General features: G+C 42.6%; 3 protein-coding genes and 1 pseudogene across 4 annotated transcripts in view; 2 read left to right on the top strand and 2 right to left on the bottom strand.

Annotated features, from left to right (window-relative positions):
• Positions 1–7623, bottom strand: part of CHST10 (carbohydrate sulfotransferase 10) — a gene marked incomplete at both ends in the record, with an annotated part of 9368 nt that extends 1745 nt beyond the window's left edge. The window contains 3 exons of the mRNA XM_079543512.1: positions 2519–2753; positions 4770–4867; positions 7512–7623. Coding sequence (XP_079399638.1) covers positions 2519–2753; positions 4770–4867; positions 7512–7623 — 445 coding nt within the window. The remainder of the gene's footprint in view (positions 1–2518; positions 2754–4769; positions 4868–7511) is intronic.
• Positions 7624–23174: 15551 nt separating this feature from the next.
• On the top strand, positions 23175–28629 carry NMS (neuromedin S; the record flags this gene model as incomplete). The annotated part of the gene is given in 10 exon segments (XM_079535080.1): positions 23175–23247; positions 23327–23382; positions 23483–23533; positions 24417–24476; positions 26756–26791; positions 27218–27259; positions 28165–28195; positions 28467–28583; positions 28586–28608; positions 28612–28629. Coding segments are annotated over 10 exon segments (507 nt in total).
• A 13673-nt stretch (positions 28630–42302) lies between these two features.
• On the bottom strand, positions 42303–42716 carry LOC306952663 (histone H2A pseudogene; annotated as a pseudogene). Its single transcript has one exon. The product of its transcript is annotated as a histone H2A pseudogene (transcript).
• A 4276-nt stretch (positions 42717–46992) lies between these two features.
• On the top strand, positions 46993–55687 carry PDCL3 (phosducin like 3; the record flags this gene model as incomplete). The annotated part of the gene is made up of 7 exons (XM_079543280.1): positions 46993–47040; positions 50587–50877; positions 51775–51904; positions 52518–52608; positions 52953–53096; positions 53535–53743; positions 55545–55687. The coding sequence occupies 7 exons, from the start codon at positions 46993–46995 to the stop codon at positions 55685–55687; spliced, it is 1056 nt and encodes a 351-aa protein (XP_079399406.1).
• Positions 55688–72089: the final 16402 nt, after the last annotated feature.

Here is a 72089-nt window from a genome sequence, read left to right as displayed (position 1 = left end):
AAGCTAAACAAGCTCAGTTCTCATGGCTAACTAACACCAAAATCCAAGGCCATGGGGCTTAGAAGAATTTCATCAGCAATTATGCTTAAGCCCATAACTTCCCGTTTCAGTGTCCCCACTGTCTTTTCCTCTGCCCACACATACAAATGGGGGAAGACTTTGAGAATTAATTCCAGAGAAGGAATCAGCATTTTTTCTGAGTTTCCACCACCAGCAAAAAATAAATGCTGTGGGCTGCTTTTGGAACTGTGCCAACGCAAAAGCATTTTGCTATCAGGATCCATAAAATTCCTTTAATGACTACACTATGCTCAAACAAAAATTCCAATCATACAATATCACACAGATTGAAAAGCACTAAAATTAACAACAAAAAAGCTTCAGATATTCTTCAGCACCCCCCCCCCCCCCCCCCCCCCCCTCCAAGGATGTAAACTGACAAGAAAAATTGTCACTAAGTTCTCATGCATTCTTTTTAAGAATCCAATCTTGGAAGTTTTTATGACCTTGAAAAAGATCTCATGTGACCCCTTGGGCCTCAGGAGTAAGCCTTCACACAAAGTATCATTTCAGAAAGCCAACACACACTGAGAACAGGCTGATGCAAAGCAAGCTGTTTAGTTGAAAGTCTCTGTGGCATTCTCTGTTCCAATATTTCTGCCACAAAAGTAATGTAGATAATTAACGTTTCAATAAAAACCTTAGGAGCAGTCAGAATTGTGATGAATAATGCACGCAACTCAGATTCTCAGTTTTATCATTTTGTATGTGTGGGGAAATACTTTATTAATTTTAGTTTTCTAATTACACTTTTTGGCACTCTAGGGGAACTCCACGTGCACAGTAGATGTCAGATTAGATAACCTCAGAAACTGAAAGCTTTTACTGCACCTTAGCTCTGGATGAATACAAGCAGTATCAGAATTTGTTTCCCAGCAGTGCCACAGCTGTTTCTCCATCCTGAACCTACATATACCACTTTTAGAAGCAGAGTGTTCCCCTCTAAGTATCAGTTCCATTTGTGGAAACTACCCAAAGAGACAAAAGTTACAACAGTGAAAGAGATGGTCTTCATCAGCACATACTCACATACTGGCAGCACAAGGCAGAAGAGACCAATATTTATTCAGACACAATTCTCTATCATTATCCAGCATGCCAGAACTTGGAATCTTAAAGAAAAAGGTTCTCTGCTAGTAAGACATCAGTTATCCTCCACCAAACGACAAAAAACCCTGCCAGTCCTGAGCGATTCTTTGAATGTTCTCTGTTAAAATCAGGCAAAGGAAGGTAGTTCTAATGCACTCATGTAGTTTTTTCCAGTATTTTTTACTCAGTATTTTTTTCCAATGCAGTTTACATAGGAATTTAAGAAACAAGTGTGTACCTCTGTGTGCGCGTATCTTCTCTGGATTTTAAGCTCTGATCCATAGATCAAGACTGAAACTAATATACAAGTCTTTGGAGACATACTCCTTAGAACAAAAGTTTTGCTGAGGGACACAGCTCCTTTGTCAACTTGTGACTGTTTCCTTATTGGTATGCAAACTATTTCGTGCAAGGTCGAGAGAACATAAACAGAAGTGTAGAGCTGGCTGTTCTGAGGGTTCTCATAACAAGAAATATAGGTTTATAGCATTCAGGTATCACCTATACCTTGATGAACCATGTTGCCTGTAAAGCCACCAAAGGGCTCCAATTGACCTGGCTATTATATATAAATATATATAATATAAAGACACAGTCCTGGTACAAGATGATGTCTTAAGTTAAACAAAGGTGTGTTATATTAAATACAATCAAGCTAAGCATGTGTGCACCCAGTGGTGCAGTGGGAAACTCTGAAGAAACCACTTATTTGTATTGGCATACCATGCTACCGAAGGAGTGTTCTAGGTCCAAGTAGACAGAGCATGCCTCATAGTTTGTTACTCAAACACCAGTCCTTTTACTCCTTCTTTTAGTCTTTTATAACACACTTTTGTTGATGAAATTCCACTCTGAAGTGCCTCAGAATCTCCTTAACTCATATGAGGCTTGGTGGTTACACATACACATGATTTCACCACCACAGATCTACAGCAGATGCTGAATTTTAATAAGCTTTCCTCGTGCCTTAAAGAGTGAAGTTATAAGTTGGTGGGTTCAAGATTTTGTACAGTCATTTCTTAGGGAATTGTGGTACCTTGTAATTTACTTGTTTCAAACCCTTTAAATCAGTGCCACCCCTTCAAAGATAACAAACCTACCTACCACATGCATATGTGCACTATTATGCCTCAAAGAATTCTTGAGTCAAACATTAACAGTACTTATTTTCACAGAAAGAACAGGTTTATTTTCTTTAAAAATAGATCTTCTGAAAGGATTAGAAGCAACTGTGACGAATGAGTAGCTGAAATTAAGTATCAGTGTACTGAAAGGCAGAAAGAATCCATTTTAGTCCTGTCCCAGTTGGACCAATTCTGCTCTTTCCTCCCCCTCAAAAAAACCCACACACCCACAACTGAGTAGATACCATTTAAAACGATCAAGACTTTTTTCCACTGAGTGTTGCCCACTTTTGGCGTCTGACAAAACAGGATCTTGTGCTTGTCACACACAAATATTCGGTCCAAGACGAATTTGGAAACTGCAGTGTGAGAGAGATTACTCAATGCAGTGTCTCTGCAGACATTCCGGAGAAGCTCAAGTCTTTCCATATGAACCAAGGGATGGTGTAGCAGATTTCCAGTGAAAGCTTTTCCAGTAGGCTTTATAAAATAAAGGGGAGAAAGAAAAAACAAAGTGCAAATGTTTAGTTTCAGATCAAATTCTAAACTTAAAAGTCCTCAAACTGTGCATGATAATGATCCCTATGCTCATGATAACACTACTAAACATAAACTGAAGAAGTAACAGTTTCCTTCCTGCACTGCTGCTGTACGTGTTGGTACGTGGCATTCCTCTTATCCAAAAATTGATGACCTATTTAACTTTTGTGAGGCTAAGAATCATAGAATCATAGAATCACCAAGGTTTGAAAAGACCTAAAGATCATCCAGTCCAACCGTTCACCTATTCCCAATAGCTCCCACTAAACCATGTCCCTCAACACAACATCCAGCCTTTCCTTGAACACCCCCAGGCTCGGTGACTCCACCACCTCTCTGGGCAGCCCATTCCAGAGGAGAGAGCCCTGACTACAACCACATCCCTCTGCCTCATGGTGAGCTGGGAGAGAGAAAGAACAAGATTGCCTGATACACAGATGACGAGAAATTTTAATTTTCTGTTGAAGAGTCCTCCTCCTTCCACTAAGTGTGATTTACACACCTGGATCTGGGAAGGAAAGAGATAACACTGTTCACAGAAAAACAGATTTTACACTGCCAATTCTTTGTTAATAGCAAAGAAAAATTCACTTATAGTTTTGGCACAGCACATTATGGTGTCAAACTTTTCTTTAGCTTCACAACTTCCTTATTTTAACACTGTTACCTTTTGCAGCAAGCACAAGGTTAGAAAGCCACACTGCAAAGTGAACTACATCATTCTTATTTCCACTGCTAACTCTCAGGCTTTCACTCTGGAGAGACTTCATTATTACTCAAGTAAATATAAGAAGCTGAATTTGACCAGGTCCAACGCCACCAAGCATTGTCATCTGTTTCTTTATTCAGATGCTACTTTACATAGTGCCCAAGCAACATATGAGAAAGGGATGGTTTTACATTTTGTCCCAATTATTCATTCCCTGCTCAAGATGCAATTTGGATGGCCTGACAGATTGCTTATCAAAACAATTCCTTTTGCATGCAACCAGGATTAATATTATTGTTCTGTGGTTCACGTTGTCACAAAGTCAAGAGGGAATAGTTTTAGATCAAGAACTTTATTATCCTCTTCCATACAAGTAAAGAAAGATATTAAGACTTGCTACTGCCAGACTTCCACTGAACGAAGCCCTTCTCCCAAGTACAGTGAAGATAACTTAAATTTTATTTTTTTTTTAAACATAAGGAAAACAAAGTGCCATGCTTATACAGATATCCATATTCCATACTGCTTTAAAGAAATACTCTAAATATTAGGTGACTGATTTATCCAATGGCAAAAAATTGGCCCTAGCTCTCCATGCAAACAGTCTTAAGTTCACATTTGCATTTGGAATTCTCAGTTTCCTTGAGAATTAGCAAGGAATTTGCTAAGAACTGCATCTGTTCTGCTTTATTTCTGAAAGTACAGAACTGTGCACTTGGATCAACTTGTATTGAATACTACTGTGTTTGTGTTTCACTTTGGACAAATTCTGCAATGTAAAGCACAAAGAGCACAGAAGATGAAGAAAAAAAATGGAATCTGCTAAAGAAGAATCAGAAAGACCAGGCAAAGAACCAAGAGGAATGAAAACAGACAAGACTCAGGCTTGACCTCGAGAACCATGAACCTGATGATTATAACAAGACATCTAAGACACTGTAACAAGTAACCCAAAATGGGGCCATTACATAAGAAAGGCAAGCAAAAACTGATTGACCTGACTTGATAAAAGTGGTAGTGCAACTATATTCTCCTAGAAGTGGAAATGCATTAATTTGGACAGATAGAAGGTTACTGTAACAAAGTAGCTTTGGGAAGCTGAAAGAAATTCTGTTGGCTCTATGAAAAATTAAAGTCTGAATAATGATTCCTGTCTAGCAGTTCCTTTAACCACAGGAAACCCTTACATAATCTCTCTTTTCTCCCACTCTTTAATACATATAAACTCTTATCTCAATGCTACGCACCTGGAATTCTTTAGTCCAATGTTTTTCCTCTGGCACACGTGCCTCCTCCACTTTTGTCACAGCTGTCAGTATTAATGGCTCTTGTTTGGCACCATAGCCTGGAGAAGGAAAAAAGATAAGAGCATTATGGAGGATGGGGGGAAAGCAACAATTTCTGCTTTACAGCCAACACAATGGAAAAACATTTTCTGCAATAAGCAGGCAAAACATTACGATTTGTTTCCAGATGGGAAAGTACTAGAGAAGACATGAGAGGCTTTAAAGAACATACTCTATGGGAATTTTGGATGTAATTTTAATTTAGTTTTCTCAAAGAAACACGACCATTATCTTTCTTGAGGGGGCTTTCAAAAACAAACTGCATACAAAGAAACACAGAAATTGAAAATCCAAATGTCAGGAAAAATAATAATGTTTGCACAGGTTTTAAGATCTAATAATATATGATATTGGAATTTTCTTTAGTTGAAGAACAACTGGATGCATATGACAGTACAATACTTTTATTTTTTCAATAAACTTCCTGGAAACTGTAATTTTGCAGGCTTCTGCCCTTCCCACATCCATATTAATAGGTAAGTTTCACCTACTGTAAACTCTAAGACATTAGCAAAAAAATAAAAAGAAAGCATTGTTAAGGAGCACCTTTATTTTCTTAGCAGCAGATCTGATCAGCAGTAAAGAATACAAGATCCCTTTATTATTTATTACTGGAACGATGGCTTTTCCTTAGAGACTTCCACAAAGAGAAAAACAAATTCAGTGAATACATTCATTCTTTTTAATTATTTTAGAGCAGCTAATAATCCCAAACGAAATTAAAGTATGTAAGGGAAAAACCTCCTGCATCTTTTTGCAATTTGCATGCTACAGGGAAACTGAAAAATAACACAGTTCTGTAGTTTTCCATGATGCAGGAAAAAAAAAAAAATTGAAGTTTTCCTTAACCTCAAAGGGAAAAGAACAGGATTTCTCCCTCAAAATTTCTTTCTATCCATACTGAATTATTTTCCCCTTCATATAGTTCATTCTTTTATGAATAGTCTTTCTTCATCCGCAACCACAATTGTATATGGTTTTATGCTCAAGAAGACATCAACTGTTTATGCCCCCCCCCTTTCAAGGTAGCACTCCACTGTGCCCATGCTGGATTTAAACAAAAGGAACAGATGGAAAAGCAACTTGAAACTGAAAGGAATGCAACATCCCTAAGTGCCACATCTACGCGTCTCCTGAACGGCTCCAGGGACAGGGCTGCACCACCTCCCTGGGCAGCCCATTCCAACACATTACCACTCTTTCTGAGAAGAAAGTTTTCCTAATATCTAACCTGAACCTCCCCTGACACATCTGGGGGTTTTTTTGCTTGTTTTTTTTTTAATTATTATTTTTTTAATTTAATAAGAGTTCCTCCAGAATTAGCCATCATGCTTACTTTACAGGGCTTTCTCCTGGTATGTTCACACTGCTTCCCTTCATCAGTCCCAGTATAAACACTGCAAACTCCAACACCTACATACTCATGGCTTTGTAAGACTGAAGCTTAAAAAATTATGGAGCTCCTGCTCAGACATCCTCCTATCCAAATAAGAAAGAGGATTCAGCACAGAGGAAAAAAAGACAAAAAATGGTAAGGCAAGATAATGAAAAGCAAATAAATGCAGAGGGTGTGCTCTGCTTATTTATTATTTTAAGTACATTTTAGTTCCTCTGACAACTTCTGGTGGAAATAACCACTCACATAATACTTAAGCTCAGAAACAAGAGTTGGCATAGCGTAAAATACTGGAACATTTAACTACCTTACATAAGGCTGGCACATCTGCAGATATACCAAGGCTCAAAAACAGCTAAAACTGAGGAAATCTACAAAGTTAGTCTATAGCTTTCACCTGTAAGACTTAAAAGGTACACCTAGCATATTTATCTGCTATCAAGTCAACGATACAAACAGCACTAGTGATCCCAGTGCTTCAGAAGTTACATTTTTTTTTGCATATTTTAGGCAGATGCACAAGTACAGATGTCTTAGAACTGTAGGTTGTGTCATAAGCTCTCTGTAGGACGATTTTTTTTTTTCCTAACACCAGCTCTTCGTTAGACTTTCTTTAGAAAACTCTAACATGCTGTGTGGTGTCATCAAATGGCTTAAATTCCCCGTCAGTCTAACACCATCTGGGCTACTTATGCTAAGCAAAAGCCTATCAGCTCTTTGTCAGTCAAACGGCAGAGGATAAAGGTGAATGCAAGAAGCAGGGCAGAGGTGGCTAGGCTAAGTGTGCTGTGAAAGAAAACAAGCTTTGCATGAAATCAAGCTATACACAATGCTGCCACAGTTACAAGAGGACAGAAACTAGTATTGCGGGAGCTTTATTTTGGTCATTTTTAAACAGGTAGCTTTGTACACAATATTCTGTACACAAATTCTCCTCTTCGGAGATGAAGATACTCAAGCTGAGTACATCTGAAAAAGCAGACCTCACAAGACAAAACTGCAAAACATGTTTTCCTCTGTTCCTGAGCACTAAGGAAAAAGAAAAAAGGATCCGATACAAAGTTTGCAGACTTCTACCAAGACAAGCAGGAATTGAATATCAGCACTGACATTTCTACAGATTTATTTGTCCTGTTCTCAGACCAACTGAAAAAGAGTGGTAATGTGCTGAGAAGCGTTTTGCACAGGAAGTGCATTTATGTGAATGACTATACCATCTCCTCTTTCCCAGCAAACATTGAACTTACCATCTGGATCTTTAAAAGTCAATGTGATAAACTTGCTGGCAACCATGAACATGAATATCACCCAAAAGCATGCAGCTAGAAGCAGCCACTGGTGGTGCATGTTGTCAGACATGAGCCATATAAAGTTGTTGCTTCCTGTTTGAAAGGGGAAAGATAGGCACATGAATACTTTTTGTTCCAGTTTAGAAAAATGCTCTCCATAACCAAACTCTAGTTAAGTATATCACAGAATCACCAAGCTTGGAAATGACCTCCAAGTCTAGTCCAACTGTCCACCTACCACCAGTATTTCCCACTGAACCACATCCCTCAGTACAACACCTAAATCTTTCCTTAACACTTCCAGGGACAGTGACCCCACCACCTTCCAGGGCAGCCCATCCCAGCACCTCATCACTTTTTCAGAGAAGAAATTTCTTCTAACGTCCAGCCTGAACCTCCCCTGGTGCAACTTGAGGCCATTCCCTCTCATCCTATCACTAGTTACACAGGAGAAGAGGCCAACCCCCACCACACCACAACCTCCCTTTAGGAAATTGTAGAGAGAGATGAGGCCTCCCCTTCTCTTCTCCAGATTGAACAATCCCAGTTCCCCCAGCTGCTCCCCATAAGACTTGTGCTCCAGACCCCTCACAGCTCTGTTGCCCTTCTCTGAACACACCCCAGGTAAGCGTGTCCAGAAAGTACATCCTATATACAACAAAAGAAAAGCAGCAGACTCCTCTCCTTCTATTTGCTGGTAGTTTTTTGGTTTTTTTTTTCTTTTTTCTGTTCTTTCAACTGAAACAACTGCTTAGCCAATATGAGCACCTGCTGCTATCAGCGAGATATTTCTTTCCTCATTCACCCCACCTTGATCTGACTGCTCACAGATTGCTCTGGGTTAGAAGGGGCTTCAAAAGCCCATCCAGTTCCAAACCCCTGCTGTGAGTTGGGCTGCCACCCCTCCCCTCCCCCCCGATTAGGCTGCCCAGGGTCAAAGCAGCAAACCTCCAATTTTTTTTTGAGGGTAGTTCTTTTCCCCCATTTAAATTTCTGAGGCGGCTGATCACAGCACAAGAAGGTAAAATGAGGAAAGCTCCACTCCTCAGGGTGGCCAGCCAGCAGATCAACGTTAACAGTATTCATAACTGTCTTGTGTCAACTCAGGACACAAGACATTCCTCTCCTGCCCAGCCTACAAAAACCACGGGCAAGATGCTACTGAGCCAACACACTAAGCTTAACCAAAAGCTGTATTTCAAAGCAGTAATGTTCCTTTTCATTTTGTTACTTTTGTTGCCAGTAAAGTATCAACTGGAAAGTTTTGATTTCCATGATTTTAATTATTACCCACACAGCCAGCAGGAGGAGCTTCCTTGCAGCAGTAAGTGAACTCTTCCTTTTGAGAACATTGATAATGCAACTTCAGAACTCCTCACCAAATAGGATTTAAATCAAATACTTTATGCAGTGAGATTCTCACAACAGTCTTGGGAGATTTGTACAGATGCAAAAAAAAACAAAAACAAAAAAGCACCTGCATGAAGTGCGATCACATTTCTGCACAGCCACTTGAATGAACTGTCAGAGAGGAGAGGCCCTCATTCCCAGCTAAGATTATAAAATCATGGTAGTTATTGCTTCTGAGCAAATTTTGCATTATTTTTTTGGCTGCATACCAGTGTTTTGCCTTTTCATACACACTGAAGTTTCTGACATTCTTCCAACACATCCATCTGCCACACCCTTACTCCTGCTACAGGTGCTGACTGCTTTTCCAACTAGCTTCTATCTTCCAGCAATGCAAATGCTTCTAAGAGTTCTCACTGGAGCTGATAGAAGTGAAATGTCTCCAGGGTACACCAAACACATGTGCAGGCAAGGCAAGCAGCTGAAAACAGATGGAGGAATCTCACCATACCATTACAATAATGCCAAATTTCTCCAAACCATCAGCTCCCAAAAGTGCTTGTTTTGAAGTATGCTACAGCATCAACTATCTTCTGTTGAAGACACCAGAACTCACCACATTTGCTTTCAGATAAGCTGACACTTCAAAGACATGAAAAATGGTCTGGGACAGATCGTCCCATCTAACCCATGACACCTGCTCTACATAAAGCCAGGAGAAACAGACCTCTGACAGTCAGAGTATCCCTGCTGGGCCAACCGTTTTCATAACAGTGATGGATACACATCATTCAGTAAGGAATGTGGATCCCTGTTGCTTTCAGTAATTTATGTACTGCAGTTCCATGAAGTTGTGTTGAATGTCACGGGGAGAGCAGCTCCGATGCGCTCCAACTTGGAAAACAGCAGTCAGCACCCACAGGGCCTGCAGCCAAATCCTCTGCTCTATGGGTAGGCCAGCAATGGGACGGGATCACAGTCACATCCATAACAATCACCATTATTACCCCTCAATACATTGAAGCTGAAAAGAAAACACTAAGCCGTTTGTGCACAAAGCAAATCTAAAACCAGATCCCCTGATGGAATGGTGTTGTCAGAGGATTTATCAAAATGTACTTACAATGGCTGGCACGATTACTCACTTCCAGCACCTAAACAAAACTGCATCTACCCTAAGAAGCAGAACTACTCAAAATGATACACAGAAGTAAATCATTATTCTCACTTAAATGAGGTGACCATCAACATTTTTAAAAAAAGGTGTTTATGTTGCTCCCTTTTCTCTAGCTTTTTCTTTCCTAACAGAGATATTTTTCATCATTTTCACATACAGTAATCACACTTCCTGTCTATCTCTGATCTTACTGCAATTTGTCTTTCCTGCTACTTATTTTCTAGTGAACACACATACATACATATTAACTCCTTAACTCAACTTTTAAATGTTTCCTTTAACTTCTAAATGCACATTTTACTTCTTGCATAAAGTATTCTTTCCTTACAAGTAGAAAAACCAAGAACATCACTGAAGGCTCAGTTCATCCTGTCATAACATAACACAAAGGGATTTTTCAAATTGCTCCTTTTCCCTCTTATTACAATTCTGTGTTCTTTAGGGGCACAGGAGCCAAAAAAAAGGAAAAAAAAAGATAAAATGAAAAAGGAAAAAAAAAAAAAACACCAACCTTGTCTCCATGCATTCCTCTGTTCTTTCATCTCTGGCTATCTGCCCTGAATCCAAATTGGCACACAGCCCCCAGAGCAGTCAGGTGCCAGTTTTCCCAAAGCATGTACAGAAGCACAACGGGGAACATATACACAATCATGAACCAAAGAACAAGACTCAGTAAGTGAGTTATCTGTCTGTGAGGAACATCCTATCTGGAAAAAACACTAGGACTTTGGGGAAAATTCCTGTGAATGACAGAACAGAGTGCAGAATGACAGCTCAAGGCATCAAGGTCGGGAAAGACCTCATCTAGTCCAACCATCAACCTATCACCACCATACCCACTAAGCCATGTCCCTCAGTATCACATCTACTTAAAAATTTATCCTGAACAGGAAGTTTTGTCCTATTCTCTTGTTATGCTACTTTAGCCATTCCCTCCTGCTCTCCAGAAGGTGGTCTTCCATCTACTTCTAAAGAGCTTTTTAGGTATGAGTATGAATGACAATCATCGAAGCAAGCCAGGCCCTGGTAGCCATAGAGCTGGCAGACACGATCCACCAATGCTGAGAGCTGGCAGCCATCCCCAGAAACCAAAGACATGCCCTGGGAATGAATAGGGCTATGCAGAACATGATGGAAGGAGACTTGAAGATTTAAGCAGTATTAAAACTTAAAGCATAGGCCCCTGCTTGGCAGCTTATGGTGCCTGGGCAGGGGCCACTGTCCCTGGTGGGACAGTGCACAGTAAATGACAGCAGCACACTAGGAGCCTCCAACCATCAACCTACTTGCCTATCATCAGCATGTGACTAATGACATAACTCGAAGTGCACAACAAAGAACTAAAAGCAGTAAGATGAGATATCCAATTCATTTCCATCAAAGCCTCCCTTCTCTTCAGATAAAGTTAACAGATCTGGACAATTTCTTATACTTAAAAAAAAAAAAAAAAAAAAAAAAAAAGAAAGCCAAAATCTTTCACAGGCTCACTTCTTAAAATTGAATGATGATGCTAAATGCCATAAAGCACGTTACAACAGGTATTTCTGAAAGCTGATTCTCTCTGAAGGCTTTTCAGCACCTTGACAGCATTCACAGGCTTGTCACCTGCTCTCACAAACGGTCAGCTTTCACCAAGCACATGTAGCGCACCTGTCAGCAGGAAGGAAGGCAGAGAACTAATTCAGCATCCCAGCAACAGCCACATCACCATCCTGGGCCATAGGCAGGCTTGGTGTGAAGGGGCTTGGCAGACAGCAGCCACGCTGGGAAGCACTGCAAGGCATTCAGCTCAGCATTGAGAGGCAGCCTCCCAGACAGACACTGGGGCCACACAGGGCCCTGAACGCTCTTTGCAGCGTGGCAGCAACTGTTATCCCAGCATCAGGGCTTCCCCAGCCGGCTAGATGCTGAGATGCTCGTTGCCTCAGGGGAGGGATAAGAGCAGGGTGAGCCTGCATCAGGAACACGGGACACTACTGCGGTGTGACAGATATGGGCTGCGTCAAGCAAAGCCTATCCACAGCCCAAAAGCCAGATCCGGGTGCAGGCAGGCGATGGAGCTTGGCTAACCAGAAGCAAACTTTTCCCGGTTAAGGAGGAGAAAATCTTCCCTGCCAGAGCCATAAGCAAAGCTTCTCTCTCCGTGCAGGGCACCCGCCAGCTCTGCCCCGCCGCTGACAGCCCGGCCTGCCATCACCGCACCCGGAGCCGGGCCTCGGCCGCCCGCTCCGCGACCACTCGCGAAAAGTAACCTCCTGCGGGGGACACAGCCTCGTCCCCGCGGCGGCTCTAGGCACGGCGACCCGCCTCCCACCGCGGCTCCCGGCCTGCTCCGGCTGCGGGCTGCCGGGCCTCCAGCTGAACACCCCTTCCTCCCCCTTCCCCAGGCTCGGAAAGCGCGAGGCGGAAGCGCCGCCGACTTACCGGTCCTACGGCGCCGATTCCCGCAGCCCTGGCCCCCGCGGCGGGGCGCCGCTCCGGCCCGGGCCCGCCTTACGCGGCGGGGCGCCGCTCCGGCCGCGGCTGCCGCATCCCCCCGCCCGGTTGCGGGCGGCGGCGACGCCTCCTCGCTCAGCCCCGATTGCCGCTGCCGCTGCTGCTGCCGCCGCCGCCGCCGCCCAGCCCCGCCGCCGCCTCCATTTCCTCCCGCCGCGGGTAGGCCCCGGCCTCGGCGGCGCCCCCAGCCCCGCCGCTGGGAGGAAGAAGGTGGAGGCAGCCGTGGGGACAGAACGCTCCACTCCGAGCAGACTCAGCGTCCCTGTCGGCCGCCAGCCCTGGGGCGGAGGCAGGAGGGAGGGAAAAGATGCTCGCCTCGCCTCGCCTCGCCCCGCCCTGCCCCGCCTCACCTCGCTCCGGCAGGAGAGGGATGCCCTACCCCGCGGGTCCCGGCCCCAGAGAGTCCACTTCCCGCAGGTACGGGGCCCGCCGCAGCCCTCGGCCCCTTCTCTGTGGGAAGATAAGCCAATGCTCGGATCGGCTGTCGGATAGGTGTATATTGACTGATCAATTCCTCTGAAAATGTCGTGGATAGTTTCCTAATGCTGCTCTAATAGTATTTCCCAAGCCCTGCAGAAGTGAAGCTCCTGGTGTGGAAGCCCCTGTAGGAGAGACTGACAGTGGGGCAAAGCCTTGCCATTTGAAGTCCTGCTGAATGCTGAAGACATATCTTGAAACATGAAATTGCGTGATAGAACACGTAGGAGAGGCTTTATTGCCTGGCTCCAAAAGCTGTGCCCCTATTGCTTGACCCAGCTGTGTCCTCTGTGTCTGGTTATGAGAATCACAGAATCATTAAGGTTGGAAAAAAAATCCTCAAAGATCATCTAGTAGAACCATCACCCCCATGCCCACTGACCACATCCCTCAGTGCCACGTCCCACGTTTCCTGAACACCTCCAGGGATAGTGACTGCACCACCTCCCTGGGCAGCCACTGCCTCACTGCTCTTTCTTAGAAGGAATTTTTCCTAATATCCAGCCTGAACCTCCCCTGGTGCAACTTGTGGACACTGCATCTTGTCCTGTCACTGTTGCACTGAGAAGAGGCACAAATGTGAATGTCCATACTGCTCAGGACTGGCTTACTCTGCAGTAGACATTTGTAGTTTGTGCTACGTACCATTTCACCCTGCATTTCTTATGAAATCTTGTGGGTAAATATATGAAAATATGAAAATTGCTTTTTTTTTTTTTTTTTTTTTTAATTGTGTGAATAAGTAAATACGTAAATAACACCTGTTCCCTCGAAACTGATTTATAGTGGAAGATTTTTTTCTTACCTTAAATCCTACAAAGTCTATGAAGAGCTTGCCAACAGCACAAGATCAGGGCCAACAGCTTGAGAATGGACAAGTTCGGTAGAGCCAGAACTGTAGTAGATGTTTCTATCTGTGTTCAGCTATCAATTAGTGAAAGAAAGAAAAAAAATCCAATGACAGAAGAGTTTGAAATGTTTTCACAAATCAATAAAAATTAAAACAACAAAAACAATACTATACTGGAGCCTGGCCAAGAAAGCCCAGGGAAGCCTAGGGATGGTCTTCATATGAATGCTGTGGCAGCCTCCAGAGCAGGCCAGGCCAACACAAACGCATTGCTAGCAATGCCTTAGGATGAAGTCTTAGTCAATGGGTTGGGTTGGGTTGAATCTCAAAGATGATCTAGTTCCAGCCCCAAAGCCACAGGCAGGGTTGCCAGCCACTCAATCAGGCTGCCCAGAGCCCCATCCAACCTGGCCTTGAAGAACTCATGGGATAGAGCATCTACAACTTCTCTGTGGTGATGGTGTGGTGACATCCTCGTCCCTCCCTTCTGCCTGTGAAATAGAAATTGCAATAGTTACCTTGCTCATAAGGCACATCAGAAGTCTGAATTCATTCACCAGTTTGAGATTTGCATAGGCTGACCACTTTGGAAGTTGCTTCTTTCTTCAGTCTTGAGGGTGACGACTAAGGTGCAGCCATGCATAGATTATTAATAAGCAGTCTTCAACTGTGGAACCAATTTCTGACAGATTATCAGACTCAACCCAAGCATTTTAACCTTTCAAGTATGTTGTTACTGACATGTATAATAATTAGACCTGTATAAATTGAGTATGTTTTTTTCCAAACTTAAACACAGTTAATAAGCTTTGTTTTCAGTAATTGGACCCAAAAATGTCTGATGGAGTTAAATAATGTGCTACATAGGAAACTGTAAAGTTGGATTATGAAATTGCTAGCTAGGGCTGACAGGGTTCTTGCTATTAGGAATGTTAAACTGTAGCGGGGTTCAGAGCTTTAAATTGGCAGCAAAATCAATGGTTGTGTTTGTTGGTTTATAGAATCAGAGAATCAGAATTGTTTGAGTTGGAAGGGACCTTTAAAGGTTATCTAGTCCAATTCCCTTGCAGTAAACAGGGACGCCAACAGTTGGATCAGATTGCTCAGAGCTCTGTCCAGCCTGAGTTTGGATGTCACCAGGGATGGGGCATCCACCACCTCTCTGAGCAACCTGTGCCAGTGCCTCACCACCCTCACTGCAAGAAACTTCCTCCTTACAGCCAATCTAAATCTCACTTTTTTTAGTTTGAAACTATTTCCCCCTTGTCCCATCACATCAGACCCTGCTGAAGAGTCTGACTCTCCTTTCTTATAGCCCTCTTTTAGGTACTGCAGATACTGCTGAACCTGAATTCATCCACATTTTCTTTGACTTTCCAAGCTCAAGGTATTCAGCAAAAGCATAGCTTCTGCGTACTGTTAAACTCATGAGATGTTTGTTTGTTGTTTGTTGTTGTTGCTGTTTGGTGTTATTTCAGGTTTCAACCCAATGCCAATTATTTGGATTAGTCTCAGTAGCTCTTTCAGTTAAGCTTTGCCTCCATAAAAGCTCACCCTAAGACAGGACACTTGTCCCAGATAAAATACTGAGGAAGCACAAATCTGATTGAAATCAGCAGGAACAGATGCTTTTCCTAGTGCAGTGTCATTACTGGCAAGGTCACTGTTCTGCCTTGTGGCTGTGTTTCCAAGGCATGGCTGATCACACTTTGTAACCACTCTGACATGGTGTGCTGGTGTGTAATATATTTATTAGGGTTTGATCTCCATCACTACTTTCTCTCTCTTTCTGGAACTTTAGCAAGCTGCTTGAAATGTGGATCTGACTGACGAAAGGTAGAAAAGATAGAACACATTGTGGCCTCTGCAGCCACAAAAAAATCAGACTGAAGAATAAGCAGCCCTAAGAGGAGTCTCATACAGTTGCAGGATTCACTGGTGCGATCTAAACAGTAATTCCTATGGAGTGCCACAGGTAAAATAAGTCAGCAAAATGTCATATATTTTTTTTTTTTTTCTGTAGTAATAACTTAAGCAAGGAGTCAGCTATCAGGTGTGTATCAAAAACAGCTGATGCGTAGGAAAGACTGTAGTAGCTATAGGAGTGGGTGGGGGGGGGAGCTTAGGGCGGATATCTGTACCACAATGAGACTTGCCGTGCTAGGGGCAAGTTCAGATCCACAAGCAGCAAATAAGACTTTTTTCATTTGAAAACTACTTCCACTTTTTTATTGCAAGGTAGGAAAGTCTATCTCTTGATAAGTGCCTTGAGAACTGTTAAATCTTTTTATACCTTTATACCTTATACCATTAGATTTCCTTTGGAGTACAAGACAAAAAATGTAGATTGATGTAAATAAGCCATTAGCTGAACCACATAGCTTACCTTGAAGTGTTAAAACGTTTAATCTGAGCTGTCTTTTGAAAGGGAAAACAACTCTGTGGGGTTTATTTGCATCAGTGAACTGAGCATGCTGCCAAGACTGGGCTACAGTAGCTAAGAACTACATTTAATTATCAAACCGATGTCAATTAAAATTGAATCCAAACATTCAAAATTAATTATATAGGCCATCAAATGAGTGCAGCCAACACACAAGCCATAATGCCAATGTAGCAAGATAAGTTAATTCTTAAAAAATAAATTAAAAAGAGAAGAACTGCCAGTTTGGGAGCACACAGAGATGCCTAAAGGAGGACTGAAGGACAACTTCAGTAACAGAAGTGTGAGCAGAGAGAGGGATGGGGAGGCATGGGAGTGAGATGGGGTCCTGTTTGCTCCCAAATGCATGTTAGACAGGTGTTTTATATAAGTTGAACAGCCTTCACAGGGACACCAAGTGCTTCAAATAACTTACAACTTGCTGTTTGGGGTGACTCTGGAGAGCTGGCAGATGTGATACCTGGCACGCAGAGTTTTAACATTTGTTTCCCTTACCCTTACCCCTTACCCTAGTGTCCCAGTGGCCCAGTAATTAGCACCACTCGTAGCGAGACAAGAAACAATGTTCAAGAGTTCTAGGGGATGTAAGCCTAGAATGGTGATCCTAAAATGACAACCACTGCTCTGCAACCCAAACTTAAGAGAGAAAGAACTGGAACTTTACATCACAAATCTTCCCAGCACACTCTCCTTGTCAAGGCCACAGCCAGGTGCCAGCAGTGGAGTGGCATGGCCATTAGGGTAGCACATAGTGTCTAAATCTTGTGTTACCACAAGTGGTTTTCTTAGTGTTTGAGGACACCATCTTTGAGCACAGATCCTATTAACACGACTCTGCTCTCAGTGCCTGTACCTTTCCTTTATAAATACTGTGCATAGCCCAGATCAGCTGTGTTGAACATTGCTTCTCTTGCAATGTGACAGAATACAGTTATTGAATACAATCCTTTTTTCTTTCTTTTTCTTTCTTTTTTTTTTTCCTTTTTTTTTTTTTTTTTTTTTTTGTGTGTGTGTGTGTGTGTCAATTCAGAGCCTAACTTTTACCCTTGTTCAGCTTATTGTAGGGCACCAAATCCCATGTACATCCTAAAGCCTCTCACAATAATCTTACAGAACCACAAACTATTTCTTTTTTTAGCCTAAGAAACACCCCAGCCTTTCACCCCGGCATTTCAAGGCATCAAACCATTTAGGCATGTTTCCCCAGCAACATTATATTTATTTTAAGTTGCACCCCCAGAAAAGGAGGCTGCCATCCATCCTCCCACTTGCAATTCCCACTAGACATTCTGTCCTTTTATTTTTGACATCACCGAACTAGTTTTTCCCACTTTCCAAAAAGTGCCAGAGCTGTTAGCATGTGCTTTGTTGCAACATCCTTTTATTTTTATTTTTATTTTTATTTTTTCTTAATTTACATGCAGCTTCCTTAAGCACTAACTTTATTAAGGAAACAATGTCACTGAAAAGAGATTCCTTGATCCGGGCAATGCAAAGAGGAAGATCAGTCTGTTCTCCAGCACCACCACCATCAGCAGCGCACGAGCTTCATTTTATTGGATAATTCATGGCACTAAACTGTGCCTGGAGTTGTTGTCTAAGTATGTTCCTATTACAGAAGGGAGTGGGTTGCATCATTTTCTGCTGTTCACTCAATGATGTGGTTGAGTTTACAGTAGGGAAAAATTATATGAGCAGAAGGTAGGGAAGCATTGCTTGATGGCATCTGTCTGTTTTACTATTAGGAAAGTCAGTGTGAGGTTAATATTAAGGCAGCAAACACAGACTTCAGTTTGTTCAATTCCTTCTTCCCCTCAGGAGAAAATTCTTTTCTTCGCTAGCATTTTGCATCTGGATAAGTGACGTACATTATTTATTCCATGGTGAAAACAAAAGTGATTTAAATAACTTTTATATAACATTTGTTAACAGCAGTGTGTTACTGAAGTTACTTCAGCACTGCCTTTCAGATCTGCAGCAAAGATTCATAGGCTGCAGCATCATCACTGTTATGTGCCAAAAACTCAGCAAAGGACTAGAACGTGTCAGGCACATAGAGCAGGCAGGAAATATTTAAAAACATTTTTCAATTAATGGCTTGGGTAATGGCAGTGTATCCAATACACCTTCCAGAATTTGGTTTTGAAATTTCATTATGCATCATGGAACTTTAATATAGTTTTTTATTGGCTTCTTCAATGTCATTCTTGTATATATATGACTATTTTATCACAGAGGACCTGGATTTTAATTTTGCAGCCCTCCTCGCTTTTCCATTCAGTAGTAGTTTCTGTATTGTTGGCCAGGAATATATATGATAATTCTGTCAACGGAAAGAACATTTTAATTGAGTGTGGTTAATTTTCCTGCCTCAGGGCTATTCACCCAACTACATCAACACAATATAATCTCTGGCTCCATAGGAGCTCATGAGAGTCACACACCTTCAGCCATCTGAAATCTTTGAGGGCAGCAGTGGTAGACCAACTTGGATTTACCAGATACTGTACAGTATCTTTTTCTATTAATGAGCTGTGAGACCCAGACCCAGTGCTAAAACCTCCTTATTTTCTCTCATTTTTTTCCCCTTTTCTATTTGGCTTTAGAACAATTCCTTCTATATTTCAGGGCCATCAGAGCCAGCAGAAAGTGCAGTGATTGCCATTTATTGACATGAATCCTCAAGAGGTGTTACTCCAGAAAGGAATGGAGAGCTCACCTCACTGCATTTTCTACACACTACTGCTAGCTTTAAAGTACATCCAGACATAACTACCACGGGGAATACCTGTGTGACACCACAGCCACTGAGGGTCCAGGTAAAAAACACTTCTGTCAAAGAGCAGAAAAAAAGTTAAGTCATACAGCCGCCAGGATTTAACATGTCAGGAATCCTATCTGTTCATTATCAATGCCAATAAAATTCTGTATGAATCTCTCCTACCTGGAACAGAGCAAGAAAATTAATTGCCTTCATATTAAATGAGTCAACTTGCTTAACAAGAAAAATACAGATATCTTCAATAATAATTGTAAGTGACAAAATTGGAGTACTTACTCATTTTGAAAGGCATTTGACTCAGATCCCTTGTAGGAGTAAGTGCTGCTCAATGAAGCAAAGGGAAGCAAAGTGTGGGTTTGAACTCCTTGCTGCTTTCACCATGATGCATGCACACCCCGTAGTGCCCAGAGGCATGATCTCTCAATTGTCTATATGATCAGCTTCTCAAATGGATATTATCTATGTGTGACCTTAAGTTGAGAAGATACTGAGAAATATTACCTACTGAGGGTTGGTGGGTCATAAGGCACTGACGTAGATTAATGTCATCTGGTGCTTTTGTCTCTTTGGCTGGTAGGCTTAGAGTGAGTGTTGCTTGAAGAGTCTTCGTAGGTTTTGGCTTCATTGGTTCTGCCTGTAGCTAGCTGTTGGTGAGACAAACATCCATTTTAAGGCAACATATATTTGTATGTATTCTGTTCACGTATACTACAGTTAATAGAAACTTAGAATCTGTGTATTTGTCAGAAATCTGGGATGCATGGTATACAGTGGATACCTTACACCCTAATAATTAGTGTAAGTTATCCATCATCACAGACTATGGCAATCTCTCTCTAAAGACAGAATTATAAATTACACATAACCACACTCAGAGAAAATTGAAGATACAAATTAAATCATTCACATTTGGGAGGAATGGATGAATGAGTGTCAGCTCTATGATTCACCTGTTATAATCAGATTTATTTAACTGGTGATGCTAAGGACATATCAGCCTCTCCAGTACCTAGTTGGGACACCATGAGAAATTTCTGGTAAGGCACAAGATAAGGAGTCAGGAGCGTATAGCTGTGGATAACTGAAAGCTCAGGCACTGAAAGTGGAGTTATCCCTCTGTTCTGCCTAAGCAGGACAGGACAGTGTTAAAATTAAGCCAAGTGTGAGTTCCAGACTTAAGATCTTTCCAAATGCCTTGGAACATGCCAATCTAAGCGAAACTTCAGCCCAGATAGCACAGTATAGCCCACTAATGTATTTTCATTTCCATACAGTACAGCATGGTAAGTATAAATTTCTTAATTTCTGAGGAATAGTCATTTCTCTGGCTGCATGTAGCAGACATAAAATCAAATTTAGCCAAGAAGTGATCCAAAAGAAGGTAACAGTTCAGATTCCTAGCCTAGATCCTAGCTTCTCCTTGTACTACTTGTACTTGGAGAGTGTACTTGGAGCGTACTTGTACTACTTTTCCATGGTTTAGCTCTTGGTTATCTTTTTGTCCTTAATCTCTGACTGTATGAGGTACATTTTTACTGACCTTCTTTAAACATTTCCTTGTTGACCTACTGCACTTTAAGACCATGGCATTATATCTGCAAAGTACAGCAATCCAACCACAAACAGAAGAAAAATACTTATTCTGCACTTGTTTAACATTCTGACAACCAAATCCACACCTGTACAAGACCTCTGTTTTACAGAACTTGAGCCTTGCCCAACTAGGCACAAAAATGAGAGAAGCTCCCGCTGTTCGGACTGCTTGTCTGTACTGGAAATGAAGTGTATGTTGATTAAATTCACAGTCAACACAGCCTCATACTCAGATAAACGAGCAGTGTCATATTTAATACAGGGTGAGTACTGGGAGATGCCTGCAGCCTTTGTGGCAAGTTTGCCTAGTAAGTACCCTGCAACTTCTGCAGCATTTTATCATCTTTCCAACAGGTCCATGGTTTGGCTTTCCACCGAGCAGTGTCAAGCTGCAAAGGGTGCAAGGCACAAGGAAGCAGCAGCAGGCAGTTTTAATACACTTAGGAGCTGCACACTGGTGACATTTTATGGATCATGCCTTTACTGCGTGCAGAACTGCTGGTATCACCACAGAGATCATTTGCAAAAAAGAAAGACAGTCTTCATCCTTATGCCTGTTGAAGCCAAATTATCTTTTTATTCTTCATTTATCTACCACAGCATGCTTTAATGGAAAATTAATGTTACTGCTACTAAATATACACCAACCCTCCTGACTCACCACAAAGATTCTCTTGTTTCCCATTGACACTCCCCCAAAGCTTCATTTTAACTTGCTCACGTATAACTGTGGGCGCTGAAACTCTTAACCTATCTCTTAGCGTGCAGGAAGTCCAGGACCCTGTACATTGAAAGGGTGGCTCATTAATCTGCCTTGGTGCTGATGAACCCATTGGCAGAACTGCACCTGATCTAGCGCCTGTGAAATGAAATGTACAGCAGTATGTGACACATTTAACTATTTGAATTGTTGCATTTAAATACTTTTCCCAGTTCTTCCCTCACACTGCAGTGTGGCTGATAAAATCCTATTTTCAGTTTGGTAATAAGTACTGATTTATTTTTTTTTAAATTGAACACACATGACTTAATTTTAATCTGATCTTTATGTATAAACCTCACCTGAAGCAAATTAGTAACTCCACAGGCTTCACAGGACCAACATTTCTGCATTTAGGATATTCACTTGGAAAGGGTGAAACAAAGCAGTGGGTGCTGCATTGTGCTCAAAAAGGAAGAAGGAAAGATGCAGGCAGCACCCCGTATTTTTCCTCAAAGAGAGGTAAGCCTTACCTGCTCAACATGGTCACACAGACCTTTCTCTATGATGTAGCAATCACTTCACTCTCCTGAAAATTGACGTGGTTAAATAGATGGAAGAGGCCATTACTGAACTGGCTGTGTAGGATGGAAGCAGAATTTAGGCAGATAATGAGTAGCCTGAAGGAAAAAGGAGCAAACTGAGTTTTCCTTATCAGACAGGGAAAGCCAGAGAACCACAGAATCAGAAAATCATAGGAATAAAAAATGGCTTAGGTTGGAAGGGACCTCAAAGCCCACCCAGCTCCAACCCCTGCCATGGGCAGGGCTGTCCCCCTCCAATTCAGGCTGCCCAGGGCCCCATCCAACCTGGCCTTGAGCGCCTCCAGGGATGGGGCACCACAGCTTCTCTGGGCAGCTGTGCCAGCGCCTCACCACCCTCTGAGTTAAATATTTCTTCCTAACATCTAGTCTAAATCTCCCCTCTTTTAGTTTAAAGCCATTCCCCTCGTCCTATCACTGTCACACCATGTAAAAAGTCCATTTGCCTCATGCTTATAAGCTGCCTTCAAGTACTGGAAGGCTGCATTAAGCCACCTCTTCTCCAGGCTGAACAACCCCTGCTGCCTCAACCTTTCTTCTCTGGAGAAGTTTGATGAGGAAAGGCTGAAGGAATTGGGTCTGGCCCATTATACTTAATCATTAGTAGCAAATTAGTAGCCGTGTAATTGTATTCTACTCTAAAATGTAGTAAGTAATTAGTGTTTGAAGGAATTACCATTCAGTACACAGACAGCAACTAACACTGAACAGATCTGTTAGATGCCTGTTCCTGTACTGTAGGAGTGATCTGGGTGCAAACTCTGCACTAAGTGTGGTAATGCAAACATTGTACTGTCTGAAAGGGACGAGAAGGTCCCTCCAGTCCCAAACTGTCAAGACCTGGGCAAAGCACAGTTACTGCCAAAAAGTGACGTGGATTTCTTGCATCTCCTCCCTAATCAAATCCCTACTCCTATGCTACAGTGGGACACGAGGAATTTATGTACTCGTTGTAGCAAACTCGAAGTCTATATAAAAAAAGACTTTAGGAAGGCTCGGCCTGTCTTGCTCTCAGCCACTTCGCGCAATTCCCCGTCACTTTGGCGGGGGCGGGGGCCCGGCGGAACGGGGCCGTGGCCGCGGCCGGTGCCGCCCCTGTGTCGGTGCGGCCCCATAAAGCCGCCGCCCGCCGCCGCCCTTGGTCGCCCGCTATGCTCCTGCCGCCGCCCGCGCTGCCCTGGCTGCTGGCCGCCTGCTGCCTCTGCGCCCTGCCGCGGGGCTCCGGTAGGTGCGGGGCCCGAAGGGTAAAGAGACTGCCTTCGGGGCCCCGCTGAACCGCCCCCCCTCGTGTCCCTCTCCGCAGGGTTCCCGCAGCCCCTCTCTCGCTACAGGGACGGCGCGGAGCTGCCCAAGAGCCAGGTAGGGCGCTCGTGCCGGGGGTTGGGTGAGGGGTCAGGGAATTGGGCTGCTGGCTGCTGGGGACAGCCGCGCCGCTAACGTCCGCTCTGTACTTCGTAAGCAACTGGCGCTGTGCTTCAGTCAGTGGATGGAGCTGTCCAACCAGCCCCAGGTAAGCTGCCGTTGGGCTCAGCGTTTTCGTACCATCAGAAGTTGTATGGAAACTTTCAACTGTTTTGTCGTGCGTGGTGGTTTGTTTGTTTGATTGATTTTGTTTGCTTGTTTTTTGTTGTTGTTGTTGTCGTCTTTTTCCCCTCGTCTCTTTCAGTTTTGTTGAACAAGATTGGTGGGAAATAGTTCCCAAAGATGGTTATTTGTCTTGCGTTTTATTTCCTTATTTCTTGTCTGAGATGTGATCACGTACATCAGCGAACCCTTGTCCTGTGAGTATGGGACCCCCATGTGAATCCCATCTTTGCTCTCTCCTTCTCCTCGGGAGTCCTGAGATAAAACCCACTGGAGCAGCTCTTGTCACTGATATAGCAGAGTTACTCTCTGGCCCTTCATCATCTGTCCTGCAGGTGTACAACTGGACCAGACTGATTTTTAGCATCTTATAAGATAAAGCTATCTCTGTTGAACATACTGGGCTCTGTGGTCAAACCTACATCGAACAGCTTCTCCTGAAATGCCTATAGATGAATGAGTGTAGATAAAACATGCAAACAAAGACAAATCCCAACCCAGCTAATTCTGGAACACTTGGCATAGGAAGGAGCATCTTAAATGTAAGTGATTCATTTAAGTCTCTTCATAGCAAGAGGCTCTACTGACAACACAAGTCTTTCTGTATGCTCCTTATAACAAAATACTTGTTTTTCATCATGTACTAACATCAGTAAGCCTTACCTTGCTCTGAGTGGTTTTATTGGAACCACATACATAATACTTAAATTGTGCTGGGATTTGGGTGAAGCCTGTAAAACTGTTCTCGGTAAGACCCTGTACATGGTGTCCTATCAGTAAGTGTATTACAGAACTGTTTGGTTTTGCAGATCTCCAGCACTGTTTTGGATCTTTGTTATTCCATATTCAACAGCATGCAAACAAATGAGGTAAGGTGCAATTGCTGCTTTTACCTAAAAGCATCCCCTCCTTAGACCTTTTTCCAAGTGATAACGTATAATCTAACATTGTCATAGTTTGGGAGATACAAGAAAGTACCAATGAAAGAATATTTTTTCTCAATAGTGCTTTTATGTCATTCTTAATGCTATTATATTAGAAATCAAGTTGTTTTTATTGAATCAGAGCTAAACATCCACTTACAAATGAGGTTAGTATTTTAAACTGCCCCCCACTTTTGCATAATAGAGGGTTAAACATACTAAAAAAATACACAGCATTGGTTCAACAGCATGCCTGAGACCATCCTGAACATGGAAGCATATGAACTGCTTTGTTAATTTTTAAATTTTATTGGAGCTTGTTTGTTTTTTTTTCTTTCTGATTCAGATCCAAAAACTTAAGCTGAGAAGTTGCTGAGTGTATATATATTGTGTACACTGAGCTATACTGGGTATAGCTCTTCCTCAGTGGTGCGGTAGTATTAGGACCTAGCTCAATATCAGTTCTGCTTTAAAATGCTTTCTATTATCAACAGTTTGCCTTTCCCATAAAATTCATACTGCCCTTAGGTATATTAAAGCTATTTCACTTGTGGAGTTTGACTCCTCTGTTTTATTAAATCACAAATAGAGCCTTCAAGACAACAATAGAAAGTATTTTGACAGATATTTCGAACAACTCTTCTTGCCAGTGTCTTTGCCTTATTATAATTCCAAGCATGTTTTCCTAAAGCAGCTATAACACTCTACAATACTGAAGTTTATTATATAAAAATTCTAGCGTTTCTCTATTGACTTTGTGCTTCTACAGTTTAGCTAGTGAGGAAACACCCAGAACCAGCCAGTAGCCATTCCTGGTTACTACTTTAGTAACTAACCTTACCAAAAATTCACTCTGTAAGTACTCAAGGCTGGAAGCTGGATCTTACAGTGTCTTTTCAAGAGTTACAGCAAACACTTGCAGTGTATCTACAATAGGATTTCTAGGTGTTGTCTGACAAAGTGGAGGCTCAAAAGCAAAGGGTGAGATGCGGAAGAACCGTACCTAAAAAAACTTGTTGGGAGAACTAGTGGACTATTTAGTTTCAATGTCTAATTATCAAACAAATCTTGTAGATGGCAGTCTCAAAGGAATCAATAGGAAATAATATCTAAAGAGTATTTGAAAATCCCTTTCTAAATCAAGCCAATACACAGTTTTTAGTAGCTCACCTGTTGCCGTGCTTCTTCCATACAATTAAATCCTATTAGCTAGGACATCTGAAAGTGAGTCTAAGTTGTGTGCTGGTGTTTTTCTCTGCTTGATGTCCAATAATCATCTCTCAACAACTAGCGTCCACCATATCTTCGTAGTGTCCCCATTTGTGTCCTTTAAAGTATCTTGATGGAACATGCACTTTTTTTCTTCTGCACTGTTTTGTACTGAGCTGACATTAATGGGACCTGCTCTGTTCATCATTTCCTTGTGCCTTGAACCAAGAACAATTAAACAAAGGTGAAATCCTCATTGTGTTGCCTGAGTCCCAATTCCTTCATAATTCCTTCATTCCTTCTTGCATATTTTCTTTTTAAATTCCTTCTCCCTAGTTTCCCACCCACATGCTTTACCTGTGCTCTCCTCCCATCTTCATACTTTGCTCCTCTTGGACAACTCAATCCATTCACTGGCATAGCGGCGGCTCTGGCTTGGAGCTGTTCTGTTCCCAGCCAGCCAGATGCGTGGTTGTGGGCAGCAGTGCTGCAGGCAGAAGAGCTCTCAAACCTTGCAAGTGTACTGGGCAGCAGGTTCAGGGCTTTGTGAAACACCTGGCTGCTTCTGTTCCCGTGAAATTGCGGGGAAAGTTTCTATTCCTGATGTAGAAAAATGAGCAATTTTATGAAGAGTAAGAGGGGTGTGCTGGAAGGCATCAGCAATAATGCCTGGGTTGAAATATAAGGGCAATTTTCAAGCGGGAGAGCAGCCCCATTTAAAGAGGGGAACAGCTATCAAGGACCATTTAAGCCAGAGGCATGGACTGCTATGCTTCGCGCCCATTTGAGCTCTGCTTCTCTCCCCAGAAATAAAAGCATGTTAAACAGTGCAGTTGGTTAAAGTGGGATTTACAATAAGTCTTCAGAAAGATCCATTTGCTGCTGTTGTTCTTGTAGCTGTCTTCTGTATGTACTTTTCTCAGAGTGGAAAACCTAATCAGTGATAGAGGATTACTACAACAAACAAACAAACAAAAATGATCGCATCTTGATTAACTTACATTGTTGACTTGCAGGAATCACAGGTTGCTGCTGCAGAGTTTACAAAGAAGGTATGTAAATGTAATGGCAAGTAAGTAGGAGTATGTAAGTGATATATAAGTTATATAAGTGATGTTTTTAATCACTTACATAAGTGATTGGGAAGAGCTGAGCAGACCCTGCTTCTGCGAAGCAATGTACCATGTGTAAAGCTTCTTTTGTACATCTTCTCAAGCCTGTGAATCTTTAATTATGGTAACTTAGTATATTTACACTAGACAGAATGGATCGTTGTAGACAGTGCCCTTTGGGTATTAATTTTTAATCAGCAGTTCAGATGAATGGGCATTGGAGACTTTCAGCATCTTGTTATTTGCATGCTGCTGAAAGAGGCCCTGAATTATTGATAGGCTGATGGAATGACACCGAAACTTGTCAACAGATCTATGGGACAGAGTTTAAAATATTTTGTTAATGGCTTGTGTTTTATTTTACAGGATAGTCATGGGACTCTGGGACGGCCTTTTTTCCTTTTCAGGGTATTTGAATTTCTTACAGATTCTGTGTGACAGACAGTGTTATATCCATATACCATCACCTGCTTAACTTCACAAATTCTCACCACACTTGTTTTGGTTAGACATCAAATCCCCCTCTGTTTGAAAGCTGAAAAAGCCATTTGCTTAAAAAACTCTGGTTCAGCTAAAAGACCACAAGATAATGAGATCTGGAGTGGTAATGGATTAAACTTTTTTTACTGTAAGATGTGACTGTGGATGTCTCCATTCACCTCCTCTAAAGACAGAAGTAGTATGTGGCTTGTATGTCACAGATGGCCAAGGTGCCTTCATACTAAATTCCCCATATGAAGCAGATGCATGAGCTGATTTTCCACATAGCCTGGAAGGTCTGGCTAGGAGGCAGTGGCATGCTGCATAACAGAGTGAAAAGCCAAAGCAATGTTATAAACATCCTCATTTCCTTCACTTTTTTTCACCCATTGGCTTGAACTGTGGCATGGTCTAGTTCAGAATACTCAGGTCTATGATTATATGATTAACCTTATAAGGTTAACACCAAGCTAGTTTTTAGGAATGTTTTCAACGTATCAGAAAAGAAATCTAAAAAGGTTTTGGCATGTAACCATTGTGTCAATTCAGAGTCTAGTCAGGTAGTTTCAGGGCTGGTGTTTGTATGTTCTTTGTTAGGCATCTACTTCGTTCCTTGATGAGCTGGGACCAACATCCTTAGAATAATAGAAGTCAGATTGAACAAAATTTCCTGGGTTCACAGTCAAAACCCACCCTACATGGCTCCCTGTGATACTTAACATGTCTCTTTAAAAGAAATCTTAGCGCAGCCTTAATGGGGGATGTATTTGGCTGTGTTTATATATCTGACATCTAATAGCTCTGTATAGCCCTTCCATTATTTTATTTTTCAGCCTCGAAATGGAAGAACTATTGAAGGCAGTGGTGAGTAGACCATCCAAAAGCAACCAGAACTTGTTCCATATTTCAGTAATGAAGGAGTTACTGAGGAATTGTATGAACCTAGTACAAACCTAGATACCCATGTGGGTGTTTCATATGGTCACCGAAAGCCATTGGGACAGAAATTCTTTCTTGCTCAAAGTGTTATGGTATATGCTCTTGACAAAAGGATTTTCTTTGAGGTTCATTCAGGAAGTATTTTCACCCTCTGTAAAATGATAGAAATGATACAGAAATGACTTTTTTTTTCTAGTGGGTGTATATTGTACTTGGAACACAAAAGCTAGCAAGTCCTTCCCTATGATAAAGGTGGACTCACCTCTGCTCCCAGCAACCTTCAGTCACCTAGTTCCATGTGAGAACCCACTAATAAGATCTCTGCATGCAGATCGGAATAATCTTTACATCATATTTAGGTCTTCTTGGAGTAAACCTGAGTAGAAAGAGCAAGAATGGGGATGTAAGGAAGGAAGACAGTAAGATCTAGTAGTATCATGTAGTTCTTCCTTATCCATCTTTGAAAGGGTATATTAAATGTCTCAGTGTGCTTTAATGGAAAATGCAGAAAATAATCAGTGTATTTGCATTTCCTCCTTCAAACTCTCTTCTTCCAATCTTTTGTCCCACAATAAAAAAAATCTGTTTGCATTTAAGAATCACATCCAAGTGTTGACAGGAAAGGTTATTTATCTGGGGTGACAGGTCAGACGAGTAGCAAAGAAATACTGCAAAGAAAACAAGCAAAGAATGCTTTCACTGTATTTTTAAGATGAAGTCAGAAAGAAGGGAGACAATGATTGGAAGAGTATTATGGAGCAGCATAACTGTGTGCTTGCTCTGCTCTTACCCACAGCTCAGTGCCCTGAGTTAGCTGGGCTGCAAGATCAGCGCTGTGCCTCCACCCTTCTGAAAGGAAGTCAGCGTAGTTGGGATATGATGGAGAGAGCAGAACTGCATGAGGAGGGAGGATTTATGTTTGAATGCACCTAACAGATCGGGGTACTTAATACCGTATTTCAGACTTTCGCCTATCTTTATCTCAAAGTACAGGAATTTCAGGTGATTTCATTTCTAATTTTAGGAAGGACTAAACATACATAACTGAATACTAAATCACATACAGATCAACATTTCAGCATAAAATATGACATTGCATTAATTTATTTCAGAATACCATGGAATATGAAGTCTGTGGGTTGACTTACCAGCTCAACAACTTGGTTTATACAAAAGCAAGAGACTTCTTGTTGCACTGTCTATTATGTGACTGAGTTGTCTGGAATCTACTGTTCTATGTAATAAATTTGCAATCATGAATTCTTCTTGTTGTCCTTTTCTGTTGTAGTAGGCACTAAACCTTGTTGGGCTGTAACATAACACTGTCTGGTTCTGACTTTATTCGAAATTATTTGAATAGAGATAATTTTCAAATACTTCCAATGGTGCATTTTATATTTATTGTATCTTCTTTACTAGGGTCGTGCAGGTAACTTTACTCTTTTGACAAATTAACATACTTTCCAATCACTTAAGAAGATACGTCCCATGATTAGAAATAAAAGTTATCATAGATGTTTTAATGGAATAATTCTTAGTTTGAATAATTAAAGGATTGAGTGTGATAAAAAATGAATCCAAAGCACTTTCAAAGAAGAGGAACATGTATTGCTGTTCACAGAAGAGCTGTGGAGTCAGATGAGAGAGTTTTTTTTGAACTTGCCTTGCTGGCTATCATAAAGCACAAATAAGTCACTCATGAGAGATATCCTAAATATCTGCCCTTTTTACTGAAATAATGAATATCAATCAATCAGTAATGCAGCCAGTCGTGTTTGCACTGTAAGGAGTGGGTGATTTGTATTGGAAAGTGGAAATAGTTATGGGCAGAAATCTTTAAGTACTGAAGTGGTTGCTTCCTTTGGAAAGGGGTATAATACAGCCAGGGTGAGAAGTATGAGGCCTATTTGATGAAAATACATCAGATTTGGATTCCCCAGTAAAAAGCGATCCACAGCAGTGGTCTCTTCAAGCCCTTCCTTACCTTAGATTCATAGAATCATCTGAGTTGGAAGAGACCTTAAAAGGCCATCTAGTCCAACACACCTGCAATGAACAGGGACACCTACAGGTAGATCAAGGTGCTCAGAGCCGCATCCAGCCTGACCGTGGATGTCTTCAAGGATGGGACATCCTGGATTTCTGGGCAACTTGTTCGCGTAGTTTACTAACCTTATCATAAAAAAACTCTTTCCTTGTATCCAATCTAAATCTCTCGTTTTCATTTGAAATCATTTCCCTTTGTCCTGTCACGAGAGGCCCCACTAAAGCGTCCGTCTTTCTTAGCCTGCCTTCCCCTCCTGGAGTACCCAGCCTTGGTAAGGCAGCATGGTACCATCTCAGTTATGCAGGGACAGGTGTCTGTGAATGGGATTTGGGAACTCCTCTGTCTTTGAAAACAAACTCTGAGAGATTTGTGGTAGTATTTTAGCTAATAGATAAAGTGATGATTTATTTGGCTACTGTTAAGATGTCATCTAGGTGAACACATCCAGTCGTGGCCCTCCACTCCACAAAACTCATGGACAAGTGGGAGGGAGCTCACAGAGATCTCCCCTAACCTGTTGGGGCTGGAGCACTTGATCTGTGAGGAGATGCAAGGGCAGCTGGGCTGAGCTAGCCTGGAAAAGGGATCGCTTCAGGATTGCCTAACAGTGAGGATGTCTGAAGGGAGGCTGCTAGGGGCAGAAATGGCCTCTTCGGGCCTTGATGGCACACTGTTGCATTGGCAAACCCTGCTGGAAGCTGTTAGCTCATGGAAAGGTTACTAAAGGGATGCTGGCTTCTCTGGTTCCTAAAGCATTAGGAGCCAGCTTGGGTGCACCCCAGGAGAAAGCTAAATCTGCTGCAAGTGGTGAGGATGCACTGTAGTGATACACATGAATATAAGGTAATGAGACTAAGACACAGTGGCCTGTTTCACACCAGAGGCCAAAGAGTGCTAACTCTTGCTCAGTTCTGCATGAGTACTGTACCACAACTCATGCTGTGCACTCACCATCAGCAGTGACTTCCTCCATACACAGCAGGTTTCCAGAATAACATCTGTATAGGTCTTAAGACCGGCTAACTAGAAGTGGTAAATGCACAGCAATTTGCAAGTAATTAGCTCAGATTCCTCAGCTATATTTCTATAGCAACTGTGGCTCCTCTGTAAAATGCACTGGAGAGCTCTTGTTTGCCTCTTGGTGGAAACCTCTCCTCCCCAGAGCAACTGGAACTGGAATAAGAGTCATCCATGTGGACCAAAACCTGAGTTAGACTGTACATCACAAAAATCTTGGCTGTGAGCACCACAATGGTTGGATTAGATGATCTCAGTGGCTTTTTCCAATCTTAATGATTCTTTGATTTTTAATGATTCTATGATACCTGGCCTGAAACTCTTTTTGAACATCCCACAGTAAAATCCATAGTAGAAATTTGAGTCCAGATGTGTAACAGCAACAATTAGGAGTGAAAAATTTCTATGAAAAAAGGAATGAAAGCTGAGTTCTTGAGTTCAGCAAAAAAAGGGACAAATGAAAATGGATGTGACGGTATATAAAGAGCATGTTTAGAAGAGTAAATCCAGCACTTATCCATCTTCTTGTAATGAAAAGGAACAACGGGGGAAATTCAATTACACTGAGAAGCAGTACATTTAAGCTGCAAAGGGGAATTGTTTTCTAACACTTAATCAACTCCTGAAACTTGTTGCCGTAGCTCAGAATGAGTGATTTGAGACAGCTCTGCCTGCTTCTGGGGAGGACACACTGAGGACAGTGCAACTTCACACTATATAATTTGCCTTGAGAATCCAGGCTGGCCCAGACCTCCCATGTTAAAAACCTGGGCTGCTGGGGCTTGGAAGCAGCTGTCTGTCCCCCATGCTCCATTTCTTCACTCTATGTGGGAGGTCAAATGCACTGTGGGGGTGTCTGGCATTTCCCATAGCTGTGGGTCAGACAGGGCTCACATGCATCAGCTTCTTCTACTAGCAAAGCCACTAGCCCATTAGCATCGCTAAAACACATTGCTGAACCCAGGCTGCAAACAAGCTGTGGCAGAATTGCTGCAACAAATAGTATTTTTTTTCTTCCTGAAGCTTCTTTGCTAAAACATAACAACTGGTGTTTTGCAGGTCTGACAGCACTCGGTTGCAAGCTGGCTCCCATCAGGAACAGCACATTTACTAAATCTCCAGGCTGGGAGGGACTGCAAGCACTGGCAGACAGAGCCAGCATTCAGGATGGTCTTAGCAAAGCTACATCAGTGGAAAAAGTGTACAGCTCATTGAGGCTGAGAGTGCGTAAGAATAATTGGTTGCAGCTTTGCAGAGACAGGGATAGAATCATAGAACCTTAGAATTGTTCGAGTTGGAAGAGATCCTTAAAGGCCGTCTAGTCCAACTCCCTGCGATGAACAGGGACACCTACAGCTGGATCAGGGCGCTCAGAGCCCCATCCAGCCTCACCTTGGATGTCTCCAGGGATCTCATCCACCACCTCTCTGGACAACACGTGCCAGTGCCTCACCACCCTTACTGTAATAAACTCTTTTCTTATATCCAATCTAAATCTCCCCTCTTTTAGTGTGCAACCGTTTCCCCTTGTCAGTTGCTCCTTGGGTGGATAACTGCAATCAATCAGATATAGTACTGGGGAGAGAACAAAAATATGATGTCACACCACTAGTATGGAGGCTTACAGAGTACCATTGGAGGAGGAAGATGGAGAGGTGATAGAAGAGGGACCAGCTGGGAGGAAAGACAAACATTAAGGGAAGTTAGGGCCGTGAATGACGTGGGGTTGGTTGCATGAGGGGAATAATATAATGCTTCATTTTAAGCTTATTACTCCTGGCAGTATCTGCATGTGCATGGATACTGCAGGAACAGTAAGCTTAAAATGAAATAGGATGTGAAGAAGGATTGACATTATGTTTGACAGTCAGAAGAATGAAGCACTGGTTGACAGGCAGAGTGATCTTTTCTTGGTCACGTAAGTTCTCCAGGTGGACTGACACCTGACTTGGACAGTATATCACAGAAGTCCATTTTCTCTCCTCAGAGTTTTGTCATGGTGCAATGTTTGTTGCTGATTATGTTTCGCTTAATAAAAGATTAGTGTTTTATCCTGTGCCACTAGCAGCTGTGACAAGTGGCACTTCGCTCCCTGAGCTGCATGTACCCAACCTGGGAAGGGCACTGCCTTTGCTTGTGGGATGCTTGTGAAGAGCAAGAGAAGACATCTCAGTGTGGAAAAGGAAGCATATCGATTACAGGAAAAAAATGAAAAGACCATTTATTATCTGCAAAGTCAGATTGCACACTGGAGTCCTTTGAAAACACAGTGACAGGATTCAAATAGATGACAGTGAGGATAAACAAAAGGCCAGTGAGATAACTTTCATATATGTGTGACATAAAATATTATATAGGAACCCATCAGCTTGTCTCCTCTTCACGTCCTCAACAGATAATGAGACAGAAGCAGCTGCAGAAATTACAGATCTACCCGCTGCAGATATAAAACCATTTGCTTGATTTAGCCAGTTCTGCAGAAGCCATGCAGCTTCTTGATAGGCTGGCCAAAAACTGCCTGAACCCTGCTCAGCCTTACTGGAGTATATGAGGCCACCAACTGAACACCTGCTACAAGATGGATGTGTTTGTTATTCTAAACACAGCAACAAAATGTTTATTTATTTGCTGGGATATTGGAATCAAGCAGTGGTGGCAGGGTCACTGATGGCAGCTGAGATGGATGCTTGTGTGGGAAGGCTCGTCTTGCTTGTCTGCTCCAGACAACTCACACATTGCAATTGCCAGTCTCTACCTTATTAAACAGAGTAAAAAACCTATGTTTGATGGGGCTGCACTGTATAAATTGTCTTAATCCATACATGTATCACCCTGATAGATTTTTCCACTGAACAACTAGAAGCAGCTGCCAAGTCTCTTCCTCCAGTCTTTTGCCACAGTGAAGAAACAAAAATATGAATGGTCTCATAACTAGTTATGATTCAGCACCTGCAAAATTGACATTTCTCTAGGGAAAAGAATCTTATACACCAAATACCATTAATCTATTACCCTTAAACATACTGAGAGATCAATAGAGAAAGTCTGAAGGTGAACCTATGGCTAAATAGAAAGGAAAAGTTTTGAACATATTTACCACAAAGCCCAGAGGTTTGTACAGAGCAGTTCAGATAGTTCCTGCTGCATTACTGCATGGGGTGAGGAGCACGTATGACTGACTACGTGCCTCTGGAGTATAGCTATCTAAACTTAAAACAGCAAAAGATCTACGTATCAACTATAATTTCCAACAGAAAACGCAATGGGTCTCTCTTGCTCCAGCTGAATTGCTTAAACAAGAGTCTTTGATTGCTTCCTCCAGTTTTTTTCAGGGTCTGTAGGGCAAGATTTGTAAGGAGCGGCTAAGGCCCCTCGTTGTGCTCAGCACAGGGCAGAGGAGCTGAGAGGCCTGATGGCGGCTGCAGCTCCTCACAGGGAGCGGAGGGGCAGCGCTGAGCTCTGCTCTGTGTGACAGCGACAGGGCCCGAGGGAACGGCATGGAGCTGTCAGGGGAGGGCAGCTGGGGGTCAGGGAAAGGAGCTGCACCAGTGGACAGGGAGCATGGTGAGTTCAAGGAGCGTTTGGATAGAGCTGAGAACATTGGGTTTGAGGTTTGGGTGTCTCTGTGTGGAGCCAGGAGTTGGATTCGATGATCCTTGTGGGTCCCTTTCAACTCAGGAGATCCTATCATTCTTTGACAGCTGGTACACCGCGTTAAAATGCCTTCCAGGACAGACGCTTAGCATTGTAATATTGGGATTGGGCAGCAGAGGGCAACACTGATACCACTGATAATTGGGATGTTAAAATCAGAGGGGCGCCAGAACCCACCCAGGTCTCTGAGTATCAGTGACGCATTACTGCCATGCTGTGGCAATGGGCGCACTGTGCTTATTTTGATCCTAAACTGAGTAACAGACGTGAGAAGGCTTTACGCATCCCTTATAATCGCCTGGACAAAGCTGTCTGAGGCCTAACGAGGAAGCAAAAATTACAACACAAATCTCAGTGCAGAGTGAGCTGCAAGTGTTCTACAAAACCGGTACATCCATCAGCAAGATCAATCCTCCAGACAGGGCGCAGAAGAAGAGTTTTTTTTTTCCAGGCATCATTTCATTTCCATGTTTCCATCCGTCCACAGCTTCATTGAATTGCGGAGTACCATGTAGACACTTCTTCTAATGGGTGTTATTGAAAACATCAGTATTCCTTGACAGACAATTGCACCATTCCACAATTGAGTTAGGAAAGTAACACGACATCAAGATAAACATGTTTTTCAGCACCGGTATCGAGAGCTGCCACAGGAGCTGCATTTTGAAATTTTTCATTGCTTTGCTTTGCATCTTAGTCACGTACCAGCTTTGGCCACAGGTGACTAGACAGACATAAGATGAAATCTGTAGCACTGGATGTAAGGGAACTAGCCACGTGTGAAAGTATGGTGCAATTAGTGCCTCATTTTACAAAAGTAAATGAGTATATCAACAGAACTAACAAAGTTATATCTATCAGATTTACAACTCGAGGATCTCCACATTGCACATAAGGAAAAATAGTTTTTATTTTCATTTGACTAGCATAATTCCATGCTGCTGCCCTCATTTCAGTCGAGGTATTCATAGGCTCTATTCCTTTTACAGACCTACCTATTTCCATAAAACTGATAAGAATCAGAGTAGCTCTCCGTCATATTTGCCTATTGCTGTGGATTCAGAACTGAGTGAAGTAAGCCAGCTTAGTCGGAAAGCATAAGATGGTAAATCATATGTTTGACTTCCAGTTCAGGCTCTCTTGATGCATAGTGGTAACGTACACTTCAGTGAACCACTTAAGTGCATGATCTTCATATTTACCAAGTGCTTTGCTTAACAGAGGCTTCTCACTGTGTATGAAATTAATGCGTTCCACCAAAACAGCGTATTTCTAACTCAGCTTCCCCATCTCTGAAACACATGCGTTGTCACGTGTCACAACTTGTCAGTCTCAAAGTTTTATTATGATACCCTATTTGTTCTGTTCTATTCTAAAGAAATAGCTTTAAAAACATCAAGAGTATCCATTAATGAACCAAGCTGAAACCCAGACCATTCAGAGAAGACAAATACTGATTATCAAAATATTTGTCTGAAGTTGTTCCCATTTACTGTGTCTGGAATGAAAAATGACATTAATCATTGTAACAAACAAATTTGTACATAGTTTACCTTACAACCAACTAAAAGAATTTATGCTTACATTAAAAGTAATCCTTAGATAATAGCTGTTATCATATTACCATGATGCATCACTATTTATTCATTTTAGTGCGATTAGCTCTCCTCCAGTAAATATTTAAGTACTCTTCAGAGTATGTTTAGCAAAACAAGTTGCCAGGAGCCAGTTCTGTATTCATCCCATTAAGACTGCTAACATTCCTCATGAAAATTCAACAAAACTTCTGTAGATGACCTATCTGACAGTTTCTGATCCCCTATCATTTCAATGCTGGTGTGTTATAGGGCAGCAATAAAATATCATAACTGCATTTGTTTCCTTTTCTGCAACAGACATTTGATTTGTTGGTAGCCCCCATCGGGGCTGGCACTGAGCTCAGTGAGCTACATTCACTTTTAGAAAGCAGCATGAAAGGAAGAATACATCTGGAAAGTATCAGTGGACCTGCTGAGTAGATAATGGGACACGCAGGTATAAATGTGCAGCCATAATGGCCAGAAAGTACTCTGACATTCAAGTTGCTCAATAACCTTGGTAACAGAAACCAAAGAACATCACTCAGTAGTTCCTCCATAACAGGAATTATTCTGTCTTCCTTTATTCTATCATTTAATAAATTTTATGTTCACTTCCTGCTGATGTTTTGCTGTTCTCTCTTTTACTGCCTGCATCTGTCTTTCCATTCTTATAGTATTTTCATCTTTGCTCTCCCACTTCATAGTTTTTTACTACTGCTTACCCCAGCAGTTTCTTCTGCTTCGACCATCCTCCTCCGTCTGTCCTGGTACAACATGTCCTGGTAAAGACAAAGGAGGCAATGCTATGCTCTGAGGAAGAGCATGGTGTGAAGCAGGTACCAGAGCAAGCTTCCTTTGAGAGGAATTGGATATTACCAATGCAGTGAAAAACATGATAAAAGGCCCTGGGCATGGAAGAGTCATTTTACTTCCTTTCAAATTATAAAAATGATAATAAAAAAAAATATGTAGGTACATTAAGAAAAGGGATGTTCTACAGAGGGTGTAAGGAGGAATATAGTTACCCCTTAACTGTGATCAGTTCTTAATTAATGCACGCTCATTTCTGCCAGGGATCAGTGCTGCATTTATGTTCTGTGTTAAAGAAGACACGGCTTCACCAGTTTCTGGAGCTTCTGATGATTTCAGTGAGAGGAAGACTAAGCCATTCTGATGAGTGGGCTCTTCAGGGAGAGACAGGCAGAATGCTTGCACATGTAGATTTTCTCAGCAGAAGGCTTCAGTGGGAAGTATTAAGTAATAGTGAAACCCTCAGTTGTTTACAAAGATATTGAGCTACCAGGATTTGTTCCTGCTCTCCTTGCCCAGCAAGGAAACCAGAGCAGAAGGTACAACAGAAACGCTCAGCCAGAGGTAGGCCACAATCCACAGCACAAAACAGGTTTACTCCCACATATGAAGAGATGGACACCTGTTAGTTAACAGGAGAATCGGATCTGCACAACATCCTGAAGGAAGAAGTTCCCAGAGTGGTAAATAGTAAACCCACCGAGGAAAGCTTCCTGGATGGCATCCCAGCAAGCACTATGTACACACACACACAACGCTCTAGAAAAGTCAGGCCCCAGCTAAGTTACCTGGTGCATTAAAGTGACCCTGACAGGAGAGATCAAAATAGATGAAGTTATTTTGACGTGAGGAGAAGTGTTAAATCTTGAAAAGGGATGTATGACAGGTGTTTAATGTTTCCTCAACAGATGCATGAGCTATGCGTGAGCTCCCTTACTGCAGCAAGCACATTCCTCAATAGATTCAACTAGCAATGTAGGATTTAAGCCTCAACAAGCAACTGTATGACATTTGAATGAATAGAGAAGCTCAAAGTAATAATAAAAAAAGTCTGTTCCCAAGCTCAAACAGCAATCTTCACCAGGGAGACTTAGAGATATCTGAGTCTTAAAAGAAAGTCGGCCAAGCATTGTGACAGCTTGATACAACCTCTCACTGTTCACTGCTTTGTGTCATTAACTCCAGCTTAACCAGTGCCCTGGATTCAGTGCATGCTGCAGCAAGAAAGAGACAAGTTTCTTCGCTGACCTAGATGGAGGACAGTTATTTTCAGGTTATTAATGTGCACTTCTCTTGCATTCTGCGAGGTAGGCCTGTTTCTTTTCCACTATGAACCACTGACATCTAGCTGTGTACTGACAGGCTGATATCACACTTGGAATGATCATTAGGGGGATTAAAAAAAAAAAAAATGAAAGTGAAGAAATGTCAGTATCTCCATTGCAGTGCCCACCATTGAGTCATGAAGTTGAACTTATTTTTTCTGTTGCTGAGCTCGCTCTGTGCAGCATCTTCAGTTATCACAACTCCTCAGCAGAATAGAGCTCTGGATCCAAACATCAGGTGCAAAGGCAGGTACTGGGATAACACAGACCTGCATAGGCTGTTAGCAACAAAGCTGCAATATCTAATATCTTGGGCTGCAACAAGTCTGAAAGAAAGTATAACAGCCAAACCAAACCTTAGGCAGCTTCATGAATACCTCAAGGGTGAGAAGTACACGTAGAAAGATGTCTATACTAGCTTGCTTAGGAAGAAGAGAGGTATGGCCAGACCAGGCAACAACTGAGAACACGTTCACCTTCCTTGGCCTGGCTCTTAGAGTGCTTACACCGTGATGAAGAAAGCAGCATGTTTCCACAGAGAATATTCTTTCTGTGTCTCTCACTTTGATAAGCACATTTAAAATCTAATGCACCTCAGTGACTGAGTCTGCCTCTCCCTGCAACCAAGGGAGACAAGAGCACAGAGATAGCGCAGGGTCAGTTTGCATGTTTTACTGGTTCACCAATTACCCATTCCTAAGCATTTGGCCGATTCCTCTCCCCAGCTGCTAAGCAGTTGGCATAATAAGCAGTAAAATTGTCATCAGCCAAGTTTAAGAGAACTTACACATTTCCCATTGTGATACTGCTGACAAAAATATCCTCGCAGATGCTACACACAGCACTGCAAAGAGAGCCACACAGATAGCAAGAGCAAGCTGGAGAGACCATAGTGTTCATTGCAATACTGGAAACAGTTTTTCCATTCTCTCCCACACACACTCATTATATAACACCTTGTTTAGGAGTCTCCTGAGCAGCTTGTACAAACAAAACAATAGATTTCCATACTTAGCAGCCTCAACATATTCAGTGAACATTAGCTATTTAATAGGCAGTTCGCCCCCTCAAGTCATGGGGTACATAAGCTGTGACACCAAAGATAGCCGAGGAAGACAGAGAAAGAAGAGATATAAACAAGAGCAGAGCCTGACCCATATGCTAGGGTAGCTTTCACAAATACACTGATAACATGTAAAGTTTATTTGGGGTACAGAGGTGCTTTATTATATATCTAAACTGACACTGATTAAGAACACCCTCATTGAAGCATGCATAACATGGGGAGCATGTACATCTTAAAGAGAAAGATGAAGTAGGCTTCCCTGCTGCAAAAGACAAATAGTAAAGCCAGTCAACAAAAGCTTCCATCATAACATTGAGTGTTATCTGCCTGTCTTCAGACATGGCAAAAAAAAAAAAAAGAAAAAAAAAAAGAAAAAAATATATCCAAAAACAATACAGGAATCCTGTGTGCTCCAAGGGTGCTCTTTCCTGGACCACTGTTTCTCTAAGTCTTTCTTGTATCTGCAGTTGTGCCAAAGAAAGGGGCAAGGCACTGACAACAGTGATGCCTCTCCCCAGCCAGGTTTTTTAGCTACCAGCTAAAAAACTTCTGAAACTCTCATGATTTTTCATTATGAAGGCATCAGAGGCCAACCTCTGCCTAAGAAGCTCTTGCCATCATTCCAAACTTTCTCCACCCCCCCGTGCAAACTCAAGTTATGGCAGCGTCGTGCTCAGGCATGCACGGTAATAGCTTGCCAAACAGACATGAGTTTTGCTTTTTAGGCTGGAAAAAAAAAAAAAAAACACACCAAGGGAAAAAAAAAAAAGCACAAACCAGAAGCAAAACGGTTTAACAAATACGATACCAGCAGCAGATGTCATGAGCAGCTGTGTTGACACAGCAAAGGGAGCAACACAGCATGGTAGGAACTGCACAGGCTCCTGCTGCGGCTGGAGCACCACACTGGGGGCAGCACCTTGGATGGGCCAGGAGCCAGCACAGCATGAAATGCAACCACCAGCCTGATGAGGGAACGGGGGAGTGTTTTTCTTCAAATACATCTTGCCTGTCAGTGTTAACTGAAACTGCCGCAGGAAGACATCCTACAGCCCCCTAGGGAGCTGCTGTTGCTTTTCAAGGCAGGGGATTCAGTTTATGACACAAGTCAGCACTTCAGCATTACCTCACCCTCTAAGTTTCAAGAGAAAGTTGCCATGCTTATGCAGATGCAATGGCTGATCTTAAGGCTACTCTCAAAACAATCACCTAATATCCACGCTAGAAACCACTCATCTCCATGGCTCCTAGCAGCCAGTGGTATTGGCACTGACTGGATACCTACACTCTCCCCCATTTGACTTTTCACAGCCTTGCCTCTAGAAGATATTTTGCAGTTTACAGACATACTGCAGGCTTAACACACTGAAAGACCCCCAACTGCAGCTTTACATGCAGTGCCTAGTTCCAGGCTTCTCACCCTCCATTTAAACCCCCTAGCCAGTCTGCACAGAGAAGAAACTATACCCATTTCCACTGGAGAACAAAAACCAGGAGAAATCTGAGTTGCCTTGGAGAGGGAAAAAAAAAAAAAAAAAAAAAAAAAAAGCCACACCATCTGAATGACTACAGGTCAAATATGGGAAACAGGTTCCCAAATATTGACATGGTAGGGTCTGTCTGGAAGTAGCTCTCCAAGTAACTTTTTTTGTCTGAATGGATTAATATATCTGAACCTGGTGGACAGTAGGACCTTTCTGTTCTATGCTACAAGCAGATTAAATGAAACAATGATGCACAACAAGCATTAATACTGGTATGTCCTCAGTAGTGCTATAGTCTCAAGTACAGACCCAATAGCGCTCAAGCAGTTTTTCCAATTACATAGGTGCAGATCACAATCTTTAAAAGGTCTTGGGAAAGGTCATTTTCTAGATTGCACTTTATCATGTAAGTTTGCTTGATCTGGATCCTAATAGAAAGAGCCTCAAAGAGACTAAGAAGAGTTTTATTAGAATCACTCTTAAAACAACTTACATATCCTTAAGGCTGAATTGCTGTCAACATTTATACACAGTGTATAGAAGGCTCCTGAGATGGCACTCTGAATGCAGAGACCAAGGAGACAATGCCAAACACAATCCTCAGCCCAATGCACATGTGGTGATGCTGAAGTTACAGCACAACACTATTTCATCATTCCAATATTAGATAATTCATCAGCTTTACCATCACCGTGAACAAGCCCAGATGAAGTTTCTCAGGTGCTGTCAGATGAAGCAGACTTTCACGCACTGAATAAGGAGATTCCAGCTACCCACCCATCTGCTTTAAAGGCAACAGGTAGTGGAAAGAAGACCATCTGTTTGATGCAGCAAATACTTCACAGAAAGGCATAAGGTTGAGTCCTTTTCACAGTTATTCATAAAAGCAGTCCGACTGCTTTCTTCTGGAGAATGTTGATAGGGAAACTTAGACACCTTTCAGCCACCCACCTAGATAGGCATACAAATATAGACCAAAAAATATGCAGAGCACTGGGCTGGGGAAAAGAAGCCAGCAACAGCAACACAAGCTGGGTGTGTGGCAACAGCTAGAACTCCTGCGAATGGCCATTTTTGTGGGGTGGCTTAAGTGTCACTGTCTTCTTAGGAACAAGCTCAGGAAGAACATTAGGTAACACCCCTCCTTCAGCGATGGTCACACAGGAGAAGAGCTTGCTCAGCTCATCATCATTTCTCACAGCCAGCTGGATGTGTCGGGGCAGGATCCTGCCCTTCTTGTTTTCCCGTGCAGCATTTCCTGCCAGTTCCAGGATCTCCGCAGTCAGGTATTCCAGCACTGCAGCCATGTAGACTGCAGACCCGGGGCTGATCCTGTCAGAGTAGCGGCCTCTCTTCAGGAGCCTGAAGACCCGGCCCACAGGGAACTGCAGACCAGCCATGGCTGATTTCGTTTTCTTTGACACAAGAGGAAGCCTTGTGTTTTCATTCTCACGTGCGGACATTCTAGCGTCAATCTAGCGTAAGAAAAGGAAGAATTAGCAATAAGGAAAAACAACAGAAATTGAGTATTTAAGTCTGTCCTCCCTTCCTTGTCATTCCACTGCCTCCCTCATTCCTGAGAAGTCGGTTTTTGTTTCTCAAGAAGTTTGCTAGTTGTTTCACGTTCCTGTCTGGAGGAGCAGATGTGTTAGGTTGCTTCTCCATGAAACTGACATGTTTCCAGCCTAGGAACACCTACCACCTCAGTCAGAGCAGAGGTCAGCTTTCTGCTAGGCTCCTGAACTTCTCAAGAAAGACAAGTGGAACAGGGAACAAGGTTTTCTGATCCAGTATCAGAGGAGCACTGCTGCTAAGGAAAAAGGTTAAGCAAACAAGGCTTCAAGATGCAACAAGCATTCAGAAAGCCTGCAGGGAATCTTCACTGAACTTACCCCTAGCAGAAACACGAACAGCTTCCATATCCTCCAAGCAAACAGCTAAAAATTTATATGTTTTTCTGATGTAACAGCAGAAAAATAAACAAAAAAATCCCCTTCATCTGCTGGAAACCACTTCAAACAGAGCCTGTCTTCTAAAGATGAGGAGACCTATGCTGCAAAGTGACAGGCTACAAACAAAAACAAGACTTACAAAGAAGAGAAGCTGTTTTTACATCAGAGACTGAAATTGTTCTACACTGTATACTGCAGCAGATTACTACAAATACACGAGTGCCATCTACTTGTATACTGTTTCTCTTTTTATTTTTCTCTGAAACGAGCCTCCATTACTTATTACTGATGAAGTTCTTAGTACTGAATAGCACCAGCTCCTCTTTGATACATAACAAAAAAAGGCAAATATAGGAAAATCCTACCTCTATGCAGAGGATTGCTTTTAAGTTTCAATTGTAAGCTGTTTTGAAAAAAGGAGGGACTTCCCTCAGATTTCAGGAGAAACTAAATCGAATATTGTATTAAAGCGCTTTGAAGTATAATAATAGAAAGGCTCTTATAGATTTCTGAGGACCCTAGAAAAAGTGAGCTTTAGAATTAGCCTAGATAAACAAAGCTAAGATTCACTTTAAACAACAGCCTTACACAAACAAACAAACCAATTATAAAAGCCACTATCTCATTCAATAGCGGCTTTTACTCATCCAGTTCATTTCCAACACAAAGAAGGACACCCTTAAAGAAAAAGTCCTTACCAATACAAGTTGCTTTAGCCCTTCTCTCCAGAAAAACCACAACCAAAACAAACCACCCTTTCTCTCCCACAGCTGCCCCCTTTTTAAGCTCCAGACTGCCAGCCATATCATCAGCAGCTCTTGCCTCATTTAATGCCACCTGAGTGAGTGAAGATTCAGCCTCTCAAAATGAGAAACAATGAAAGTCACAACACTTGAGCAACACAGTGCAGTTCTTAAGAGCAGGTGAATTTGGTACTCTTCCTTGAAAAGCTGCTTTGCATTGTCAGCTGATTTTCTCCTCTGAAAACAGAGGAGAATTATTTACTGCCTTGAAGAAGGGTGATACCTCTGACTGGCAATTCATTTATTACAGCTGTACGGGGGCATACTGCACCCTGCTGCAGTCATCAAGAATTCAACCTAGTAGCCTCTACTGTGGTTGATTTTGCTGCCAGCAGTGGCCAAACTGCTTTATGAGCACATTACAGAGCTTGGGAAAGGCTCAGGACCTCTGGTTGCCTCCATTTCATGGTTTGTCCCCCTTTGTCACGCAGTTCATTTTTTTTCCAAAGTCATGCGTAGCTGTGTTGCAAGGTTTTATATGTTCTTTCAAGGGTTGAGTGTGTGGTGACAGCTGAATCTATTATTTCTCCAACGTATGAATGCTGAAGGGTTGAGCCTAGGCCCAAAAGAAACTATCACTAGCAGCTGAGCTAGGAGGCATCCATTCTCAGACATCCAAAGCCAGAGGGGTGTTTTCAACTCACTCTACAATCTGGTTAGTTTATGAATGAATTAAACTACTGGCTAGAAAAAAACAAATGAGATTGTTCTCAATGAAAGAAATTCTGAAAAAATAGAGCTTGGAATTCACCACAAACTCAGTCTTTGGGGATAGGGCCTTTCTTCTCCCTCAGCTCTTTCATCACACAGAAAATGTCAAGTAAAGGCCTTTCCAGTAGCTGCATGAACACTGGATGTGCCTCCGAGGGTCTGTTTGGTGTGGCGCAGAGCAGAACCACGGAAGCAGTTTTCATCCTGGAGCAGCACTCTGAAACATAGCTGTCTTGATTAGCAGAAGGCTATAACTGCCACACTTAAACCTGCATGAAATGAGTATCTTGCTTGAATCTTCTCTCATTACTGCAAGCTTTTAGATTTTCACTTCACCGAAAGAAATAATCATTCCCGCCATTGCTTTGCACAGTCAAATAGCGGGATTAACTTGACTTTCACATGTTCATTTCACATATATGTCCTTTAAACCTTTTTTTTTTTTTTTTCTTTTTTTTTTTTTTTTCCCAGTTAGCAGCACAAGGCTGAAGTTGCATGTAGGACAAGGGGGATTGGAAGGAGCAGCCTTAAGTTGTGCCAGTGGACGTTCAGGCTGGATACTGGGAAAAACATCTTCTCCAAACAAATGGTGAGGCAGTGGCACAGGCTGCCCAGGGAAGTGGTGGAATCATCGTCCCTGGAGGTGTTCCAGAACCGTGTGGATGTGGCACTGAGGGACGTGGTCAGTGGGTAATACTGGTAGTAGGCAAACACCTGGACTAGATGATTTTTGAGGGCTCTTCCAACCTTAATGATTCTATGATATAGTACATTTTTATGCACAAAGCTGCAGATCTACTCCCAGGCATTTTTACATTTCTTTGCTCCAGCATCCCCCACTTTCTCACTTCAGTGAAATGCGTAGGCCAACCAAAAGCTCATCAAACTGATCTTTGCAAACAGGCTGTGTACAACTCCTTCAATTGCCCACTACTGTGAAAAATTCAAGATGTTTGCTTTGCTCAGGAATCCTTCTCCTTTCCCACTCTTACTTAAGTGCAGCTTTGAGTTGTTTACATTATGAATCACTACAGCTCCAAAGACCCTCAAAATTGTGAAAGCTGACCTGTAGGCTCTGGCATACTCATGCTTTGAGGGCACCCAGGTCAAATTCAACATGACAGGCATATCTTATATAAAACAGGCTTTCACTCTGCCTGCAGGTTAGGAAGATGGTCCTAACCAGCTCTTCTCTGTAAGATGCTGTGAAGTCTGTGAGACAGTACCTCAAACGCAGACTGATCCTAATACACTTGCACCAGATCTTGTTTCCCCACTCAATAGCAAACCTCAATATCCACTACAGAGCGAGAAGCCTAGGAATCTTCTCAAGGGAAAGCTTTCACTTTCAGTGAGTTAGTTAGAAAAGGCCTAGGAGTTTGTTTAGAGGAGAATATACTTGTTATTCTGCACCAATAGAAAGAAGCAAGAGAATCACCTCCACAAACAGCACAAGGTTTAAATAGTCACTGGGTAGCCAGTATAGCAAGGAGGAGAAAGAAGTTTAGCCTCCTATGAGAGATAGCTCACTGCAGCTCTCCAAGCAGTAAAGCATTAAAGCGAAGGGTAATCAACTCGTAAAGAAGAATTAACCTGTGAGGTGCTAAACTAACTGCACTGAGGCCATGATAAATGTTCACATGAACGTGTCTTGATTCCTCTGCCTGCTCTACAACCTTTACCTGAAAACATATTATAGAAGTAAACAAGCAGTTCTAAAGAGTTACTTGGGTGGTATGCTAGACCAAGAAAATAAGGCAATCACATTTCTGTGGAAATGAAGCTGTGGAAAGAAAGGAGAACAGTGTTGCTTTCTGGAAATTTTTATTACAATCTTTAAAAATGCATTAAAAACAGTGGAAAAAAAATTACAAAGAATTAAACAAATTATTCAAAAGTGCACAGATCAGATCAGAAAAAGCAAGTTTCACTGGCTACCAGTTTGTTCCTTAGGCACACCAGTATTTTTGGAAGTTTTCTTGGGAAGGAGCTGAGGGAGGATATTTGGCATAACCCCTCCTTCAGCGATGGTCACACAGGAGAAGAGCTTGCTCAGCTCATCATCATTTCTCACAGCCAGCTGGATGTGTCGGGGCAGGATCCTGCCCTTCTTGTTTTCCCGTGCAGCATTTCCTGCCAGTTCCAGGATCTCCGCAGTCAGGTATTCCAGCACTGCAGCCATGTAGACTGCAGAACCAGGGCTGATCCTGTCAGAGTAGTGGCCTCTCTTCAGGAGCCTGAAGACCCGGCCCACAGGGAACTGCAGACCAGCCATGGCTGATTTCGCTTTCTTTGGTGCAGCTTCAGGCTTGCTAGCCACTGTAAGTTTCTTCCCTCGCCCAGACATTCTGAATAGCACAGAGAGACAAAGAATTGGAGATTTTCACTGTACCCAGGTGCTTAGGATATAGGTAACTGATAACAAGAAGAGATAAGCAAGGATAGTTACACTTTGTACTCTTCTACATCAAGAAGAAAGCTTGTTCCTTTCATGAGGGTGGGAAGAGCTACTCACTGAAGTTCATTAAAAATAACTGCTACTGCCCCTTAGCAGCCTATTTTTGAGAGAGCAAGAGTGGTTTGAAAAGTTATCAGTAAGACTTACTGAAGCAAATGTAAAGAGCTCAGAAAAGCAGTTTTTCAATTATTAGAATGTACTGGAGATTGAGACAAGATGGACCACCTTACACAAGGTTTGTCTTAAACAATAACTTATCTCAGTGCTAAAGGCCAAGGCTGCCTCTTTTTCCAGGAGAACTCAGTATTAAAACTTCCTTTATTGTTATATTAGATTTTCTGAATTCACATTAAATACAAAACTTCAAGGACTTATACAGCCCACAAAGCCTTATCTGAGGGAGACCAAGAGATTTGCACTGTAGTTTCTAAGTTTATTCTTAAATAGATTTTTCTGGTTGCCATAGAACTATGGAGACTACTGTGCATGAGAGAGAAAGAATCAACTTGGACATAGTGTTATTACAAACATAGAAATAGATTTTACTGTCAATTTACTAGAATAGCAATCAAGAAATTCAGTTCAGCTAGAAAATATCTGCAGTTAAAGTGGTAAAAATACTTGATTATCCTATTTATTCAGACTTAAGATATTGTTTAACTTCTAGTACAACTGTTTATAATATAAAAGAACACATATAATTAGACTAACATAATTTGTGTAGCTTTTAAATAGAGAAGCTTAAATACTTAAGAAATAACAGAATAAAGTTTCAAAGGGAAGAAGCAAAACAAAAAACCTACCCTGTATCAAAGTCTAAACAAAGCCAAACTATAGCTTATTACCTCCACCTTCAAACAAATGTTTTTAGGTTAGCTTACATTGCAGATATACTATGTTACACATACAGTTTCTCTACAAAGTCACCCCAACTTTTTCCCTGAGCTTTATAGATGAAAAAGATAGCCTGTTACCTTCCAAAGAGATATTTTTAAGCCTAATTTGTGCTTTGCTATAGCCTACAGTCAGAGGCAAACAGTCCTGAAAAAAACCATTTCCCCTAACCTGGAGCAGTGACTTTTATGAGCAAGATTTTCTCCCCGTTAGTGGGGTCACCTGGACAATTAATGAGTCATTCCCACATGTGGTTCATCTTCTTCCAAGTGCTTGACTGGAGGGAAAAGGAAGAAATACACTCTGAGGTAAATCCTTCTTGGAGTGGGAGTCTAGGCTGTCTTTAAAGGCTAAACTACACTTATAATCTCTGTGCTCATATCAACTCTTAGTTGTTGGGGGTGGAATATTTCTGTTCGTGTACCGCATGTAAAAATCAATCCTTCCTTTCCTGCTAAGGCTTGATTTAGACAAGTATATAAAGGAAATGTGAGTTTTAATCAAGAAAGAGGAAGGGAAACGGAGTAACATGGGTGCTTCCTAGGTAGAGGAGGCCTTTCAGCAATGAGAATGGAGAAAGACTGCTAGCTTCACTTGTACTCTGTGAGCAAAACCCCCTGAAAGGATGTGAAGGGAATGCTTCTAAGGTGTGTGATGCTACTGGTAACTCAGGACTTAGTCTGAGAATATTGGCTTCTAGTGCTCAGGGTCATTGGTTAGTTCCTCTGAATTGACTTGGGTAAGAATCTTACCTAATACAAGTGAGTGTTTTCGTACAATCACAGAATGGCCTGGGTTGAAAAGAACACAATGATCATCTGGTTTCAACCCCCCTGCTATGTGCAGGGTGGCCAACCACCAGACCAGGCTGCCCAGAGCCACATCCAGCCTGGCCTTGAATGCCTCCAGGGATGGGGCATCCACAGCCTCCCTGGTAATCTGTTCCAGTTACCACCCTCTGTGTGAAAAACTTCCTTCTGATATCTAACCTAAATTTCTGCTGTCTCAGTTTAAAACCATTCTCTCTTGTCCTATTACTATCAACCCACGTAAATACTCATTTCATTCACCTTGTAAATAATGAGTGTACTTTTTGTGCTTATGCCCTTTTTGTATTTGTTTCTAAGTATCCAAAATAGGTTCCAAGAGCAACATGCAAGAACCACATGCATGAATGGTATTTTCAGCTTCAGAAGATGGTATTAAACCAGCAGGGCCCCTTTAAAGCTCAGGCCTCGACAAAACATTTGTATGCTGAAAGCTGCACAAGCAGGTAAGCCTTCTGTTCTGCTTGCCAGCTGTTAACTGTGGGTCAGAACCAAAATACTTTGGCTCCTAGGCGGGGCCTGAAGTAGATTCCAAAATTGCAATTCTAAAAACCTCAGCACAGATGCTGGCTTCAAAGTTCTTATGTAATCTATAATCGTGGCTCCAACACCACTCAGACAACCATGGCTTCCATGGTGATGAACATATGGCGCACCTAAACATCAAGATGAGTCTTCCTGTCCTTCAGGGCCATAGGAGGTGGATATGGAACACATTCCATGCATCCAAATATTCATTTTAACCATCACTGTCAACTGCAGCTGTGGCTATCAATCTCAAAGGGAGGACAGGTGATTGTGCCTTCCATTCAGTAGAACAGGCTAGCAGTTAGCACAGCAAAAATCTAGCTGGGTTGCAAGGAGACATAATTTTTTATTTCAGTCCCTTGGTGGAGCACAGAAAAAGAACAACACAATCTCAAGGCCTGCAGACTGGCTGTGTGAGGTAGTTTCTGGGGACACGGGATGAAGCTCCCCATTCCTGAGTGTGCTGGCTAACAAACTACAGCACAAAAATGAAGAAAGAATTTTTTTTTGCAGGATTCAAGGTGTGTTTTTAGGAAATGGGGTGCTGGTCTCAATGGAACAATGAAGGGATGGATTTTCCTACACGTCTGTGTGAAATCCAAGCTCCAGAGGGGCTAGGGATCTCATACCCAGCCCACTTCTCTGTGGTGCTCAAAACCAATGTCAAAGTGACTAGCCAGGCACCACCTGAGGGTGGCTGGGCACAGGCTCCCCAGCTCAGCGATCACAGCCCCAAACTGCTGGATTTCAGTCCTTTCCTTCTAACGTGGAAAGGGCTGCCTGGATTTTCAAACAGCTCGCTTGCGAGAGGCAGACGGGAGACCCACAGTCTGTAGCCGTATGTCACACGCTCAGCGCCGAAGGGAACTGTTGTTGTGCGGACTACGTGACTGGCCTGAAAGGGTCAGTAACGTGTTACAGTGTTTCATCCTGAAAGGGATGGATACTTCTAGCAAAAACAACAGTGACTGATTGGCAAAGGAAGAAAGAACTTACGTTTCGGTAAGCAGAACACAAGAAACTAGGATAAGGGAGTACAAGAACAGCTGCTTGCACACAAGCCTCTGCTTTGTGCTTTGTTTCACACTTGCTAATTATTTACGATCTTGTAGTGTATACTACATATGTAGTGTAGACTACTATATGTTGTCTATAAAAAGAATGAGCCTTCAATAAACATTGCTTTTGTGCCACCAGAGCCTAAGCCCGTCTGTCCCAGGCGTCTTGAGCTGGTCTCCGTCACAGCTCCAGCCGTGCAGCCGAAAGCACCGAGCCTCCAATCGGGAGTGGGCCGCGTTCAAAGCAAGCCCTGCCTTATTAGGCGCTCCGGGAAGCGGCAGTGGCGACACGGGCCCCGCCTCACCCCCGTTCGGCAGCGCCGCCTCTCCGCGCCGCGCACGCCGGGACTGTCCCTGCCCAGCGCCGCCGCTCTCCGGGCCGCGGTCCCGCAGGCAAGATGCAGGTGAGAGCTGGAAGTCGCGGCAGTCCGGCCCTGCCCCAGTCCCCGTGGCGCGGGGGAGCCCGGCGGAGCGGCGTGCAGAGCCGTAAGGGCCAACGGCCTCGGCCCCGGGCCTTCCCGATGCTCCTCCGAGCGGGGCTGCGGCCGTGCGTGGCGTTGTGGGGTGCCGGGTTGGGCTCTTCTCTCTTTAAGGGCGGTGTGCGTTTTTTGCTGTTGTAGTAAGCAGATGGGTGGGTGGCTTAAGCGTGTTGACAGATGGCAGGAGTGCTAAAAAGTCTGCAAGTACTGTGCCTTGGGGTAGAGAAGAGATGTGGTCTCACAGAGTCACAGAATTGGAGGGGTTGTTGGAAGGGACCTCCACAGATCATCTAGTCCAGCCTCCCTGCAAAGCAGGCTCCCTACGGCAGGCTGCCAAAACAAAACCAACCTGATGTGTAACTTAAAAACATTTCTACTGAGTTTCTCAGCAACGCAGGGGTGCACATTGGGCTTTTTTTTTTGGGGGGGGGGGGGGGGGGGGGGGGGGGGGGTTATTGGAACTTCATTGCAAAGGCTTTTAAAATTCAGGAGCAACCTCAGTACAGACCTAGATATGTTCCCTCACAGTGGCCTTACCTTGAGAGACTGTGTGCACTTCCCTCCAAGCACTGGCTTAGTAGTGATCACAGCACTTCCAGACCTTGTACCCTGCCAAGATGTGCTCTGGAATAGAATCAAGTTACTTCTCATGGGGCTACAAGGAAGCCTTGGTGTCAGGAGGATGCATGCTGTGGCTTTCTGATGCTATCCGGATGATTACACTTCATCACTGTGCTGTTTCCTGAAAAACTTGCTTGAATGTAGAAAGCTCTCCTCAAATACCTGTCATCCACTTCTTGTTTTACTGTAGGACCCAGAGAAAGACACTGAATGGAATGACATCCTGCGCAAGAAAAATATCCTTCCTCCAAAGGAAAACAGAGAAGAGCAGGAGCGTGCAAAGGAAGAGGAGCAGCTTGAAATCCTTCAGAAATCTCTCGGTGGGTGCATGTGCCTGTGAAGCAGTGTGTCCTCTTCTAAACCTGTAGGGCATACCAAAACTAATTCTTGTACAGGGTTAGCTGTACAGGAACACCTTGTACAGGGTGTTGCATCTGTTAACAGTATCAGACAAATACGTTCCAGATATGGCCTCTTCCAGAGCAGGAAGACTCTCTTCTTGATGACAACTCCGTGATTTTGAAACGTTTACATGTATACAGTTGCAATAAGAACTGTCTCAGTGGAGTATGTTTATGAATGTACAAATGAAACATCTCATAAACATGATCATTGTATGCATCCTCCATTATTAAGCCATCCCTGCTGTATTATATGTTTGTGCTGCAGTCACAGAGCTTGAAAGCTAGCTGTGGTTCTTCTGTACCAGCGTAGCCAGCCTTTGGCTTAGAATCGTTGTTGTCTTTACACCTATGTGTATAGAGTTCATAATATTTTCTAAAAAAAAAAAGTAGTGTAATATTGGAGAGGAAAAAGACATATTTCCCGTACATAAAATATATTTCCCATACCTAAATTCTGTTAGACTGAAAGGCTGATGAGTTTTGTTCCCAGAATGATATATTTGCTGATTTGATGTTGCTTCTCTTCTAGTGAAAACATATGAGGACATGACTCTGGAGGAGCTAGAAGAAAACGAGGATGAATTTAATGAGGAAGATGAGAAAGCTATTGAAATGTACAGGTTAGAACATCATGTGGAACTTGGCTTTAATGAAATCTTTTTTTTTTTTTTTTTTTTCTTTTTTTTTTTTTTTCCTTGTGTATCTCTTGTGATTTCTACCATCTAGCTTGGTAGCGTAGCATCTGCAGAAGTATCAAATTCCTTTCATGGAGCACAATTGTACTTACTGCATGTTGATGCTCAAAATGTGGCTCAAATATAATAACATCTGTAGCCTACTTCAACTTGCTTTTATCGCTTTGGGGTTTCAACATATTTGTGACCTGCTTCTAAAATCTGGGTTTCAGTCAGGTACTTTAAATGTATCTATTTTTAAGATCTCTTTCCCATTCTCTGTTGTTCAGACAGCAAAGATTAGCAGAAATGAAAGCAGCTCAAATGAAGAATAAATTTGGAGAAGTTCTGGAGATTTCAGGAAAGGATTATGTTCAAGAGGTTACGAAAGCTGGGAAAGGTATATGGGTAGTCCTGCACCTCTACAAGCAGGGGTAAGATCTTAATTATTTTACCTTTAAACCTTTCATGGCTCGTGACAAATGTACAGCTAATGTGGAAATCAAGGAACTGAATCTGGAGTTAAAGAATTGTTAGTAATTTGCTTTCTGTTGGCTTCAAGACAGCTGAGCTTTGTTGTTGAAAGGGTGTTACTATGAAGTGATGCTGTTGGTATCTTAATTAAAAATGAGCAACAAAAAAAAGTAACAACAAACAAAACAAAGAAAAGAAAAAGCCACATCAACTTCTAGTGGTACTAATTTAATGGGAATGCCAGAGAACTGGACAACAAAAGTAGTCAGAATTGCTTTCAGTACATTGGTCTTCCCACTGAACTGTTATTTCTGACTCTTTTTTTTTCTGGAGAAGATTGCTATCAAATGAGTCTTTTTTTAGTTTTTCTTATACGTGTCTCTTGCTGTTCTTGACAGAATTCCACTCTGTGCCTTAATAAACCAACATTTAAGTGGACTTGCGAAAAAGTACAGAGATGTGAAATTCATCAAAGCTATCTCTACCACCTGCATACCCAACTATCCCGATAAGAATCTGCCTACGATATTTGTCTACCTTGAAGGAGACATCAGAGCTCAGTTCATTGGGCCTTTGGTGTTTGGTGGCATGAACTTGACGAGGGATGGTGAGTGTCTGCATCCAACTGCTGTGAACATCTTTGCAAGAAGCTGAAGAGGTGGAGGGAGAATTAGGAGAATGGAGATCACTAAGAGCCGCGTGATGAGTTGGTTTTGCTGTTATCTTCTCCCCACCGTTTGGCTCAACAACACATGATAGCGATATTGTAAAAGCAAGTATAGGTCAGTGTACAGGTATTTAGAAAGCTGTGGATTGCAGGAGGTTGGCAGGGAGTAATATCATAAAGCAGTGCTTGGAGACAGGTATACAATGGAATAGGCTCTAATTGTTGGAAAGTAACTGGAACAAATGCAATTCCTGGACTTCACTGGAGATAAAAGGAGGATACTTGTTGGCTTTCTGGGTAGGTGTGTCAGTACAGATACTTCCAAGCTTTTGCAAAGGCATCTTGATCTGAAATGAGCCTCAGATAAGGAGTACTTCAGGTCCCTGCTGAATGGTAGCAGTTGCCTGTGTTGCGGTAGGATGCAAAGAGGATTTTGTAGTGTGCTTTATTTTGTTCATTTAATAAAATCCTAAAGTTTGCAGGTTACATTGAGTACATGCTGTAGAAGATGCTCTGTTTGACGTGTCAGAAAAAGAAAAGCTCACCTGTGAAACCGCTAATTTGAGAATAACTAACTGTATATAGAGGTTGTCTCATTATACATTGAAAGGAACAGTGGTAGCAGAACACACGGTTATCTTTCCCCCATTTTTAGCACATAAATAATTGATTGAGCTAGCTTAATTCTGTCACAGAGAAAAGCTGGGCACTGAAATTCTGTACTTTCATTTCTTCCCTCTCTAATTCTAGGTGATTTCCATTGGAGATTGAGTAAAGTGTGTGCTTGCATTCATTAGTCCGTAAAGTCTGAAGAAAATTAGGTTTAATGATGGATTTTCCAGCAGGACTAGGAGAAGGGTTTCAACTGAGTGTGTTGTATTGACTTTCCTCTACTTCTGGGAAACAATCCAATTTGGATCTACTTAGTAACAGGCACACTACTGATGGGCAGTTTTGTTTTGTTTTGTTTTTCTTACTGTCTTGCGAATGAACTAATAATCAGTGCAAGGAGTAGCTGGAAAGGGGTGAATTGCACTTATGTAAGTATTTTTCAAGGATATACTTTACAATTCAGGTATATTGATGGAATAGCCTCAGTGGCTAAAGAAACGCGTAGCTATTCCTGCTTCTTCTGACTGTGCTGAGCTTGCTGTTTGATGCAAACAGCTGTAATCTCTCAGCAGTGCGTGTTCAAACCTGATTTCTCTCCTTAAGTGGATAGAAGGAGGTTGTGTTCTTTCAACAGGGAAGTTGCCTTATGCAAAGCTGCTGCTCTGTGTCCACTGTCTCTGACATTCCCCATTGTAAAGGGAGCCAGGAGGCACAAGGAATGACATTGCAGGCTCAGTACTGCTCTGCAGACAGCCCAGGGCACAGAGCCACCCAAGTGGTTGAGATCTGAGTCAACACTCCTAATCTTGAAGGGAGGACTTGGCTGGAGTGGGGTGAGGGACAGGGCAGGGGAGCTGAGATGGGGTGGCAGGGGAGGGATAGAGTATGGCCCTGGTTTTGATGATGTTCATGGTAGTGTGGTAAGAGAAGCCAGCTGGGGAAACAAGGTGGGAGGAACTGAGGAGAATTGTCAAGATCAGAGGTCCTTTTTCCTTTTGAGAGTAAATCAGAAAGGTGAGGAGCTGTGTGTTGAGGTAAATAAATCAGTAAATATCAAAAGGCGTCAGAGATAGAAAACAGCCTAGTCTGCTTCCCCTTATTCATGACATTCTTATTTTGCTCTGTGTAGAACTGGAGTGGAAGATCTCGGAGTCAGGTGCCATCAAGACAGACCTTGAGGAGAACCCCAGGAAACAGATCCAGGACCAGCTCATGTCCTCCATTAGGGCGTGTGTCCAAACCAGGGGAGAGAGTGACTCAGAGGATGACTAACTCCTGCATCAGCATCAGGATTGATACAGTACACTTGCAGCCAGTGTTCCTGCCTAAAAGACTGGAGGTGCTCATCAAGATCTTCCTGAACCCCAAAAGTGGAACATTTCAAGACAGCCATTTATCTAGAAATTTAAAGTCGGTGTTTTTTTGATTTTGGTGATGTGGGTATTTTTCCTGAAAAAAAATTACTGCAGCTTCACTTGAGATCATGAAAGACTTTTTATATTACAAAGCCTGAGTAAATCTTACTCCAAGTTTTAAAATATAGGTATTGGTAGATACAAAAGTCTCCTGTTATTATTTTCTTAGTGAACTGCTGACACTTTTTTTAACATAAAATATGAAGTGACCTAAAGCGTAATAGTTTAACTATGTTAGTATAAAAATTCATCTTAAACATGGTGAGTTACAGTATGGCACTTGGTCTTCTGTTAACCTGTCCTGTGTAGGTGCTGGATGGAGAGAGTGGACTGTGGAGAGCTCAGGGAAGTGACATGGGTGCTGCTGAAAGCCACGTGTGGGCCCTTTGCATTGGGGTGCTGGCAGAGGGGCTAGCACAAGTGGGAGAGCTGGGGGCCCCAATGTCTTCAGAGATGCATTAGTGATGGTCAGTATCTTCTTGGACCTGCTAAGTCCAGAACTCCCTTTCATGTACGTGAGTTTGCTTAGCAGCAGTATTTTGCCTTTTGCAGCACTGCCACCTATTCAGGAAAGAAGATTCAAGTTAGTGGCATTCCAATGTGAAATTACTGACTTCCACTTACTGAGAAGTTCGATGCTTTACTACAATAATGCCATTGCCATATGGAAGGGAAAACAATGTTTGAAGGGCTAATCTTATCTTCCTATATTAAAGCAAAAATAAAATACTCTTCTAGGTAGAACAGTAATAATTGAAGTCTTAGTTCAACTCTATCTCTTCCTGTCCTGAATTATAGCTATTCTGACATTGAGCGATGTGCTTATTTTGTATTGGAACAGTAGACACTAAAATCTTTCTCTTTGAGATCTGCATAGGGATTTGAGTGTAACTTAAGTCTTTTATTTTTTTTTTAAACAACACTGTGGAAGTGAGTAAAATGCAGCAGGATACAGGCTGATAAATATTAGTTATTACATTTTGTATGTATTCACACATTTCTTGACAATGGGCTATACAAAGTGCTATCAGACCTGAGCCTTTTTGGTACTTACCTGTATCTCCTTACAATCTAGGAAAAGGACAACTCTTTCTCTGCAGAAAAACCAATAAGTGACTTCTACAGAAGTCATTTATATTAAAAAGATTCTAGCAGAAGTCTGCATGGTTTTTCTTTGCTTGTCCTTTTTGAAATGTGCATTGTTTCACACCTTGGAATGACCTCTGAGCGTATCAGCTGGGTTTCTTTAGGAGGATGCTAATGGAGAGGAGCAACCACCAAGGGGCATTTGATACAAAAAGTAAGGCAAGAGCTAGTTTGAAATAAGACCCTCTGTGAGATGGTTCGGTATGAATGTCATATCCTCAGCCTTTCTCTCTCCACATTTGCTGCTGTTAGCAGTTCAGCTGTCTTAGTGCAGACACAGCTGCCATACTCTTCTCAATTTATTTTTAAAGCTTATCAACTTTCCAGTAAGGAGAGCAGAAACTCCATTTTGTGTCATTGCTGCAACATATTCAATTTAAAGTATAATCTAAAAAGTAGCTAGAGCTCTGGATGCATTTTTGCTTCTGTTACTAGCTCTCTTGAGCCTCTTTAAGGAAGGAGGGTGGTGATAACTGCAGGGTAGGCTTTTGTGGTTTTCTGGACCGCTGGTTTCTCCTGTTATGGTCCGTGAATCAATACAGTATTCTGTCTTCAGTCTTTGCCTCCAGCACATCCTCTCTGTGCCTGTCAGATACTTTCATCCAAGGACTTACAGTGAGAAATCTTGCTCTGGTTTGCCATGCACATCTTCTTGTACTGATAATGTCTAGTCTCTATTCAGCACTTTCTTTTCAGTTTTTAAATACATATCTGTGACCAGGAAGGAGAGCCTATGTACTGCCAAACCCTAATTTCAGACCACTGATGAGGGCATGTATTTAATAGCATTGGATAGTTTGGAGGTGACCACGAGAGGTCTCTCACCAAGTCTCCTGCACAAAGCAGTTTGGACATGCACGAGAATGCACCTGCTACTGCTGATCATTGGGTAGCTGAAGGACAAAATGCATCTGATGACCAGACCATAGGAAATTGCTATGTGCCTATGACTTGTACCATTTTTTACTCTGTATTCTTGTACATCCTGTACTCTGAGATGCTTGATGAGTTGACATGTGGGGTGCCATTAGAGAATATCATCTTTAATGGGGTAGATGGGACAATAACAGAAAACCAAAAGAGGTTGAAGGTTCTGCTGAGCTACTGACACTCATGCAGAGCATCATTTTTAATGGTCTCTGTGCTTCCTGGTATTTGGCTAAGTGTGAAAACAGTTCTTTGTAATCCTGTTCTCTTTCTTGCCAATTGTATTGTCCTGATCAAGGCCTTTTGTAGAAATTAGATCTCCGGTGGAGATGGATAATGAGCTCTGTTTAACCTTTCAGCACAGCAGAAACTACGGAAGCATTCAGGTAAGGGGAATGAGCTTTCATTTAAAAGGAAGCCAGTTGCTAAATAGCAAACCAAACCAGCCATTAATATCCATAGCAGAATGAGGCAACATAATGTGGGAAAATAACTGGGGAAACCGAATGCTCATTTGCAAAGATTTGGGGCACCATCACTAAATGCACTTCTGATATTTTTGCAGCCTGGCAACAATTAGTGTCAGATCAGTGATCTCTACTGTGCACTGAGGCTCTGGAGAGTCAAAGGCACTGATCTTGTAAAGCCTGCTGAGTTTCATAGAAGATCCTGTTCTATGCAGTGCTATGAGAGCATCGCTGACTCATCCCACACAGCAGCAGTGCCTGAGGTGGGAAGAAAAGTAACCATGGGCCATAGAGAGATGTGGGTGATTCACCATTAGTGGACAGTCACTCAAGTTCTTTCTGTGCGTGTGAAATGTGAGTAAACCTGTAGTCATAAGGAGTGCAGCCTTCACAGTGTGGGTCTTAAGTCTGCTGCTTACATGGGTTTTATGTGCAGGCAGATTAAGTTGATGGCAGGCTGCCCTGATCCAGCTAAGTCTCCACTCTGATCTTCCTCTACCTCGATCTGCTTGCAGGGATGATCTGCACTCATCAAATCCTGCCAAACCTGGAGGGTAACAATTTCCATGTGCTTTATACACACAGAGCCCTGTGTTGTGTACAAGCATGGTAACGAAGGGAAAAAGCCAGTTCTCCAGGTTCTTAGACCTACCATGACCAGGGTACCTGTGCTTGGACACAAGTGTTCTCAGAAGCTGGATTTCAGGAGGTGATTTTCATCAAACTTCAGCTGTATTTTTGTTCCTGTACTGCAAGTTCAATTTCACAATAGTTTATCACTATTCTCTCAAAATCCAGAAAGTTCTACATTTCGGAGTCTGTGTAGCAATATGAATTAACATTTCTAATGCAAACCACAGTAACTTATCTTGGACTAACTTGTTTTGTAAGGGGGGCAAAAAGAAAGAAAAAAAAAAAAGCACCATAATATGAATCTTTTTCTGCATATTTATTGGGATTAGATCATGTCTAAAGGAACACTACTGTTGCTAAGATCAAAGGGGACCGCTTTCCCTTCTCTATATGCCAGTCACATCCTTTAAAACCACTGCATTGCTAAACCTAATCTATTCCCTGTCAATTGTTGGGAATGCAGCATGTATCCAGTTAAACTCATTCCTCATTGCAGCCCATTTTAAATCACTCTTCATTTCAATTTCATTTAGCTAATTCAGTCATCAAAGGAGTGCGAGAGGCATAAAGTACTTCATTGATGCGCTTATCTCGTCACGGAATTAGAAAAAGTACTGAATATCTTTGGTCTACTTGCAGGAGGCTTTTGTGATGCCAGGAGAGGATTCACTCCCTCCCTTGGAAGAGTTTTGAGCTTCAGATGAGAACCGTTGAGAAGAAAATCCAAGCAGTAAGAGTCTCTCTAGACTTGTGTGGGAGATTGATGAGCGTTCCAACTTGTTTTTATGTAATGTGTTCAATCTTTCATTTCCTGACATGGCGCCATCTTTTTCAGGCCTTCAGCAGATTAATTTTAATTTACAGAGCTGACTGACGGAATTGAGGTCTGATAAGAAATGGCAGGAAAAACATCAAGTAGTTCTGAGGTCATTTCCATTTCACACTTAACGTGTTAAGTGATCAAGGAATTACATAACTTAAAGTGGAACAATCCCATGTAATAGATGTTAACAGACAATTAATGAGCTGAATGTAATCTTTACAATCAATATTTGTAAGCCTCTGGATCAATATATCTACTATAAGAAGCCACATTTCTTCCAGTACCTTGAACAGCTTAAGCACAACATTATTTACGAGGCTCCAGCTTGTGGAGGCAAAAGTCACAACAGCTGCCAATGAGAGCAAGATTTTCCAGACAGCTGCTGCTTACTTGTAAAGTGACACTGCCTCTTGCTATGGCATGTGGCAATGGGTTGATGGTTAGGCTAGTTGTGGTCCTTTCCAGCTTTAATGATTCTATGATTCTGATCCCACTCATACCCATTGGGAATACTGCCATCAACAAGGAAGGCAGCAGAACCAACTGCTGAACTTTTCTTCTCACTACATCGCAGTTTATCCATCTGCAAAATCATACAGACCACGTGGGAGTTGGGAGACCTCATCAATTACTTGCTCATATGAGGATGTTTGTTACAAAAAGCTGAAAGCAGTGATATTCAGAGCCTTCCAGGTGACAGCTGCTTTCTGTAGCATTGTTGTTCCTGGGCTCAGGCAATGAGAGCAGGAGAAAGTCAGCAGTAGTCCCTAGTGAAAGTTGATTTCTGCTATGACACTAAGGCATGGGCTATTCTCTTTTGCAAGGAAGTGCTTATTGTAAAAGGTTGCAGAGTTTGTTGGGATGAAAACACAAGAGAATATGCAAAACTTGGAGTTGAATTTCCTGGCTGGTCGCTACCCCAAACTTCTGATTATGTCTAACTAGCAGATGTAATGGGGCTGCGGAATGAATAGTAACCAGATCCTGCAGGGTGACCCAGGCCTTACAACCTCTCCTGATGAGACAATGGGTATGGATGCCAGATCTTTCAAATACCCCCATGGGAGAACACCCAGGTTGCTGTTCTCTGTGTTTAGACGGTGATGTGCTAATAGAGAAAGCAAGTTAGAGACGAAGTGTTTGCTAGCTCAGAAAGAAGCTCAGGTCTTATTGTTATTGTTTGAGGACTGGAACAAGCTCATCCTACTTAGGGAGTCCTACTGAAGGGCTCAAAGTGTGCTTCAGGTATTTTTGAATTTTCAGAAAACGGGAGGGATGAGCAGCTCCACAACGTCACCTCTCAAAAGCGTGCCAGGCACGAAGTAACTGCAGTTGTGCACAAGATGGCAATGTTCTCCACAGAAATAAACTTGCTTCCTTACTATGGTCTGTCTGTGTGCTTTTAGACACAATACTGGTTTCAGTGAAGTATCAGAGGCAGTACTTGAGATGCTGTGTGCAGTCTGAAGTCTGTTAAGAAACAGATACACCAGCTGTATGTCAAGTATGTCTCCCTGTGGGCACATGTGAATCTGTCCCATGGGTTTCTGCAAGCTTTAACTATTGACTTGACTCTGTTATACTGCATATGAACATGGCATCTATAGCATTAATTTCACAAGTCTCTTTTTCAGGAAGGATGCATCTGTCATCATGTTGGTTGTGAACAGCTGGCCGTACACACTTCCCATTTCCCATCTGTACGGATCCAGGCATCTTGTCCAAAAAAAAAAAAAAAAAACAACAACAAAAAAAGGCACTTCTAAATCACTCCTTAGCAAGAACTTGGTTCCAAAACCAGCAGAGGCTGAGGAGTGGGCTCAGCCTGCCTAAACCAGAGCCTCTGTGCATGAGGTGATCATACGAAGATCTTTGTGATGTTCTCCTGTATGGGAAATGTTAGGTCACAGTCTGAACCAGTGATTGAGCACCTGGTGAAGAATTGTAGCCAGCACTGAGGGCACAGGTGGAAGCAATTCATCTGTGCTACCAGAAGGGGTGGACACCTCCCTAACCTCATGTAAGGGCTGGCAGCTGCAAGGGAAGCATCTCTATTTGAGATTGTTGTTTGCAGGCTGTCTGGTGAGCCCCAATCCTTGGAAAGGGGTAAACAATTCCTTCTTTATTACTGGATTGTGACTGCTGCGTTTCTTAGATTTAAAGCAACTATATCTGCTGCTGCCTATCCTTACTTCACCATGAGGCGTAACCAGTTCAGAAGCTTTTCAGTGGCTACCATGTTCTGAGCAAAATAGGAGGGATCTTAGTCCTAATGAGATAATCTTTACACAGCTCTTGACTTACCTCCCTGCTACAAAGGGTGATCCAACTCATTTTCATAGGTTCTCTTTCCTCTTTCTTCCTGAAGACGCATTTGTGCAGGACTGTGTTGCTTTGCAATTTGATTTATGAAAGAAGAAAGAATTCAGATTGCCCCTATTTTTTAATGATCAAAAGCAGGTATGATGAAAAGAATAGTTGTATCCAAATAGTTTCCAAAGCAAAGCAGGGCTCTACACGAACACACTGAGAAATGGCCAAAGAGGACCTGCCTAGAACATCATCAAGTATATCCACTAATAAGAAATGTGTCAGGGTAGACATAAAATCATAGAATCACAGATTCATTGGAAAAGACCTCTCAGGTTATCCAGTCCAACTGCCAGCCCACCACACCCACTGGCCATATCCATCTGTGTCTCATCCACGTGCTCCTTTAACACTTCCCTGGGCAGCCTGTGCCAGTGCCTCACCACTCTTTTTGGGAAAGAAATTTTTCCTGATATTCAACCTTAACCTCCCATGGCACAACTTAAGGCGGTTTGCTCTTATCCTATCACTGTTATCTTGGAGAAGAGGCTGACCCACACCTCACCACAGTCTCCTTTCAGGAAGACATCTCTCCTTACATTCAAGCTGGGTGTGTGTGATCTCTGAAGCATCAGGATCTGAAGCCGTGTTTTGCAAAGCTGTAGAACTGTTCTGTGAGATTTCAAGATCCCCTGTCTGGGGAGACCAAGCTTGCAAGGTGCGGAGTCACTCAGAACAGAACAAAAAAGCTATGTTAAAGGCAGTAAGTGAAGTTTCTCACAATAGACAGACTACTGGGCAGCCTGCCCTCTCCCTCAGAGCCCTGCCTGTACGGGATGCTGCAGATACATTATAAAATTCCCTTTTCTAAGGGCTCTCCAAGGGCATGTGTGTGTTGCATGGTGGGCACAGCGGGCCAGGAAATCTCTGGCTGCCGTGCAGTGCTTGTCCCAACTTGCTGTGCCCACTCTGTACATCCTGTCAGGTGAATAACATTCTGCTATCAGAGCCCCTGCACAGCTTTTCAAACCTTAAATAACACAGCCATGTAATCACTCCAGGAGGTAATTAAACCACCTGCTTATCAACAGTGGAACAGCAATGGAGAGTTGGGATCTAGATTTTGTATGAGATAGCCTTTTCTTTTGCAGGTTAGGTCATGAAACATCAAGACAAATGTCCTGGACTTAGGATTTCTGCTTCTGGCATAACTCAGCAGTAATACTTGATCTGGTGGCTTAGGAACCTCCAATTTTGCAGCCTTGCTATAAGAACATCTTCCTTCAAGACAGAATCCTAATGCATCTTTTTAGAAAAATGAATAGAATAGGACACTTTCAAAAAGTCTAAACTGTGCCCAGATCATGATAATTTGGAGAACATCACACACGTTTCTGTGTCTCAGTGCAGAGCTGGTGCCTCACTGCATCAGGTTTTAGCCTAAGCTGTGATGGACTGAACTTTTTTTCTTTTTACCATGGCAACCTCACTATGGTGATTTCAGGGCTTGGAAGCTTTATATTTATCTTGACCAGCATGAAGAAGTCTGAAGCTCATTAAGTGGGAAAGGTGGATGGATAGCATATGGAACACACTGCACAGAGACAGCACTTCCCTTCACAGGGCAACTGGGTCACTTGTATTATCTCCTCTGGCTGCAAGTTGCCTTTTGGACATACTGAGTCGCTAACAGTTCTCTCCGTCCCAAGGGAAGAAAATCCAGACAGATGGCTTCAGAGAAAACCTTGCATCTTTAAGGCAAGATATGTTCCTGGAACAATAATTAATGCTGGTGGGATTTTATTTATTTATTTATTTATTTGAGAAGCTTGGAAAGAATTCAGTATCACCAGAGGGCATTAACACAGAGCCTAGCAGAGGACAGAGAAAGATAAAGAGAGGAAAAAATAGCTACCACAAAACAGTGATCCTATTAAAATGACATTGAAAAATTCTATTAGTGCTCTTTGCCCCCTCGCCTGCCTGCCTTCAAAGATTCCAGGCAAAACACTGCTGTCAGTCAGATAAAGCTGAGTAAATCTCTGCTAGAGGTGACATTCACATGTGGCAGAGAGGCACCAGGACACTGGGCAGTGGAAACACTGCACCCGTGGTGCTGCTGCTGCTGACTCTTACGGCTGTACCCTTTAAGTTGGAGCAGAACAGCTTGATCCTACAATTGTCTTTCCCATCCCAAATTAACCACTTACTTAGGTGTTCCATTTTGTTTGATACTTGATGCTACAGACTGTATCACAGTGTTCCCCAAAATAAGGATGATCTGGGGAGTCACACAAACTGAAACTGAAGATTCCTGTCTGTCCAAGATCACAGAGAAAAGGTGGGACCTCATTCCCTGCTATTCGACCTTCTCATTCTCACTTCCTGAGCTTGTCCTGCCAGTATGTTTGAACAAATGCCTGTTTATACAGGAGTATCCAGTGCACCATGCTCTGGATTAAGGATGTACTGTCAACTTAAACGTTCAAAATAAGGCTATTGATTTCACTCCCTCCCAGTTATTTTAGCAAGAAAACCTATTTGGATCCCAATCAAAGGCATAATTTATTGCTCTTTGTAGAAGAGCAGATTCTCTTTTACCTTTGACAATTACTATAGATAGAACAGAAAACTCATACAGCATCCTGAACAAATGTCTGTGCTTTCAGCACTGATAATGCCTGAGTGGAGCACTGTCTGCAGTGCTGTGATCCTGGACAGATATGGGACCAGCTGCAGTGGATCTGGAAGGGAGCTGCAGGAAGGATCAGAGGGCTGGAAATCACAACCTACCAGGAGGAATGACTGCAGTGGGGCTGCCTTCCTTAAAGAAAAGAAGATTAAGGATGGGGGAAGGGAGAGTGATAGTATTCCTCAAATATGCAAAAGACTGCTGTTGACAGAGCAGGAAAAGAATTGTTCTCCCTGGTGGAAAGCAAAATAAATAACGGGTTCAAATTGCAACTAAGATGACTTAAGTTAGGCATTAAGAGAAAGATTTCTAGCAGGAAGAAAAGTGAAACACTGAGCAGATTTGTGTGATGAGACATTTTGCAGACCCCACTGGAGGTCTTTGAAACCAGTGCTCCTTGGCAAAGGAAATGAACAGACAGCCTCAGGAGGACTGTCCCTGTGCTACAGGTACTGGGACTCCACCACATTTTAGAGGAAAATAGTTCACATGGAGAAAAGCTTGTCTAATGTCAAAGAGGTGAGTTGCAGAAATGAAAGTTTTTAATACTTTGTTATCTCATATAACCTTTTCCAATCATCCAGTCAAGCATCCTATGGTTTATGAGTTATGTCAGCATTAAAACACAAAAATAGCTCAATGTAAATTGTTCATTAGGCTTCCGTACAGGACTGACGTTGGCAGCTTTGAGCCACTGACTTACCATAGAATCACAGAATCATTAAGGCTGGAAAAGACCTCTCAGATCACCCAGTCCAACCAGCAGCCTACCCCCACCATGCCCACTGACCACGTCCCTCAGAGCCACATCCACACTGTGCCATTGCCCCACCACTCTTTCTGAGAAGAAATTTTTCCCAATATCCAACCAACCGTGCTGCTCTCTGGAGAGTTCATCTTTTTCCAGACTGCTCAAGTGAGGAAGGCGGGTCTCTCTCTTGCCTTCATCAGGGGCCTTGTGCACTCAAAGGGGGATGGGAGAATACTATCTGGGTGATGCATGAATCAGCACTACTGCTTTGAGCTGCTGCATCAGAGGCTGGGAAGAGATAGCATAGATGAGCAGTGACTGCCAAGTTGGCCACAGCACCCCGGCACACACCATCAAGTCTTTCTCCTCTTCAGTGCTCTGCTTTCAGCAGTGTTTACATCCCACAAGACTTGGTGAAAAAGCAACTGGTAAGGATGAGTAGTATCAGTGAAAAATGTCGTCATCTACTGGGTGAGGTGATGGCTGGGAGAGAAGAGGGGAGCTGCAGTCCCCATGCAGCTAGTTTCAAGCCCAGGCAACCCATGCACATGTGCAGGGAGCCCTCTCACAAGCGTCTTACTCATTAGAGTTTAATCATTTGCTGATTGTGCTGCTGGTGAGCTGATGTAAATGGAGATGATCCCTAACTAATGTGAGACCAACTCTAAGGAGTATTTTCAACAATGCCTGAAGACTCTCCAGTCTTTATTAAACTCACTGACTGAGCAGAAACATCAATAAATCTATCTGGGTACTCTTTCCCCACACTCTAGGTACTTTTAAAGATATGAATTTGTCTGAGGGAGTCCTGGTCTGGAGTGTTGCGAAGTGGGGACACACCACCAGCTAAGGGGTCAGAGGGCCAGTAGCTTCTATTAGTTACATTGCAGTTGGACAGGAGCTGAAACCCTGCCCTTCGGCCTGACTCCGCTGGAGAGAGCACACAGCTGCAAACAGCTGTCAATAAGGAGAAAGCTGATCTAGCTGCTCTCACCTTTTGCTTTTTCTGATGTGGAAGAAAAGGAAAAGGAAAGGAAAAATCATCTCACAGGAAGCTATGCGAGTTGCGTGCTGAGACACCATGCGGTTCTGAACTCTCCCCAGTAAAGCGATTGAGGGTGAAGGAATGTGGAGATTGGCAGGATGATCTGATTGGCAGGGCCATTATGAGTGTGCTGTGTTCTTTCATTACAGCTCCTATTGCTGGCCTGTGTTAGCTGGAGGGGATGAGGTGGTCAGGATGTTCCCTCTGGCCATAAAAATCTATTAACCTCACTGTGCACCAGGCATGGCTCGGAATTCCAATACCTGTCCACCATCTGAAAGATCCGAAATACTAAAGTCAGCAGGGTTTCTCCATTGATTTCTGTCAAAGTCACTGGAGTGAAGCTCCTTGGCAAAGGTTCAGCTGCCAGACATGGCTGGGTTTTGGGGCTCTGCAGCAGGTGTGGCTAGGAGAGGACCTTTAGCTACTTAGAAAAGGATGAAAAGCAGTGAGAGGTGGGCCACTACATCCCTATCCTCACTGATGGTGCTGCTTCCCTTTTTAAAGAATGGATAGAAGAGAGAAACTCACTGGAGACTTGCTACTCTTTCCTACAAAAGAAGATCTCTTGAGCACAAGAAATTAGGCTACCCCAGAAATAGGCCAGAAAACCACCATATTCTAGAGATTGACTTTCATATATACACATATATATATATATATATTCACATATAGGGCATATTTAGTGGTTGGTATTTTTTGCACATATAGGACATAGTAAACCTAGTGAATTTTTGAGTGAGGCTCCTCCTTACTTACCAGCTTCTTAGGGTACAGTTTTTGGAGAAAGGGGCTACTGAATTCTTCTAGTTAATTTGGTAATCTGCCTAGAAGAGTGAGAAATTCATCTGCCTGAAGTTAGGTATCTGAATATAAAAATGTCCCATCCTAGGCTGGCGGCCCTTTTCTTCCCTTTATAATTAGTAGGAAGAAGCATAAGAGCTGGCAGAGGCTGAAAAGACAGCTCACCTTTGGAGATGCCCATTTTTCTGCATCATCTATAGGAAGAGTCTTGAGGGACCAACAAAGACTTCAGTACTTGGCTGACACAAACCCAAAGTGAGGGTCCCAGAAGCTATCAGGTTGCAATGCTTTTCACAGCTAATCTAATCATGGAATCATTAGGGCTGGAAAAGACCTGTCAGATCATCCACTCTAAAAGCCAGCCCACCTCCCCCATGCCAACTGACCATGTGCCTCAGTGCCACATTCACACTGTTCTTGAACACCTCCAGGTACAGTGACTCCACCAACTACCTTCCTTGGCAGCCTGTTCCAATTCACCACCACTCCTTCTGAGAAGAAAAATTTCCTAATAACCAACCTCAACTTTCCCTGGCATAAATTGAGGCAATTACCTCTTGTTCTGATGCTGTTACCTGGGAGAATGCCATCTAAATGGCATTAGAGAAAAAAAGCAAAACAAAACAAAAGAACACTATATAGTAATCAATCATTAGCTTAATTAGTTCCAAGCATGAAATCAAACAGATCCAACTGGAAGCTGCATCCAGCCTGTGGGCTGACTCCATCTGGTGTAGCTCCACTGCTTCATGGTGGGACATAGGAGGATGATGGGGATGAGGTGGTGGGGAGGTCCAAAGCCTCCTGCCATGCCCACATGCATCCAGCCAATCCCTTGCCCTGGGAGGTTCTGCCAAATGCAATCTCAGGGCAAACATCTGGACTGCAGGTGCACAGAGCCAAGGTTTGGACCACCCCCTGGGTTAGGTCATTCTTTTTGGCCAGGGAGAGGCTCAGGGAAGTAAACATTTTGAATCTCATATTGCGCAGCCCTGCTTTTGAAAGTGTGAAATAAATGCTCAGATGCACAGCCTGTGGTGTGGTATTTTTTGGAGGAATTCTCACAAAGAAAATGGGACCTTGTGTTTTCTGACATTCACTTTAAATAAAAGGCATTGTGAGGAGTTTTACAGAATGCCAATTAGGCTCACATGTTCTCAAGCAAGAGCACTGCGCTTCACGTTGGCTGAAGTCACTGTGTAGCAGGAAAAAATCAGAGGTTCATGAGCAACTTATCACAGGCTGCAAAGTCTGACTTCTCCCTCTGAGCCAAAGGAGAGCTGCTGGCAGACGGGATGACCTCCCTTACAAAAGCTGTACAAGAGAGGAGCAGCCCAGCTTTTGGGCTGTGAGCAAGGCCTGAAACAGAACCTGGGAAGGAGACGGTCTTCTGCTCTTAAGGGCTCATCTAGGCTTTTCTTTCAGCTACATCAGTCCATCTAGGAGGAAATAAGACCACATTATTTATTATGACTTACTTGCATCTCTGACAATCACAGCTACAGCAACACTGCTCTTAATTCCTATTAAGTGACTTAGGACCTACTTCAATATCCTGATGAAGTTCAGTGCTTTAATGTTTGTAAATAACTTTGTCCATTTAAGTCTTACAAGTTCCTCCTTATAAGTCTTGTGAAGGATCTAGAGCACAAGTATTAAAGAGAACTGCTGAGGGAGCTGGAGTTGTTCAGTCTGGAGGAGACTCAGGGGAGAACTTATCGCTCTCTACAACTGCCTGAAAGGAGGATGTGGTGAGGGAGGAGTTGGCCTGTTCTGCCAGGTAACAGTGATAGGACAGCCTCAAGTTGTGCCAGGTGAGCTTCAGGTTGGATATTAGGAAAAATTCTTTCTGAGAAAGAGTGGTGATGCAGTGGCACAGGCTGCCCAGGGAGGTTGCAGTCACCATCCCTGGAGGTGTTTAAGAAATGTGTGGATGAGGCACAGAGGGACGTGGGCAGTGGGCATGGTAGGGGTGGGCTGCTGGTTGGACTGATCTCAGTGGCCTTCCAGCCTTAATGATTCTATGAGTGCTGCCTGTAAGTTCTGGGACTTCTGCTGTCACAGGACAAATTGTGCTCTCTGGTCACCAGCAAAGCCTAGCTACCCTGTTTTAGGCTCTCCAGCAGGTTCTGGCATAGCCCATAGGTGATGTCTGATGGAGACAAAGCACTTCTTCATCCTGTATAAACCTTTCATTATTCCTATCTTGCGCTCACTGCCATAATGGGCCAGGAAAATGCGAATGGAGAGGTGCATACTGCAATGTTATGGCACACCTTTCCAGTGCTGTGGAGCACAAAAAACCTGTTTTTCTTTTTTTTTTTTTCATGCAGCAGTAATGCTTGGTGTCTAACAGTATATATATATATGGGAACTGTTGAGTCATGGCCTGAACCACTGATTGATCACCTGAGGAAAGGACTGAGTCAGCCATGGGAGCACAGGGGAAGGCAATTCAGCTGTGTGACAAGAAGGGGTGGAACCTGGCTGCATCCCTCCTAGACCCTATTTAAGGGCTGGCTGCCACTAAGAAGGGATCTTCTTCTGGAGATTCCTCCTCTGAGGAGACTTTATTGTGAATCTAGATCTTCGGTTACAGATGTGCATTTCTTTCCTGTTTGTTTCTTTTCCCATTTTCACCTTGGCCTTGGTAATCTATCTAGCTGTAAAACCCACTGTAACAATATAAAATAGAGTGAAGGTAAATTGAAGTTATTTACTCTCAATTTTTATTCATGTTACCTCTACATCAGCACACAGGTTTACTTTCTGTCTCTGGTATGAAACAAAGGGAGCATCTCTCACAGTGATACAGCCATGCGTAGCTTTAATCAAAGCATCTTTCATTGTTCATAGGAGGAATTAATCCAAGAAATGGCTTTCAAATGGACTGCACTAGCATTTCTGGAATAAGGTCTCCATTACTCTTCTGCATTTTGCCTCCATCTGTTTCATTAGCCTTCCTCTGATGTGTCTCTACGAAATGCCAGCTAACTGGGGTCAAATGCAGCCACTATGTGGTTAGGAATGTCATGAGGTGGTGTGGTCTTCCTTCACCACATGGCTTACCATGCATATACAATGTGGCAGCTGAGCCTACTGCCCCTCAAATTAAGTGTCCCCCAGTTAATTTGTCTAGTGAGAAGTGTCACTCTTCCTGATGGAATTGCTCAGGTTGGAAACGATCTTAAAGATTATAGGGTCTGGCCCTGTAACTCCTCACCAGAGCACACAGAAGTGTTCTTCAACATTTCGTTGCTGCAGTAGCTCTACATTGCAATATTATAGGCAAGGCCTGTGCTGCAAATAACAATTGGGTTGGGTACCAATGCCTTAGCCCAAAGCCGTGTAGCTCCTGGATACAGCTCCTATACAAGTACACAGCTCCAGTCCTGAAAGTCAACTTCCTTTAGTTCATACAAGGTGAAGGGGGTGGTGGCTTCTCAGTTTTCTCAATTTTAGCCCACTTGGTTTCAGCTGAAGTAAATTGCCTGAAGAAACAGTTGCTCTATTCAGGTTGATAAGAGGCAATAGTGTATAGGTGTAGCATGTAGTACCAAACTTCTTATTGGACTCTTCATTAAAATTAAAAACCTTTCAGTGCTAGAAAGAGTTCATCATCAATTAATGACAGTGTTGTCTACAAACAATATCAGAAAAGTGCATCCAGACACATGCACGTGCATGCACGCTTCTGGCTGATTCATGACCTGCTCTTTCTTAAGTTCCCAGGGCACAACATGCAAAGTGTAATCCTTATTTCTTTAAATAACTCATTTCGTCTTCTTTCAATGAACTTACTCATGCTCTTTGAACTTCAAGGTAGAAAAATCAAAGGCAGTCACTGTGTCTCTTAGGAGTTCTTGACCTACTTTGTATCCATCAGTTCTCATCTCCTACAGAAATATGGAAACTGTGTCAGAGGGATTTACACAATAAGCTGTCAAGAATGTTTCCTCTTTTAACTTTACACATTTCAAGGAAAGGAACCATAAAAAAGGAATATGCACAAACTTTGGATACAATTGTAGGAAAAGTGTATGTGCCAACAGATAATGCAGAAGGTACCTCTGAAGGCTCAAGAGGCTACTTGAATGAGTTGTCTGTCAAGTGTAATTCCGAAAAGTGTCTAAATTCTGTCACGCTGGCAGTAGGATCAGAACTATTTCAGAGCGATATTGTTGGCAGGGAAAGGGGCGATTTGAAAACCTGGAGGAAGGGGGAGAGAAAAATATTTTCCCATTTGAGGAAAAAATTCCACTAATCAGTCATCACTCAGTGGCACAAAATAAAGACTCACAATAAAAATAATAATGAAGAATAAATGTAGGACTTCACTTTTCAGAAACTTTGGCAAATATCCAGAGGTGTGTTAGTTGTATTTTAGATTACTCCTCAACCCAACAAACTCTCATTAAATGAGCAGTCAAGGATGCTTATGCAGAGATCAGGACACAACAGATTTCCTGATGAGGCAGCCCTTGAATTTTCCCCAAAGAAGGAAAGAGACTAAAACATATTTACACTCTCACCCTGTGCCCCCTCCTCATCCTTCTCACTAAGACTTTTATTAGAATGAAAGGGAATGGCTGTAAGTGGTACCAGGGAAGGTTCAGATTGGATATTAAGAAATATTTCTTCTCAGGAATAGCAGTGATGCT

This window comes from Tetrao urogallus, assembly GCF_951394365.1.
Source record: "Tetrao urogallus genome assembly, chromosome: 1".
NCBI lineage: Eukaryota > Metazoa > Chordata > Aves > Galliformes > Phasianidae > Tetrao > Tetrao urogallus.
This window is presented reverse-complemented; position numbering and strand designations above follow the sequence as displayed.